The 62,500-nt window shown below is 43.9% G+C and overlaps 4 protein-coding genes across 4 annotated transcripts; 2 read left to right on the top strand and 2 right to left on the bottom strand.

The window, feature by feature from the left end:
- Nucleotides 1–1,342: 1,342 nt before the first annotated feature.
- fbxo4 (F-box protein 4) lies at nt 1,343–5,701 on the bottom strand. The gene is made up of 7 exons (XM_062999551.1): nt 5,487–5,701; nt 4,046–4,287; nt 3,686–3,900; nt 3,332–3,407; nt 2,415–2,587; nt 2,056–2,237; nt 1,343–1,856 (listed from the first exon to the last, which is right to left on the bottom strand). Exons 1-7 carry the CDS (start codon nt 5,586–5,588, stop codon nt 1,773–1,775), a joined length of 1,074 nt encoding a protein of 357 aa, XP_062855621.1. The 5' UTR covers nt 5,589–5,701; the 3' UTR covers nt 1,343–1,772.
- Nucleotides 5,702–7,178: 1,477 nt separating this feature from the next.
- Nucleotides 7,179–12,071, bottom strand: rimoc1 (rab7a interacting mon1-ccz1 complex subunit 1). The gene is made up of 6 exons (XM_062999573.1): nt 11,981–12,071; nt 10,777–10,886; nt 9,309–9,455; nt 9,079–9,210; nt 8,872–8,986; nt 7,179–7,877 (listed from the first exon to the last, which is right to left on the bottom strand). Exons 1-6 carry the CDS (start codon nt 12,066–12,068, stop codon nt 7,642–7,644), a joined length of 828 nt encoding a protein of 275 aa, XP_062855643.1. The 5' UTR covers nt 12,069–12,071; the 3' UTR covers nt 7,179–7,641.
- Nucleotides 12,072–14,777: 2,706 nt separating this feature from the next.
- oxct1a (3-oxoacid CoA transferase 1a) lies at nt 14,778–48,901 on the top strand. The gene is made up of 17 exons (XM_062999507.1): nt 14,778–14,897; nt 16,807–16,915; nt 17,032–17,122; nt 17,785–17,920; nt 18,126–18,275; nt 20,046–20,152; nt 21,378–21,438; nt 23,429–23,536; nt 23,823–23,937; nt 24,248–24,342; nt 25,031–25,079; nt 26,172–26,244; nt 26,967–27,042; nt 34,118–34,207; nt 34,707–34,787; nt 48,258–48,359; nt 48,604–48,901. The coding sequence occupies exons 1-17, from the start codon at nt 14,811–14,813 to the stop codon at nt 48,637–48,639; spliced, it is 1,566 nt and encodes a 521-aa protein (XP_062855577.1). The 5' UTR covers nt 14,778–14,810; the 3' UTR covers nt 48,640–48,901.
- Nucleotides 48,902–51,494: 2,593 nt separating this feature from the next.
- plcxd3 (phosphatidylinositol-specific phospholipase C, X domain containing 3) lies at nt 51,495–58,833 on the top strand. The gene is made up of 3 exons (XM_062999564.1): nt 51,495–51,644; nt 55,240–55,948; nt 57,865–58,833. Exons 1-3 carry the CDS (start codon nt 51,542–51,544, stop codon nt 58,019–58,021), a joined length of 969 nt encoding a protein of 322 aa, XP_062855634.1. The 5' UTR covers nt 51,495–51,541; the 3' UTR covers nt 58,022–58,833.
- Nucleotides 58,834–62,500: the final 3,667 nt, after the last annotated feature.

Genomic DNA, 62,500 nt, shown 5'->3' on the forward strand with positions numbered 1-62,500 from the left:
AATAACGTTATTTCCAGAGTGACGTAGACGATGAGAGGTCATTCAGAAAGACGGCAGGGTCACTTCGCCCTCATCTCTACTATTCAAATGTACCCAAATTACAGCTCAGGGATCAATCACTCCTCCTGGCAGAGGAACAAGAGAAGCTGATGATATAAAAGCTCCAGAAAACACAACAAGCACAAAAACAAGTTAAAAGCTTCGATTCTCAGAGTTTTTCTCACCTGAAAGAAAATCTTCTCCTTTTTATTTAGTTATTTATGTTGCAGTGAAGATAAAGCGCTTAATTTCTGTGTTATAGTCCAAAATGTTAAATGTATATTGTGTTTTTTCCCTGGGCTGCAGTGAATTAGATCTTAGAAGCTTCGTATCTGCTCTGTTCATCCCTGCCTGTGCTTCACTTATTTATTCCACTCAAATATCACCAGAATTTAATTTTAATGTGCATGTAAAATGTCTGATGTTTTATAATTGACCTGAAAATGCTGCTAAATGCTTGTAATGTTCCTGATTTTATGTTTGGCAACTAATTGCTACCTTTGCTGCCCCATTGCACTTTACAAATTGGAAATTGGAACCTTAACTGCAAGACAGACCTTTTGAAATGTCCAACAAGCTCAGGACCAGGTGTCCACAATCTTTTGGCTGGATAATGTACATGTAAAAGTTAAGTGTGTGTAAATGTTCGATAATTAACTAATGAACTGATTATTAATTAATTAGAGGTAAAATAATGCAGTGAGACTGTGCTGCCCTCTAGTGGAAATCAGGTGTTAGACACACTGCAGCACAGTTACAGAGCAGCGGTCAAGGTAATAAACAATTGATCAGAAGGTCACAGGCTCAAGCCCCGACAGTGGCTTAAACAAGGTCCTAAACCCTCAACTCACTGCGTTGTATTCAGTTACACCAACATCCGTGTTACTGTAGTTTTATTTGTCCGACAGTTGACACTGACATGGTGGTGGTGTGTTAGTGTGTGTTGTGCTGGTTGAGTGGATCAGACACAGCAGCGCTGCTGGAGTTTTTATATACCGTGTCCACTCACTGTCCACTCTATTAGACACTCCTTGGTTCACCTTGTAGATGTAAAGTCAGAGACGAGCGCTCATCTATTCATCAGTGGTCACAGGACGCTGCCCACGAGGCGCTGTTGGCTGATCCACTCATACCAGCACAACACACACTAACACACCACCACCATGTCAGTGTCACTGCAGTGCTGAGAATGATGAAATGGGGCTAACAAAGTATGTAGAGAAACAGATGGACTACAGTCAGTAATTGTAGAACTACAAAGTGCTTCTATATGGTAAGTGGAGCTGATAACATGGACAGTGAGTGTAGAAACAAGGAGGTGGTTTTAATGTTATGTTTTACACAGTTTTTACATGTGTTGTTTACATTTAAAACAGGAATTTACAAGTTTATTTATTCTCTACACTTACACACACGCACACACACACACACTCTCACATACACACATATATTTACATTTACACTGGTATGAACTATTTAAAATAGTGCAGAATCATGATGAACCTACTCAGCTGTATGTAAGAGTTCTGACACTCCTGGTTAAACGATATATGGTTGCTTTGAGAAGCCCGTGGTTGTTTCTGATAACAATAACATGAATAAGAACCGTCTAACGAGTCCTAACGAGTCCTAACGAGCTGATTTTGCAAATGCCAGACATGATCTCTTCTGACCAGGGGTGCAAAAACTTCTGCACAGCTGTTGATATTGCAGCGGCGTTCGTTATAAATCATCTACAGTCGGACCCCGGAGTGTCTCAGTAACCAGTCCATCCCGTCCGTCAGTCCAGACAGAGACGCCGCCACCACGTCCTGAACCTGTGAAGCACGTGGAGAACAGTTACGCACAGCACACATACCTGCAGTACCGCTTTCTGCCAGAGGGGGCTCCAAATCCCTACACAGTCCAAAATGACATACTGCAGCTTTAATACAACGGACATCATTCTGGATCTGTGTGTATGTGCGTATGTGTGTGCGTATGTGTGTGTGTGTGTGTGTGTGTGTGTGTTCCTACCATCCAGGGGTTGGGCAGCAGATGAAGCTGAAGCTGATGAGCGACTGAAACGCTCGGGCTGGTTCTCTGGTTCTCTTCTTCTCTGGAGATGCAGGACAGAACCAGGAGGGGCCGAGACGTGGATCCAAAATCTGGCTGCAAGACGGCGATGATCTGCGTCCACTCATCCTCCCTGACCTTCACTACACACACACACACACACACACACACACAGAAACACATTTTATAGTATCATTACTGTCACTGTTAATATTATCTACAGTAAGAAGGTCCTGGGTTCGATTCTCAGGTGGAGCGATCTGGTTCCGAACATCTCTGTTGTGCTCTTAGTGTGATCTTTGCATGGGGGGGGGGCGTACCTGCTTCCTGTTCTGCGTTGACAACGTAAATAAAGCCGTTGACGGCGCGTATCACTTCCTGTATCTGAGGAGCGACGCTGATTCTCGGCCGTCCCGATCCGTCGTCGTCCTCCTGGATGAAGATCTTACTGCTGACGGCTGACCGGTCCACTCGAGCTCGCTCTCTCTCCGCCCTGAGAACGGAAAACCTCGGTTATTACAGCGCAACCGCCTCTTAATTCTGGCTACGGTTCCTTCAGCCGTCCATGGTGGCGTCCTAAAGAAAAAGGAACCATACTGAGGTCGACCGTGCAGCCAGATCGGCCAGATTGGCTGGCTACATTATCTAAGCAATTGAGGGTTAATGGCCTTGCTCAAGGGACCAACAGTGGCAACCTGGCAGTGGTGGGGCTTGAACCAGTGACCTTCGATTACCAGTCCAGTACCTTAACCACTAGGCTACAACTGCCGCAGTGGGCAGAACAGTAAACACGACGTCTGCACATCTGGCTAATATTATCACTACTGTGAAATGTGGTGGTGGTAGCATCATGATATGGTGTTGCTTCTCAGCGGCAGGGACTGTAAAACTGGTAAGAATTGAGGGACGGATGAACGCAGCCAAATACTGGAACAACCTTAAAGAAAATCTTCTTCAGAGCGACAGTGACCCGAATCATACAGCCAAAACAACACCGCAGTGGCTTCAGGGCAGGAGTCCGAATGTATCTGAGCGGTCAAGCCAAAACTCAAGACTTAAACCCCATTGAACATCTGCAGAGAGACATGATGATACCAATTTAAAGCCACTAACCATCCGATTTGGCAGAGCTCGAGAAGATCTGCTATGAAGAGTGGGATAAACTGCCCAAATACAGATGTGCACAGCTTGTAAAGACGCATCCAAGTAAACTGTATATTATTTATATGGACGGTACCTGTTGGTGGAGTATAACGTGATGATGTTGAATTTGTGCTGCCCGCCGTAAATAAAACTGATCCCAGATCCGATACCTGATAAACACAAAACACATTTAACATAAACAAGCAACTAATTATTATTATCACACATCAGAAGTTCAAAAAACAGGGGGCATGGGACAGGGGCGTGTTCATCACCCTGACAGAGGAGAGCCGCAGACAGTCATGTGCCCCCACCGGAGTGCAGTATTAGCGGAGAGTCACACACCGCTATCTGTGAATTGTCCGTCTCTCCTGTAGTCGCCTCGACCGGCCAGCAGAGGCCGCAATCACAGCAGAACTGAGTAGCCGATCTGATCAGGTTTTCGTACCGTTGATTTGTCGCTGTGGGATTCCTCCTAGACCCAGAACGTGTGGTGAGTTCATCATCACGGTAACGAGCGACTCGTCCAGCTGCTCCAGCCCCGCGCCGAACATGGCGAACCTGGGCTCCGTCTCCGGCACCAGAAAGCCAGACAGGAAGGACAGAGCCGAGGGAGGAGGGCGGGGCTGCCGGAAACGACATGCAGGACTACAGCGCAGATACCTGCGACACAGAGAGGTACAGAGAGGCAGGAGATGAAAGAGGCGCAGCAGTTTAATGCACGTGTCTGAGGGAGGGACCCGACAGTGACTCCTGCTGTCTGATCCTCCATACGTTACACAAGAACAGAGGTCTAATCAGCACTCACTCCGCCATGTAGTCCAGCATCCCTCTCTCCGTCTCCATCTCGTCCCCCACGCTCTCACTCAGGAACTCCCCTCGAGGGGTGGATAAATGATCCACCGAGGTCCAGCGTGGGGCGTCCCGAATCAGAAAGTACCTCCAGAGCAGCGGGTCTCTCACCATGGAGCGCCAGTAACGAGCGGTACCGCCCAGTCTGCACAGATCCTCCGGGGGCAGGAAGGTCATGATCAGGAACTGCAGATCCACCTGAGGACACACAGCATAACCGTTTTATAAGAACCTATACAGCCAAAAGTATGTGGACACCTGACCATCAGCATGTCGTAAATACTGTTCCAAGACCATACCAGCCTCCAGTCCCCTGGAAGCGCTTTATACAAGGTTTTAGAGTGTCTCTGTATGGATTTGTGCACATTTCGTAAAAGCAATCTATATACATTAATCCTAATACAATTTTATTTTTCGTTTGATGTGTTTATTATTTTATTTATTAATTTAATAGTTGGGTGTGATCCCTGTTAATGTGAGGAGTTTGGTATGTTCGCTTTGTACCGGTGTACGAATCTTCCAGGTACTTTAATTTTGTAGAATGTTTTAAAAAATAATACGTCCATTTGCATAATAACCAAAGCAACAAAAACAAACTAAAATATGTCAAACGTGTTTTTATTTATTTATTATTATTTATTTAAATGATTGTTATTAAGACTTTTATTTCATACCTTTTTGATTTCCTATATTTTTGCAATTTTATATATAATAAAACAAATAAACATAATTATTATCAGCAAAAACATAATCAATAATAAATAATTTGGCTTAAATTAGTGATGATAATGAATGTTAAATAAATAAAGACATTATTTCATATTTCTGTACGTTTTCATCTAAACATTTATTTTCATTATTGTTTTTATTTGTTTATTATTTAATTTCATTTTTGTTTTTATTTGTTAATTATTTATTTTTATTATCGTTTTTATTTGTTTATTATGTATTTTTATTATGTTTTTTTATTTGTTTATTATTTATTTTTATTATCGTTTTTTATTTGTTTATTATTTATTTTTATTATTGGTTTTTATTGTTTATTATTTATTTTTATTTGTTAATTATTTTCTTTTATTGTTTTATTTGTTTATTATTAATTTTTATTATTGGTTTTTATTGTTTATTATTTATTTTTATTATTGGTTTTTATTTGTTTATTGTTTGTTCCTAAAGCAAGTTAAAACTTAAACTAAATAAATGAAACCATGGAAATAATAAAATAAATCATTATATTATTGTATTATTCAGACTGTAGCTGTTACAAATCAGAGAATAAAAGACTTTAATATAATCATGCAGTTTAAACATTATAAATGAAGATAAAAATAAATGAGTATAAACGCGTTACTATGAATAAAAATAAATAAATAATAATATAAAGAGAATAAACTTACAGGTAAATGATTGAGCAGTGATTGTTGATCAGTCTGAGAATCTTCAGTTCTGATTCGATTTGTATCAGTGAATAAAGATCTGATTCTCGTTAATAAACTCATGATTTAATCTTTAATAAACTCACACACTGATGATCCTGAATTATCTGATAAATCTGATCAATAATCAATAACCTCCCGTAATGATAAAGCAGCAGTTCTGGATCACATCAGTATTTTCACTCACAACAGGAAGTCTCACAACTTTACACGTTGAACTCACCTGCTGACGTCACATTCTGCCAGTTAATTTATTTATACTGTATTAATACAGATTTGTGTTGCTTTATTACTTGTTTATAAAAGAGCTGTGTGATATTTAATAAAGAAAATGTTTATTAGATACGTTTGAGTGCGTTTGTGGTCAAGTTGTAGTTCATTTACGGCCAAAAAACTACATTTCCTAGAAGCACCCGTTCTTAGCGACAGCACCCGTGTAGCTAAACTTCGCTAAATCAAGACGCAGAATTAACACACTTTTTTTGCCTGTAGCTGCCAGAAATCTTCAATTTAAATGCTTATTATCTAAATGTTATATTAAATCAAACCAAAAGTTTAGTATTTAATTTTGATTAGAGTTTATTGTCGATTAGCATGTAGCTGCCAGAAATCTTCAATTTAAATGCTTATTATCTAAATGTTATATTAAATCAAACCAAAAGTTTAGTATTTAATTTTGATTAGAGTTTATTGTCGATTAGCATGAGCGTTACTAGAAAAAATCCCCGGATGAGACGGCAGGATCTGATTGGACCAGACACATCTGCTTTGTTATTATGGAAATGTAGTTCGAAAGAAGAACTACAAAACAAACTTTAAATAAAACAGCACAATATTCTTTTCTTAAGTTTATATTTATATATATTTGACATGTTTACTATTCATTTTATAAAAGCGATCTTGGTGTTTAGATAGAACACGTTATACATCAAATAATATCATTATTTCGTTAGTCGACCATTAGGTTGCCAGTCCCAGTTAAATTCCCCTCTTCCAGTATTTCCAACTCCTCTCCCTTTTGCACACCTACGCTGGCCACAGAGAGCCAGACTAACACCCAACCCTTCCACAGAATTCCAAAAGTCAGAGCTATGCTCCACGTGCCACTGCTTCGATGAGATAGCAGGAGGCGCTGTTCTAACACCAGCAAGGAGAAACTGCGGGATCAGACATTCCCTCCATCAGACACACCCAACCGCAGAGACTCAAACCTACTCACTCACTCACTCACTTTCTTAACTGCTTATCCAATTAGGGTCGCGGGGGTGCTGGAGACTATCCGAGCTTTTTAATGGGCGCAAGGCAAGGCACATAGTAACACCCTGGACGGGGCGCCAGTCCATCGCAGGGCAGACACACACACACACATACACACCCATTTACCTATAGGGCAATTCAGTGTCTCCAGTTAACCTGACTGCATGTTTTTGGACTGTAGGAGGAAACCGGCGCTCCCAAAGGGAAACCCACGCAGACAAAGGGAGAACATGCAAACTCTGCACAGAAAGGATCCGGACCGCACCACCTGCGGATCGTACCCAGGACCTTCTTGCCGTGAGGCGACAGTGCTACCCACCGAGCCACCGTGCCGCCTCGAGACTCGAACACAGGACTCAAAAGCATCAGTTTTAAATCAGAATAAATAACCAAACGTTTCATAAAGCAAAATTTATTTTTTCAATTTTGGCAGAGTCACAAAAAATGAAATCCAACTGGAATGAAAAACAGGCAATAAAGCAGAAGTGCACTATCAAAATATGAACATTACAGTTCAGCAAAGAGAACGATAACATGAAACATCTCGTCTGTGAGAAAACCTTCAACCATTTACAAATATATCGAAACAGAAACAATACTGAAAAAAGTGAGGGCGACCTTCATGTGTCTGCCTGTAACGTCCCACTACCGTCTGTACGGTTCCTTCAGCTCGAACAGTCTCATACAAATAAATAAATACAGATTAAATACAATTAAAAGAGTTCGGTGTGGAGCTGAGATCATCTGGTATCTAAAACTAGACGTATTATTTATGTTACAGTTAGTTATTGAACCCGGCGAACACTGTGGACAGGAAACATGTGAGTGCAGTGTGTGTGTGAGAGTGTGTGTTGGATGTTTATTGGAGGATGCTCAGAATCTCCTTGGCATTTTCGGTGTTCCAGCCCTGACCCTGTAGAGGCCCCTCACACGCCCGGACGTATTTGTTAAGGATCTGAGTGCCGATGTCGCGGAACTGCAGCGTCTCTTCTTTACACTGAGGGGAGTCGGCGCCGCCGTCCTCGTACTTCACCGCCCAGAAACACATCTCGCCTATGTACATCATCGTCAGCAGGTGGGTGTCCGACAGAATACCTGTCCACAAAACCAGTAAATAACAACAACAACACTGAGAGACTGAATCTGTGCCATTTCAGTCCCTGGTACAATATACACCGATCAGCCATAACATTAAAACCACCTCCTTCTTTCTACACTCACTGTCCATTTTATCAGCTCCACTTACCATATAGAAGTACTTTGTAGTTCTACAATTACTGACTGTAGTCCATCTGTTTCTCTACATACTTTTTTAGCCCCCTTTCACCCTGTTCTTCAATGGTCAGGACCCCCACAGGACCACCACAGAGCAGGTATTATTTAGGTGGTGGATGATTCTCAGCACTGCAGTGACACTGACATGGTGGTGGTGTGTTAGTGTGTGTTGTGCTGGTATGAGTGGATTTTAAACACCGTGTCCACTCACTGTCCACTCTATTAGACACTCCTACCTAGTCGGTCCACCTTGTAGATGTAAAGTCAGAGACGAGCGCTCATCTATTGCTGCTGTTTGAGTCGGTCGTCTTCTAGACCTTCATCAGCGGTCACAGGACGCCGCCCACGGGGCGCTGGTGGACGATTCTCAGTCCAGCAGTGACAGTGAGGTGTTTAAAAACTCTGATCTACTCATACCAGCACAACACACACTAACACACCAGCACCATGTCAGTGTCACTGCAGTGCTGAGAATCATCCACCACCTAAATAATACCTGCTCTGTGGGGGTCCTGTGGGGGTCCTGACCATTGAAGAACAGCATGAAAGGGGGTAACAAAGCATGTAGAGAAACAGATGGACTACAGTCAGTAATTGTAGAACTACAAAGTGCTTCTATATGGTAAGTGGAGCTGATAACATGGACAGTGGGTGTAGAAACAAGGAGGTGGTTTTAATGTTATGGCTGATCGGTGTATATGAGTAAAATCTGTCTGACATTCTGAGTAGTTACGTGTGTGTGTGTGTGTGTGTGTGTGTGTGTGTGTGTGTGTGTGTGTGTGTGTGTGTGTGTGTGACTATATTCAGTGTTTACCCTCTGACAGCAGGTTGGCCGTGTTGGAGTCGTGAAAGACCACGCCGTCGCTGAGCTTCACCGAGCTCCTCACCTGCAGCATCTTCATCAGGTAGCGCACGCCCTCCTGCACACACTACACACACACACACACACACGGGGTTCAGCACCGGATCTCCACGGCTACCAGGTAAAGCGAACAGCACGTGGAAGAGTGGGCGACGTTACTTTGAGGAAGGTGGCTTTGTTCTTCTTGATCCACTGTTTCCTCTGGTGCAGAGTGTGACAGTACATGTAGAGCAGAGCGCCACGCCTCCAGTACACACACTCCAGCAGCTCCAAACCCAGCACCGACTGTACCTGCACACACACGCGCACACACACACGTACATGTTACCCTGTCTATCTATCCATCTACGTCTCTACTGCAGTGCATTGTGGGAGACGCAGAGCCGTACCTCCTGGTTGGGAGCGAGACGTGCTGCTAACACCTCGGGCTCGGTCAGGTCCTGCAGCAGCTGCTGAATCTTCACGGGAGAAATCTCCTCCGGGAACTCCTGATCCACCAGTTTGTTCTCCTCGTAGAATGTGATGTCCAGTATCACCTACACACACACACACACACACACACACACACACACACACACACACACACACACACACACACACACACACACACCAGCAACCTTGACCAGCCAGAAGGGGACGTAATTGCAGCACTCATGTCTGTGTAGCAATTTGTGCCCATTCAGTGAAAAATAATAATAATAAGCATTAGTGAGGTCAGGCACTGAGGGCGGATAGGTTAAGCTGCCAGGTTGGGCCCTTGAGCAAGGCCCTTAACCCTCAATTGCTTAGACAGTATAATGTCACAGTACTGTTATGCCTAGTTCACACTACACGATTTTTGCTAGATATGCCGGCTCGGGAGCAACTCGGTGTTCACGGCGTTCGACGATCGAAACTCGGCTCTCGATCGCCGTGTGTGAACTCCTCAACAACTCGATCCGAGCGGCTCGCCGAGCTCTCGGCGACCGAAGAGAGATATTTAGCATGTCAAATATCTGGATCCGAGTTGCCCAACTGGCAGTGAGTACTATGTCGAACAGCCAATGAGAACGCAAGATACGGTGTGAGGGTAAACGCAGGGGAGAAGTTGTAAAAAGGTGGGACAGGGGCGTAATATAGTTTATATCAGAATACATCAGCACACACACAAGTTTTACACAGTATTTCTGACCTGATCGTTCTCTACAAAACACCCACGCTGCATTGCAAACAATATTTATTAACCTCCAACCCACTATAGAACGATCCCTGCTGGTCACGTTGCCAAATCCACTCAGATTCATTTATTTTTTCTCCTTGTTTTAACGCTGAACATCAGCGCACAAACTTTCATCGCTTCCTTATTGTTGACGTGCATTTTTGGACGTGGTATCATTAAACCTTTCGTCACTTCTCGAGTTTGTTTTCGTGACAGAACGTAGTTTGGGAGAGCAGAGAAGCTCGCCTGCGATTCCAGTTGGTGATTGATGGTGTAGTGTGAAACCCCCTATCACCCATCGGTCGTGTAGTGTGAAAGCCACACCCACTTGAAAGACTCCCGATTACAAGAGATCCAGTCGTGTAGTGTGAACTTGGCATTAGTCGCCTAAAAGCCTAAAATGTGAATGTACATGACGAACAAAAAGGTTTAGTGTACAATCAGCATTCCAATTCATCCCAAAGAAGTTTAGGAGGATTGAGGTAAGTTCCTCCAGACCAAATCAGGTATTTTATGGAAGACAGGGCCTTCCTCAAACTATTGCCGTGAAGTTAAAAGCATTTTTCATTAATTTAGCTATTTTAATTATATATTTTCATTCATTGTATGGATTTTTATTTATTGGTTCATGTGGTGACCTCAGCTGTGTGTGCCCGTACCTGTGTGTAATCCTGTAGGAGTTTGGGCAGGTTGCTGCTCTCTCCAGCCTGCATGTACCAACTTTTCAACTTCTCCAGTATGGACGCTGCATTCTGTAAGTAATCATCGTCTACAAAACAAATCAGATTTATTAAAACACAAGCTCTGCCTCCCGGGGTCAGGGTAGTACCCTAAATACACTAGGTCTTCAGTTCAGCCTGCTTTCTCATACAAAGATATTAAACACTGGAACGCACTAGGGACTGAAACAAAGGGTCACAGCCTCACACTTGCATTAGTGCTTCAACACACAAGTCAGTATGATGGGTTCAGTAATTCATTGCTGCTCCGGAGTCCAATCCTGCTGTGCTTTAGAGCACTGGAGCCGACGCTGGTGCTGTGAACGGCGATTTCAGGCCGGTGTGCAGCCGCTCAATAGCCGAAACACGATCCATGATGCTCGTGTTCATGGTGCTTCCGGTTCTTGTGTGGCCTCATGGCTGAGCTGTTGTTGCTTCTAGATTATTAGACTTCGGAATAAAGACACATGATTGGAGCAGATCTAACAGGGCAAAAAGGTGGCAGGATGAAAGTGACTGAGCTCTGTTCTAATGCCAGTGCATGTATATTAAGATTGATTTGGCATGTTCTCCCAGTGTATTTTCTTGCTACTCTACTTGCTACTCATTTGCATAAGTAGTCACCAACTGCGACCCTGATCAGGATAAAACGGTTAGTGAAAATGATGATGCTAGTAATAAATGTGTAATATGAACTGAGTACGTTCTTTCTTCGAATGATCTTATACACATATTTATAATTTAAATGTTTTTTATATCAATAAACGTTTCACCAAATGAAAGAAAACAAAATAAACACAATATCTCAGTGAACTGTCATCACTGCTAACTGAAAGTAGAATCTATCCAACCCGTTTTCTGACAGACCCCGCCCATCAGCGCTGTGATTGGCAGGTATCCCAACCGCCCACGCAGTCCACCAATGAGCTTTTAAGGCTGACCAATCTGAGCCAATCATAACGCAGATGTGCAAAACGGGTAGCAAAAACACTGTACGGAACAGCGCTCTCTGACACTCTTCAGTTAGCGTAAACACAGTAGCATGCTAACGGCTACATGAGGGGATTAACAACATGTAATAGGAGCAGCTAGGCATCACAACATCACAGCAACAAAGTTATTGAAGTGTAAAATAATGACAGACCGGGTTTATCGGAGCGGAGAGCTGCACACCTGCTGTCTAACTGAACGATCCTCCTCTCTAACTCCAACACCTTCCTACTGTCCGCCATCACTGAGCCGCTCACATATACTGTCACGTGATACACCAGCTCATGTCACGTGGTCCATCCAGCCACATAATAAGAATAATAATAAAAATAATAATAATAACATGGTATTCAGTTAAAAGGTATTTGTGGTTAACATGCATTGGACTGTGTGGGTATTCACAGTTGAACTTTGTGGGATTTTTTATGGCTGATGTGCATTTGACTGTAGTTATAGCTGAATGAGGGTTAATTGCCTCTTAAGGTTTTTATAGTTAACTGGCATTTACTTCAGAGTGCTCCACAACAAGTTGTACTTCATTAATTGTAAGCCAGAAGACAAACTACAACTCTTATACTGACACTGTCACCCTTTATTACATAATAAAAACAGATTTTTATTAATAACTTCAATAGTTTTTAAAGTATTCGTCATATTGTATATTATCGAGTGTAACCCACATTACATACTACAACTCTTACACTGACACTTTTACCCTTTATTACATCATTACAAACCCCACTCGCCAAAATTTTGGATATTTATCGTCTTTTTGTTATTTATTTGTCTTTAAAAATTGTATTTTATTTATCTTACTTACACTTGTGAACAGAGGACTCCGTTTTCCGCTATCTTTCTTGTTTCTTATTCCGCTCCAGTTGCATTACGGCAGCTGCTCTAACTTAGTTACTTTTAAAATCAAGTAATCAATAAAGTAACTAAGTTACTTTTTAAAGGTAACTATGCCATCACTGTCTTACACTGACACTGTTACCCTTTATTACATAATAAAAACAGATTTTTTTTATTAATAACTTCAATAGCTTTTAAAGTATTTGTCATATTGCTCCAAAACAAGTTGTATATTATCAAGTGTAACCCACATTACATACTACAATTCTTATACTGACACTTTTACCCTTTATTACATAATAAAAACAGGCGGTCCGGGTCCTTTCTGTGCGGAGTTTGCATGTTCTCCCCGTGTCCGCGTGGGTTTCCTCCGGGTACTCCGGTTTCCTCCCACAGTCCAAAAACATGCCACCAGGTTAATTGGAAACACTGAATTGTCCTATAGATACCTAGCCGCTAGATGCACCAGTGTATTGTAGTGCCGGTCCCAAGCCCGGATAAATTAGGGAGGGTTGTGTCAGGAAGGGCATCCGGCGTAAAAATTGTGCCAAATCAATGAGCGATCATGAGGATGACTCGCTGTGGCGACCCCTGAAAAAGGGAAAAAGCCGAAAGAAGAAGAAGAAGAAGAAGAAAGAAGATTAATAACTTCAATAGCTTTTAAAGTATTCGTCATATTGCTCCAGAACAAGATGTATTTTATCGAGTGTCACCCACATTACATATTACAACTCTTATACTGACACTGTTACCCTTTATTACATAATAAACAACAGATTTGTATTAATAACTTCAATAAATATTAAAGTAGTCATCATATTGCTCCAGAACAAGTTGTATTTTATCAAGTGTAACCCACATTACATACTACAACTCTTATACTGACACCTTCACCCTTTTATTACATAGTAAAAACAGATTTTTATTAATAACTGCAATAGCTTTTAAAGTATTCAGCATATTGCTCCAAAACAAGTTGTATTTTATCAAGTGTAACCCACATTACATATTACAACTCTTATACTGACACTGTCACCCTTTATTACATAATAAAAACAGATTTTTTTATTAATAACTTCAATAGCTTTTAAAGTATTCGTCATATTGCTCCAGAACAAGTAGTATTTTATCAAGTGTAACCCACATTACATACTACAACTCTTATACTGACAATTTTACCCTTTATTACATAATAAACAACAGATTTTTATTAATAACTTCAATAAATATTAAAATAGTCATCATATTGCTCCAGAACAAGTTGTATTTTATCAAGTGTAACCCACATTACATACTACAACTCTTATACTGACAATTTTACCCTTTATTACATAATAAACAACAGATTTTTATTAATAACTTCAATAAATATTAAAATAGTCATCATATTGCTCCAGAACAAGTTGTATTATATCAAGTGTAACCCACATTACATACTACAACTCTTATACTGACACCTTCACCCTTTTATTACATAGTAAAAACAGATTTTTATTAATAACTGCAATAGCTTTTAAAGTATTCAGCATATTGCTCCAAAACAAGTTGTATTTTATCAAGTGTAACCCACATTACATACTACAACTCTTATACTGACACTGTCACCCTTTATTACATAGTAAAAACAGATTTTTATTAATAACTGCAATAGCTTTTAAAGTATTCAGCATATTGCTCCAAAACAAGTTGTATTTTATCAAGTGTAACCCACATTACATACTACAAATCTTATACTGACACTGTCACCCTTTATTACATAGTAAAAACAGATTTTTATTAATAACTGCAATAGCTTTTAAAGTATTCGTCATATTACTTCAGAACAAGTTGTATATTATTGAGTGTAACCCACATTACATACTACAACTCTTATACTGACACTGTCACCCTTTATTACATAGTAAAAAAACAGATTTTTTTTTTTTATTCATAACTTCAATAGCTTTTAAAGTATTCGTCATATTACTTCAGAACGAGTTTACCCCTATGTGGGGGCGAATGAGTTAAATCCTAATGAGGCAGCCTCTCCCCCCTGTCAATCACTCCTGTAACCACGCCCACCTGCTCTGAGACTCCGCCCCCTCTCAGATCTGAACCGCTTCTCCTCAGCGTCTCCTCTGTACCCGGTAAACATGGCGATGGTGTCCGTCCTGTCCTCTGCTGATAGATTCATACTCAGATCTTTATCCTCCACAGTCTACAGAGTCCACAGCTACAAGGTCGGTGCACATTCATGACACATAAATGTACGAGCTTTACCTCAGCTGTACACCCTGCTCTGTGCTGCTGTTAGCCTTCATGCTAACCTGCTCCTGTATTACGCATTTAAATGATCAGACGTTCTGATATTATTGCACTTTTATATCACTTTTATTGAAGGTTTATGATCTCAGAATGATACGATCTGACACCAGGTGTGTGCCGGGGTTATAAAGTGCTGATAACGATGCTGCTGTGTGTTGATTGCTGTGTGTCCTTGGTGAGGAATGTTATCAGTTGTAAAGGTGTCATGGAGATATCACGTGTTAAACATTTATCATCCTTATACCTTCACACGTTTGCAAATGAAACTACTGGAATGCACGTGGTTTAGGAATTTATTTCATTTCTACAGGCCTGGGTTCGAGTTCTACCTGGGGACCATAACATTAAAACCACCTCACTGTCCATTTTAGAAGCACTTTGTAGTTCTACAATTACTGACTGTTGTCCATCTGTTTCTCTGCATGCTTTGTAGACCCCCCCAGGACCACCACAGAGCAGGTATTATTTAGGTGGTGGATCATTCTCAGCACTGCACTGACACTGACATGGTGGTGGTGTGTTAGTGTGTGTTGTGCTGGTATGAGTGGAGTTTTTAAACACCTCACTGTCACTGCTGGACTGAGAATCGTCCACCAACCAAAAATATCCAGCCGACAGCGCCCCGTGTGCAGCGTCCTGTGAGCACTGATGAAGGTCTAGAAGACGACCGACACAAACAGCAGCAATAGATGAGCGATCGTCTCTGACTTTACATCTACAAGGTGGACCAACTAGGTAGGAGTGTCTAATAGAGTGGACAGTGAGTGGACACGGTGTTTAAAAACTCCAGCAGCGCTGCTGTGTCTGATCCACTCATACCGGCACAACACACACTAACACACCACCACCATGTCAGTGTCACTGCAGTGCTGAGAATCATCCACCACCTAAATAATACCTGCTCTGTGGGGGTCCTGTGGGGGTCCTGACCTTTGAAGAACAGGGTGAAAGGGGGGTAACAAAGCATGCAGAGAAACAGATGGACTACAGTCAGTAATTGTAGAACTACAAAGTGCTTCTATATGGTAAGTGGAGCTGATAAAATGGACAGTGAGTGTAGAAACAAGGAGGTGGTTTTAATGTTATGGCTGATCGGTGTATATAAAGATTTTATGACGGTACAGCACAGTGTCATAAATACTGTAAGAAGAATCATAAGTTCAGTCCTGAGTTACAGGCGGACTTTAGCGAGCTGATTTTGAAACCGTGTGTACTGTGTAAATAAAGCAGAATCACCAGGTCACCTTTATACAGGAGTTTCAGAAAGTATTCGCACCCTGTGACCGTTTGCACTTTGTGTTGTGGGTTCGATGTTGAAAGCATGTGATCGCATTAATCATGATGAACAAAAGTGTTTATGTTCTTTACTTTGACACTAGAAATGTGTCTAGAACTCACGATGCTGCCACCATCATGCTTCACAGTTTGGGCTTCACAGCATGTTCAGTTTTGATCGAATGTCCATATTTGTCATGTCAATGAAGCAACCTTTGGAGGCAGCACTGTGGGTCGGTGAGTAGCACCGATGCCAATCAGCAAGAAGGTCCTGGGTTCGATTCCCAAGTGAAGCGATCTGAGTCCTTTCTTCGTGGAGATTGTATATTCACACCTGGGTCAGTAAGGGCCCCCAGTGCAAACACTGCACTGTCAGGACAAAAACGTCTTCCCAATATGATGCTGCCACCACCATGCTTCACAGCATGTTCAGTTTTGGTCTCATCAGACCCGATGATCTTTTTGAAGTTTGCTGAGAAGCAACCAGGTTTTGTACGTTATTAGATGACTTAAATGAGATTCTATGTTTGTTTGTTTGTTTGTTTACAGTCGTGTAGCTGTTATTTCTCCACGTCGTCTCGGCGGCGCACTCGCTTTTACTCGGACGCTACAGAAGCAGTGAGAGATATTCCCGATGGAGCAACAGTGCTGGTTGGAGGTCAGTATTTCTAACAAAGCAAAATCACTGAAGTTCTGTTGTTTTATTTGGATTTTTCTTTGTAACTGGTGTCGTTTTTGAATGTGAATTGGGTTTGTTGTTGTTTTTGGTCGTAGGTTTCGGTCTGTGTGGAATCCCGGAGAATCTGATAAACAGTCTGTTGAAGACGGGAGTGAAGAGGCTGACCGCCGTCAGTAATAACGCCGGGTACGTAAGAGAAAAGAGAAAATGAATCTTTTGAGGGATTGATTTGCATTTCTTGCTCTCAGCGCTGGTATTAAAGTGAATGTGTAATAAATTTGCACTCGCTTCAGTGAATCCGGGTCACAGGAAGTCACGCCGTCGGTTAATAAACAATAAAATAAGTTTCGGCTCATTGACCAGCCACACGCAGCTGACGGCTCAGTGCTGAATAATGCCAGAACGTCCTGCAACAGTCCTGCAGTATAGTAAACAAACACACCTCTAACAACAATAAACATGTCCTTTCATTAGATATACTCATTTCCCCTCTGTACTGTGGTAACTCTGCTCCAGAAACAGGCTTAAATCCCTGCGACAGGGGGGTTTGTTTTGTGTTTGTGATTAAAAAAAAGTTAGAAATAATACATAATCCAAATGCACTTCCAACCAGGGTTGCCAGATTGTGGTTCTGAAACAACCAATATGCGAGAGATTTGTGGCTCCTATAGGCACCTATTTATTCTGAACACCTGGCAACCCCACATCCCACATAAAGCAATTTTTATTCCTACAAAGAAATGTATTCGAACCTGATTAGGGTTGCCAGGTATTCACCACATGCTCAGTTTGGTCACGGCTGTATATCTGGCAACCCTTAGCATGCATATGTGAATGCGTTCGTGCAGGGTGGATGAGTTCGGACTCGGCCTCCTCCTGAAGACCAAGCAGATCAAGCGGATGATTTCCTCCTATGTGGGAGAGAACGTGGAGTTCGAGAGGCAGTACCTGTCCGGAGAGCTGGAGGTGGAGCTAACACCACAGGTGAGATTTACACCACGTGGTCTCACACCTGTGTTTGCTTACAACACACGCTTGCACTCATTTTCCATCCCACATCAGTCCTTCAGCTTCTCGTTCATCTTCAGGGTTGCCAGATATGAGTTACCTAAACTGAGATACTGTCTTAAATAGTGTGTAGCTTTGATCTGGATCTGTTCTGATTCTGATTCTGGTTCTGTGTGTTTAGGGGACCTTGGCAGAGCGGATCAGGGCCGGAGGAGCAGGTATCCCAGCATTCTTCACTGCCACAGGTTACGGTACATTGATTCAGGAGGGGGGCTCTCCTATTAAATATAACACAGACGGAAGCATCGCCATCGCCAGTGAACCACGAGAGGTGTATATATATACAGTGTATCACAAAAGTGAGTACACCCCTCACATTTCTGCAGATATTTAAGTATATCTTTTCATGGGACAACACTGACAAAATGACACTTTGACACAATGAAAAGTAGTCTGTGTGCAGCTTATATAACAGTGTAAATTTATTCTTCCCTCAAAATAACTCAATATACAGCCATTAATGTCTAAACCACCGGCAACAAAAGTGAGTACACCCCTTAGTGAAAGTTCATGAAGTGTCAATATTTTGTGTGGCCACCATTATTTCCCAGAACTGCCTTAACTCTCCTGGGCATGGAGTTTACCAGAGCTTCACAGGTTGCCACTGGAATGCTTTTCCACTCCTCCATGACGACATCACGGAGCTGGCGGATATTCGAGACTTTGCGCTCCTCCACCTTCCGCTTGAGGATGCCCCAAAGATGTTCTATTGGGTTTAGGTCTGGAGACATGCTTGGCCAGTCCATCACCTTTACCCTCAGCCTCTTCAATAAAGCAGTGGTCGTCTTAGAGGTGTGTTTGGGGTCATTATCATGCTGGAACACTGCCCTGCGACCCAGTTTCCGGAGGGAGGGGATCATGCTCTGCTTCAGTATTTCACAGTACATATTGGAGTTCATGTGTCCCTCAATGAAATGTAACTCCCCAACACCTGCTGCACTCATGCAGCCCCAGACCATGGCATTCCCACCACCATGCTTGACTGTAGGCATGACACACTTATCTTTGTACTCCTCACCTGATTGCCGCCACACATGCTTGAGACCATCTGAACCAAACAAATTAATCTTGGTCTCATCAGACCATAGGACATGGTTCCAGTAATCCATGTCCTTTGTTGACATGTCTTCAGCAAACTGTTTGCGGGCTTTCTTGTGTAGAGACTTCAGAAGAGGCTTCCTTCTGGGGTGACAGCCATGCAGACCAATTTGATGTAGTGTGCGGCGTATGGTCTGAGCACTGACAGGCTGACCCCCCACCTTTTCAATCTCTGCAGCAATGCTGACAGCACTCCTGCGCCTATCTTTCAAAGACAGCAGTTTGTCAGGATGTGACGCTGAGCACGTGTACTCAGCTTCTTTGGACGACCAACGGTCTGTTCTGAGTGGACCCTGCTCTTTTAAAACGCTGGATGATCTTGGCCACTGTGCTGCAGCTCAGTTTCAGGGTGTTGGCAATCTTCTTGTAGCCTTGGCCATCTTCATGTAGTGCAACAATTCGTCTTTTAAGATCCTCAGAGAGTTATTTGCCATGAGGTGCCATGTTGGAATTTTCAGTGACCAGTATGAGAGAGTGTGAGAGCTGTACTACTAAATTGAACACACCTGCTCCCTATGCACACCTGAGACCTAGTAACACTAACGAGTCACATGACTTTTTGGAGGGAAAATGACAAGCAGTGCTCAATTTGGACATTTAGGGGTGTAGTCTCTTAGGGGTGTACTCACTTTTGTTGCCGGTGGTTTAGACATTAATGGCTGTATATTGAGTTATTTTGAGGGAAGAATAAATTTACACTGTTATATAAGCTGCACACAGACTACTTTTCATTGTGTCAAAGTGTCATTTTGTCAGTGTTGTCCCATGAAAAGATATACTTAAATATCTGCAGAAATGTGAGGGGTGTACTCACTTTTGTGATACACTGTATATATATACATTATATCTTCTGAATATTTGAATGAACTATATGTGATTAAAATGATTTAAATATAAATAAATAAATAATAATGATGATATTTGTGTGTGCGCTGGTGTTCAGGTGCGTGAGTTTGGTGGGAGACACTTTGTAATGGAGAAGTCCATCACAGGAGATTTTGCTCTGGTTAAAGCCTGGAAAGCAGATCGAGCAGGAAACGTTATATTCAGGTACCGTTACTACATCATACATTCGTCCACTCATCTATAATGTAAAGCAATGTGTATAATGTAACCCACTGTAAATATAATGTCACCCGGCGTGTATATAATGTTACACAGTGTGTATGTAAGGTAAGCCAGCATGTATATAAGGTCAATTAGTGTATATCATGTAACCAAGCGTGTATATAGTGTAAATCAGTGTATATAATGCAACCCAGCATGTATATAATGTAACCAAGCGTTTATATAACGCAAGCCAGCGAGTATATAATGTTACTCAGTGTGTGTATATCGGGTAAATTAGTGTATGTAGTGTTAATGTAATTCGCTGTGTATATAATGTAAATCAGTGTATATAATGTAAACAAGCGTTTATATAACGTACACCAGCGTGTATATTATAATACCCAGCCTGTGTATATACGGTAAATTAGTGTATATAATGTAACCCTGCATGTATATAATGTAATTTGCTGTGTGTATACGGAAAATATGTGTATGTAATGTAAACAAGCGTTTATATAACGTAAGCCAGCGTGTATATAATGTTACCCAGTGTGTGTATATATGGTAAATTAGTGTATAATGTAATTCGCTGTATATATGGGGTAAATCAGTGTATATAATGTAAGCCAGCATATATATATATAATGTAACCCACTGTGGGTATAAGATAAATCAGTGTATATAGAGTAAATCAGTGTATATAGTGTAATCCAGTGTGTATATAATGTAACCCTCTGTGAATATAAGGTAAATCGGTGTATATAATGTAAGCCAGTGTGTATGTAAGGTAAGTCAGTGTATATATTGTAAGCCAGCATGTATATGATGTGCCATGCTGTGTATCTAATGTAGCCCAGCGTTATATAAGGCAAATCAGTGTATATAATGTACCATGCTGTGTATATAAGGTTACCCAGCACGTATATATGGTCAGTGTATATAATGTAACCAAGCATGTATGATTTGTTGAAGGATTAAATGAAGCTGTTATGTTTTAGCACCACCAGGTGGCAGTGTGTGCTCTAGAATGAGAATCAGTAGTTCTTATCACCCACTCTGTACAGTAAAGTTCCTCTACAGTGGATGATGATGATGATGATGATGATACATGAAACCACAGTGACTCCTGAAGATAATGTGGAAGCATCAGTGATGTTCCTGTCCAACCTGTATCATGTTACATTTCTGTTTCTGATGTTTCCTTTCTCTGTTTTTACTGGAACAGGAAAACAGCCCGGAACTTTAACCAGCCGATGTGTAAAGCAGCCAAGATGACCATCGTAGAGGTGAGTAGTTCATCTCACAAAATCCCAGTTCTGTGTACACTGATGTTCCTATAGAACCTATAGAAGATTGTGTCTGTGTAGAATGTGCAGTGGTGCTGTAATACTGAACGATACTCTGATGATCTGATGATGTGATTTCTCTCGTGTGATAATGAAGCACAGATCAGATGTTTCCGTTCCACCCTGCGTCATCAGATCAGATTTAATGGTGTGTGACGCTTCCAAAAAAAGAACAGACGTTAGGGACGTCCTGGAGGGGCTTCACTCTACTGCACTTTAGTCCTCCTAACTATCATTGTGTGTGGGGAATTGTATGTGTGTCTAGTGTGTAGTGTATTGTGTGTGCATATAGTGTGTGTGGGTTGCGCATGGTGTTTGTGGGGGTTGTGTATAGTGTGGGTAGTGTATGTGGGTTGTGTTTAGTGTGTGTGTGTAGTGTATTGTGTGTTTATATAGTATGTAGTGTTTGTGGGGGTTGTGTATAATGTGTGTGTGGGTAGTGTATGGGGTGTGTTTAGTGTGTGTGTGTGTAGTGTATTGTGTGTTTATATAGTATGTAGTGTTTGTGGGGGTTGTGTATAGTGTGTGTATAGTGTGTGTGGATAGTGTATATTATGTAATGTATTGTGTGTTTATATAGTGTTTTGTGTGGGTAGTGTATGGTGTGTGTGTAGTGTATTGTGTGTTTATATAGTATGTAGTGTTTGTGGGGGTTGTGTATAATGTGTGTGTGGGTAGTGTATGGGGTGTGTTTAGTGTGTGTGTGTGTAGTGTATTGTGTGTTTATATAGTATGTAGTGTTTGTGGGGGTTGTGTATAGTGTGTGTATTGTGTGTGTGGGTAGTGTATGGGGTGTGTTTGCTTGTGGGTTGTGTTTAGTGTGTGTGTAGTGTATTGTGTGTGCATATAGTGTGTGTTGGGGGGTTGTGTATGGTGTGTGTGTAGTGTATAGTGTTTGTGGGGGTTGTGTATAGTGTGTGTGGATAGTGTATATTATGTAATGTATTGTGTGTTTATATAGTGTTTTGTGTGGGTAGTGTATGGTGTGTGTGTAGTGTATTGTGTGTTTATATAGTATGTAGTGTTTGTGGGGGTTGTGTATAATGTGTGTGTGGGTAGTGTATGGGGTGTGTTTGCTTGTGGGTTGTGTTTATTGTGTGTGTGTAGTGTATTGTGTGTACAGTGTGTAGTGTATTGTGTGTGCATATAGTGTGTGTGGGGGGGGGGTTATGTATGGTGTTTGTGGGGGTTGTGTATAGTGTGTAATGTACTGTGTGTTTATATAGTGTGTATTGTGTGTGGGTAGTGTATGGTGTGTGTCTGGGTTGTGTATAGTGTGTCAAGTGTAATGTGTGTGTAGTGCATTGTGTGGGTATTGTATGTGTGTCTAGTGTTTTGTGTATAATGTAATGTGTTTAGTGTCTAGTGTTTTGTGTATAATGTAATGTGTTTAGTGTGTAGTGTTTTGTGTATAATGTAATGTGTTTAGTGTGTAGTGTTTTGTGTATAATGTAATGTGTTTAGTGTGTAGTGTTTTGTGTATAATGTGTCTAGTGTATAGTGTATTGTGTGTGTTTATAGTGTGTAGTGTATTGTGTGTGCATATGGTGTGTGTGTGTGTCTGTGTGTAGTGTATGGTGATTATAATGTGTGTATGAATGCTGTCATACACTTTTACTCCTCCATCGTGCTTTACAGCAGTGTGTCTGCGCTGCTCCAGAGTCCAATGCTGCTGTGCTCTACACCACTCCAGCTGACAAACACAACCTCTGGCATGTTCTGAAGTCTGAAGAACCAGGCATGTTTGTGCAATAGGGGCGATTTTGCTGTTACTATGGAAACTAGCAGCTCTTTTTCTGGCTGTGTCCAAAATAACAGCGTAGTATTTATGTGGTTTGGGACACAGCCATGGTTGGAACGGAACACCCACCCATCATCAGTCAGTAATCTCAGGCCGACTCTGAACTCCGTTCTCCTCGCGTGTTCTCAGGTGGAGGAGATCGTGGACGTGGGGACGTTCGCCGAGGAGGACGTCCACATCCCCAGCGTTTACGTACACCGCGTCGTCAAGGGCAACAGCTACGAAAAGCGCATCGAGGTAAGGAAGCGAGCACCTCCACGTGACCACTAGGCTCCATCCTCACCCCATCACCTGTCTCTGGCCCTCATCTTCATCCCTGTCCTGTCCTCGCTGGCTTCATGGGCCACACGTCTTTTCCCTGTATTATTCCTCCAGGTCCATCTTTGTCCTCATCCTCACCGGCCCCGTCTCCACTCCCACCTCCATCCCTGCTCTCTCTCCACAGGGTGTGCTGGTCCTGTTTTAGTTCGGTTCTGTAGTTCCTCTGATGGTGCTCCTCATGCTCCCGTGTTTGCTCCTGTAGAAACGCACCATTAAGAAAGCTCAGGCGGAGAAGCCCAAACCCAAGAAAGATTCGGACATCGTGAGGGAGCGGATCATTCGCAGAGCCGCGCTGGAGTTCCAGGACGGCATGTACGGTACGTTTATAAAGAAACGAGGAAGAGTTCACCCTGCTCTGTATGTATCAGTTTTTATTGGAACCAAGCTGGGAACCAAGCGTTCCTCGGTTCTGAACCTATTTATTTTTGGTAAAAATGCACAAAATAATTCAAAATGTGTGCAAACTGAAACGTAACCCAAACCTTAAGCGACCTTTATTTCCCCACACAGGCCACATTTTCAGGGCGTCGTGCTGCTCTTGCTTTATTTTGACGGAAACGTAATCAAACGATCAATTTTTTATATTATCGAATGTATTTTTTTTTGTTTGTTTCGGATTCTTTTCAGCTAATCTGGGGATTGGAATCCCGATGCTGGCCAGTAACTTTATCAAACCTGATATCAACGTCTACCTGCAGAGTGAGAACGGCATTCTGGGATTGGTAAGCATGATGTCTGTCTGATCTGCTGCAACATCGTCCGAGTCACGTAAACATCAGACGCTCTGTTATTCACTACATACGGTTCAACGTGGGTTTCATGTTTCTCATGAGATACGCTCGCCCCCTCCGACACGCGTGCATCTTTTCACCCGCACGAGGCGAGTTCAGATGCGGATCAGCCTTGTGTACGGAGAGCCACACCCTGATCAACGTATTATTCCCCAACTCGGAGGTCGTAATTGCACCAGTTATGAGGAACCCTGGTCTGGCTCAACCCACCCTGAACAACAGCCAATCCTTGTTTGTGTGGCCACCCAGCCCCAGATGGCAGAGCTGAGGTTCAATACGATGTATTTGAAGTCCCAGCTCCGGTGTGTTTTACCGCTGCGCCACCTGAGCGGCAGGTCACACACATTTAACAGTGGTTTCCAGATTGCCCCTGATTCCCTGAATCTTTTCACAGTGTTGAGTACCTAAATTAAAAAAACAGATGAAAGACCTAAATTATGCACAATACTTGGGAAAATGTTGATTTTAAATTGATTGATCCATCATTACTTCAGCAGTTACTAAATAATAAGTGGTTTAATATTTATTCACGTTAGTATAGAACACCAGACCAAACATTACTTAATGATATTGATTCATTATTTTGAGTTATTGTGGCTGTTTTTTTTTTATTATTTAGGGACCGTATCCTACAGAAGAAGAAGTGGATGCTGATCTAATTAATGCAGGTGAGTTTGTTCTAATCTCGCCATTATTACTTTCATTTCTTTAAATGTTAGAATTTATGTAACGTGTCCATAAACATTTTGGAAGGCCCTGCTGTGTGTAATAATTTGACCCTTTGAGGTAAAACATGTTTATTTTTATTACAAAAATAATAATAATAATGTTGGCTAGATGATTTAAAGAAACTATAAATGAGGTGCTGTGTCCCAAACCACATAGTACACACTCAATAGGTTCAATTCAAATAGTAACAGCATTATGAGTAGAGCACTAACCTGTTAGTACTAGATTGAGATGGAGCCACAGATGTGATCTGTAGGTACTGAGGTGGTTTGGAACCTCTGCATCACGCGTGAGCTTAACACACTATTTCACTTACCATATAGAAACACTTTGTAGTTCTACAATTACTGACTGTAGTCCATCTGTTTCTCTACATGCTTTGTTACCCCCCTTTCATGCTGTTCGTCAATGGTCAGGACCACCACAGAGCAGGTATTATTTAGGTGGTGGATCATTCTCAGCACTGCAGTGACACTGACATGGTGGTGGTGTGTTAGTGTGTGTTGTGCTGGTATGAGTGGATCAGACACAGCAGCGCTGCTGGAGTTTTTAAACACCGTGTCCACTCACTGTCCACTCTGGTAGACACTCCTACCTAGTCGGTCCACCTTGTAGATGTAAAGTCAGAGACGATCGCTCATCTATTGCTGCTGTTTGAGTCGCTCATCTTCTAGACCTTCATCAGTGGTCACAGGACGCCGCCCACGGGGTGCTGTCGGCTGGATATGTTTGGTTGGTGGACTATTCTCGGTCCAGCAGTGACAGTGAGGTGTTTAAAAACTCCAGCAGCACCAGCACAACACACACTAACACACCACCACCATGTCAGCGTCACTGCAGTGCTGAGAATCATCCACCACCTAAATAATACCTGCTCTGTGGTGGTCCTGACCATTGAAGAACAGCATGAAAGGGGGGTAACAAAGCATGTAGAAAAACAGATGGACTACAGTCAGTAATTGTAGAACTACAAAGTGCTTTTATATGGTAAGTGGAGCTGATAAAATGTATGTGTGCTTTATCTTTTTTAGGAAAGGAAACGGTGACGGTGCTTCCCGGAGCTTCTTACTTCTCCAGCGATGAATCCTTCGCCATGATCAGAGGGTAAAATACACAAACATTTTAATCTGTATGTATATAAACATAATATAGTATAAGTGAACTGGTGTGGTTTGGTGGGATAGAGCTCTGTAGGGTTAATCGTGTGTGTGTGTGTGTGTGTGTGTGTGTGTGTGTGTGGGAAGGGGCCTGGCTGCAGTTAAGCGCCGAATTTACTGTTTTTATTGAATTTGTGGGGAACAAAACCGCAGAAATGACGCAGCCGAAGGAATAAAAGCACCCGGGAGAAAATCAATCCCGACCTTTAAGACAGCAGCGGAGGCTTTACAGCAGAAAAGCTTCATTTCTCACCTCGCGGACGGACATAAATACGACTCCGAGGGTCCGAGCTGCTTAAAGGTGAAGGATTGATGGTGCAAACGAACGCCTCGCTGTTAGCAGCGCGGCCATACGTCTCAGTAATGTTCTAGCGTCCGGTTTTTAATGGCTCTGGTCCTGAAACTAAAGCTCCTGTACTACTTGACTACAAATCCCATAATTCTCGTCTCATAATATCACTTAATCCGGTTCTCTTATCATCTAAAATACACTATATGATCAAAAGTATTTGGACAACTGCTAAACCGTCAGCCCGGCATTGTTTTCATGAGGGTGGATGGGTGTGGTTTTAATGTTTTGGCTCATCAGTGTACATTCCCCAACTACATAACACACAATACTTATTATTATTATTATTATTATTAGTTGTTTTGTGTTTTTTCTTGAAGTGGCCACATTAATCTGACCATGCTGGGAGCCATGCAGGTGTCCAGGTACGGTGATCTGGCCAACTGGATGATCCCGGTAAGTTCATGCTGTTCACACCATGTAGTTTTCACTGTGGTTTATATTACACAGCTTTGGTTCCACTGCGAGCCACCAGAACATCTTTAATGAAGGGATGAACGTGTAGGTGAATAATGTGGATGTATTGAGTGTAAGGATGAATGGATGAATGAATGGGTGGATAATGCATACGAATGTGTATGAATGAATGATCAGGTGAGTAAAGTGGATGTACTGACTGTAGTGATGAATGGATGAATGGATGGGTGAATAATGTGGATCTACTGGATGAACAGGTGAATAATGTGGATGTACTGACTAAGAATGAATGGGTGAATGAATGGGTGGATAATGCATATGAATGTGTATGAATGAATGATCAGGTGAATAAAGTGGATGATCTGAGTGTAGTGATTAATGGATGAATAAACAGGTGAATAATGTGGATGTACTGATTAGTGATGAATAAATCGATGAATGGGTGAATAATGTGAATGTACAAAGTGTAGTAATAAACGAATGGATGAATTAACGGGTGATTAATGCAGAGTTACTGGATGAATGGGTGAATAATGTGGATGTACTGAGTGTTAGGATTAATATATGAACGGGTGAATAATGCAGAGTTACTGGATGAATGGGTGAATAATGTGGATGTACTGAGTGTCGTGATAAATGAATGAATGAATGAATGAACGGGTGAATAATGTGGATGTACTGACTGCAGTGATGAATGAATGGATGAACGGGTGAATAATGCAGAGTTACTGGATGAATGGGTGAATAATGTGGATGTACTGAGTGTCGTGAGGAATGAATGAATGAACAGGTGAATAATGCAGATTTACTGAATAAACGGTTGAATAATGTAGATGTACTGAGTGTAGTGATGAATTGATGAATAAACAGTTAAATAATGCAGATCTACCGACTGTAGTGACGAATGAATGGATGACCAGGTGAATAATGTGGATGTACTGACTGTAGGAATGAATGAATGGCTAAGTAATGTGGATATACTGACTGTAGTGATGAATGAACGGGTGAATAATGTGGATGTACTGACTGTAGTGATGAATGAACGGATGAACGGCTGAATAATGCAGATCAACTGGATGAATGGGTGAATAATGTGGATGTACAGACTGCAGTAATGAATGAAAGGGTGAATAATGTGGATGTACAGACTGCAGTAATGAATGAACGAGTGAATAATGTGGATGTACAGACTGCAGTAATGAATGAACGGATGAACGGGTGAATAATGTGGATGTACCAGCTGTAAGAATGAATAAATGAATGGCTGAATAATGTGGATGTACTGAGTGTAGTGACGAATGAATGGATGAACATGTGAATAATGCAGAGTTACTGGATGAACAGGTGAATAATGTGGATGTACTGAGTGTAAGGATGAATGAATGAACGGATGAACGGGTGAATAATGTGGATGTACTTATTGTATGGATGAATGATCAGATAAATAATGCAGATTTATTGACTAGTGATGAATGGATGAGCAGTTGAATAATGTTGATGTACGGACTGCAGTAATGAATGAATGGAGGAACATGTGAATAATGCAGTTACTGGATGAATAGGTGAATAATGTGGATGTACTGAGTGTAAGGATGGATGGATGAACGGGTGAATAACGTGGATCTACAGACTGCAGTAATGAATGAAAGGATGAATGGGTGAATAATGTGCACGTATGGACTGCAGTAATTAATGAATGAACGGGTGAATAATGTGGATGTACTGAGTGTAAGGATGAATGAATGAACGGGTGAATGGGTGAATAATGTGGATGTACTGAGTGTAAGGATGAATGAATGAACGGGTGAATAACGTGGATGTACTGAGTGTAAGGATGAATGAATGAACGGGTGAATAATGTGGATGTACTGAGTGTAAGAATGAATGAATGGGTGAATAATGTAGATGTACTGAGTGTAAGGATGAATGAATGAACGGGTGAATAATGTGGATGTACTGAGTGTAAGAATGAATGAATGAACGGGTGAATAATGTGGATGTACTGAGTGTAAGGATGAATGAATGAACAGGTGAATAATGTGGATGTACTGAGTGTAAGGATGAATGAATGAACGGGTGAATAATGTAGATGTACTGAGTGTAAGGATGAATGAATGAACGGGTGAATAATGTGGATGTACTGAGTGTAAGGATGAATGAATGAACGGGTGAATAATGTAGATGTACTGAGTGTAAGGATGAATGAATGAACGGGTGAATAATGTGGATGTACTGAGTGTAAGGATGAATGAATGAATGGGTGAATAATGTAGATGTACTGAGTGTAAGGATGAATGAATGAACGGGTGAATAATGTAGATGTACTGAGTGTAAGGATGAATGAATGAACGGGTGAATAATGTGGATGTACTGAGTGTAAGGATGAATGAATGAACGGGTGAATAATGTGGATGTACTGAGTGTAAGGATGAATGAATGAACGGGTGAATAATGTGGATGTACTGAGTGTAAGGATGAATGAATGAACGGGTGAATAATGTAGATGTACTGAGTGTAAGGATGAATGAATGAACGGGTGAATAATGTAGATGTACTGAGTGTAAGGATGAATGAATGAATGAATGGGTGAATAATGTGGATGTACTGAGTGTAAGGATGAATGAATGAACGGGTGAATAATGTGGATGTACTGAGTGTAAGGATGAATGAATGAACGGGTGAATAATGTGGATGTACTGAGTGTACGGATGAATGAATGAACGGGTGAATAATGTAGATGTACTGAGTGTAAGGATGAATGAATGAACGGGTGAATAATGTGGATGTACTGAGTGTAAGGATAAATGAATGAACGGGTGAATAATGTAGATGTACTGAGTGTAAGGATGAATGAATGAACGGGTGAATAATGTGGATGTACTGAGTGTAAGGATGAATGAATGAACGGGTGAACGGGTGAATAATGTGGATGTACTGAGTGTACGGATGAATGAATGAACGGATGAATAACGTGGATGTACTGAGTGTAAGGATGAATGAATGAACGGATGAATAACGTGGATGTACTGAGTGTAAGGATGAATGAATGAACGGGTGAATAATGTGGATGTACTGAGTGTAAGGATGAATGAATGAACGGGTGAATAATGTGGATGTACTGAGTGTAAGGATGAATGAATGAACTGGTGAATAATGTAGATGTACTGAGTGTAAGGATGAATGAATGAACGGATGAATAACGTGGATGTACTGAGTGTAAGGATGAATGAATGAACGGATGAATAACGTGGATGTACTGAGTGTAAGGATGAATGAATGAACGGGTGAATAATGTGGATGTACTGAGTGTAAGGATGAATGAATGAACGGGTGAATAATGTGGATGTACTGAGTGTAAGGATGAATGAATGAACTGGTGAATAATGTAGATGTACTGAGTGTAAGGATGAATGAATGAACGGGTGAATAATGTGGATGTACTGAGTGTAAGGATGAATGAATGAACGGGTGAATAATGTGGATGTACTGAGTGTAAGGATGAATGAATGAACGGGTGAATAATGTAGATGTACTGAGTGTAAGGATGAATGAATGAACGGGTGAATAATGTGGATGTACTGAGTGTAAGGATGAATGAATGAACGGGTGAATAATGTGGATGTACTGAGTGTAAGGATGAATGAATGAACGGGTGAACGGGTGAATAATGTGGATGTACTGAGTGTAAGGATGAATGAATGAACGGATGAACGGGTGAATAATCTGGATGGTTGGTGCTGATATGGACGTGTGAGATGTACCAGCATGCCCGCTGTAGGCTCGCCGCCACAGACGCTGGTGGTTATTTATAGGCGACTTGGCACTGACGGATGCTCGGCGGCTCCTCGCTGCTGAAACTGGAGCTGCTGAAGGTTATTTAGCTCCTTCTCCTGTCTGAGTGAGATACGGCGGCGCGGGGACGAGATCGGGACGGGCGGGGCCGGGGGGGGGGGTGTAGAGGTGCATGTATTTATGTTTACGTGTGGGAGTTAAATGTAAATATAAATATACATCCTGACTGGAGGAGCAGCTTTCGGGTGGCAGATATTTATATTCTCTCCCTGCGCAGCTCGACACCTCGCAGCTCGCTCGGAATAAACAGCCAGATGAACCGAGAGACTCCGCAGATGGTCCGCGCGCAAAATTACAATCAATGTTATTAATACTGTTGTTCACGTCGCTGCCTGGTGCACGCTGGGAAAATAAAACAACAACAACAACGTCAAAACAACAGCGTCAAGGATCTCGCCATCGTTTCCATCTTTTATCCAAAGCCTCTTACGGTTACGACTGAATACAGCATGACCCAACAGTGGTAACTTGGGGGCAGTGGGGCTTGAACCAGCAACCTTCCGATTTTTTGTCCAGTATGTTAAACGCTGCCCTGTTAACTCTACTGGATCAGTGCTGAAGTCAAATGAAACGTTGTTCACCTATCAGATAGTGCTGGTCAAGACTCTTAAGGTCAAGCTACTGGACTAATAAGCAGAAGGTTGTCGGTTTAATCCCCACCTCCTCCACTGTGGGACCCTTGAGCAAGGCCCTTGCTTCTGATGACTGAAAGGTCAAAGCACATTGTGGAAGAGACCACGCCCATCAGAGTAGATATGTGTCCTGTAGCGCTGGTGTATGTGAGGCTGAGGGATCGATCAGACGTCGGGTTGATGGTGGTTCCTCGTGGTTCTCAAACCTCACTTGAATAAAGCCTGTCTGGCAGTGTGGACCAGGATAGAAGGTCTCAAAATGTGGCTCTACAAGAGTTCCAAATACAGATGCCTAACAAAGTCCTGGAAATCATTGCTGAGGCTCTGGGACTCCAGCGAACCACAGTGACAGCGGTGAACCCTCCCGTTTCACCCAGAACGCATCTATTGCTCATCCAGGAGCTCACAGAAGAACATCTAAAGAACGGATGACCTTAAGGACTGGACTGTAAGGTCGTCCCTAAAGAGTCCAGTTTCCAGCTTGGACCATCACCTGGTCTTCAGATGGTTAGATGGAGACTCTGAGTTCTACAAGCCAGAGTGTCTGACCCCCCCACTGTGAAATTTGGTGGAGGGTTCGGTAACAGAGTCGAGCTGCTCGAATTTGTTGCACCATAAGTGGCGCAGAGCCGCCCAACAGCAGCGAGGAAAGTGTGTGTGAGTGTATTGTGTAAGGGTGTGTGTGTGTGTGTGTGAGTGTATTGTGTGTGTGTGTGTGTGTGTGTGTGTGTGTGATGGTAAGTGAGGGGCGATAATTTGGCGTCTGGTTCAGAAACGGGGAAATATTTGATTAGTTGTCATGGAAACGCTCTTCAGCAACCGGCTGTCAGCTACAGTTACAAACCACAAAATCTCAACCTCACCCCCCCCCCCTCGCCCCGTCTCACTCATTCACTCATTCATTTATTCACTCATTCATTCATTCTTTTTTTATTCACTTGTTTATTTATTGAGCTATTCATTTATTTACTTATTCATGTATTCATTCACTCACTCGTTAATTTATTCATGTATTCATGGACTCTCATTTATTTATTCATGTATTCATTCACTCACTTGTTTTTATTTATTTATTTATTTATTTATTCATTCACTCACTCGTTTATTTATTCATGTATTCATTCACTCGTTTGTTTATTTATTTATTTATTTATTTATTTATTTATTCTTTTTTATTCACTTGTTTATTTATCGACCTATTCATTTATTTGTTTATTCATGTATTCATTCACTCACTAATTAAATCACTCAATTATTAATTCATTTACTCACTCATTCATTTATTTATTTATTCATGTATTCATTCACTCACTCGTTTATTTATTCACGTATTCATGGACTCTCATTTATTTATTCATGTATTCATTCACTCACTCGTTTATTTATTCATGTATTCATGGACTCATTTATTTATTCATGTATTCATTCACTCACTTGTTTGTTTATTTATTTATTTATTCATTCTTTTTTATTCACTTGTTTATTTATCGACCTATTCATTTATTTGTTTATTCATGTATTCATTCACTCACTAATTAAATCACTCAATTATTAATTCATTTACTCACTCATTCATTTATTTATTTATTCGTTTATTTATTCATGTATTCATTTACTCATGTATTCATTTACTCAGTTATCAATTTATTCATTCATTCATTTGTTTATTTATTTATTGGTTTGTTTATTTATTCATGTATTCATTCACTTACTTATTTATCCATTCATTTATGCACTCACTCGTGTATTTATTCACTCACTTATTCATTTAATCATTCATTCATTTATTTATTCACTTGTTTATTTATTCACTTATTCATTCATTTATTTACTTATTTATTCACTCATTTGTTTATTTATTCATGTATTTATTTAATCATGTATTCAATTCATTCATTCATTTATTTACACATTCATTTATTTATTCATTCATTTATTATTTCACTCATGCCTTTATTTATAAATGTTTCATTCGTTCACTCATTTGTTTATTCAAGTATTCATTATTTAATTCGTTCATGTATTCACTCATTCATTCATTTACTCATTTATTAATTCATATATTTATTCACTTCATACATTTATTAATTCACCCATGTGTTTATTTATTTATGTATTCCATAGTTCACTCATTTACGCATTTATTTATTCATTCATCCATAGTTCATTTATTCATTAATTCATTTATTTAGTTAAGTATTCATTCACTCATTCATGTATTTATTCACTCGTTCATCTACTCATTTATTAATTCATATACTTATTTATTTATTTATTCATTTTTTTCTCTTCTTCAGTCGTTCATTCATTGAATTCTTCATTCAATTATTCATTTAGTCATTCATTCATTAATTCACTGTTGGTAGAAGGTGTAGTTTTGTTCAAAACTGGGTGCAAAGAGAAAACAATAGAAAATAAAAACATAAATAAATAAAATTGTGCTTACTGAACTTATCCTAATGTTTGTGTGTGTGTGTGTGTGTGTAAAAGTATGGGGGGAATGAATGAGTTAATTCATTAATAATTGGTAATGATAATTGTGAGTGTGTGTGTGTGTGTGTGTGTTTTAGGGTAAGATGGTGAAGGGAATGGGAGGAGCCATGGATCTGGTAGCCAGCGCTGGCACTAAAGTGGTGGTCACAATGGAACACTCCGCCAAGGTGGGTATGGAACATGGGTTTGGGGGCGGGGTCTTGTGTTAGTTTAGAACTAGCCAAAAGAGGGAGGGACACTGGTACTGGTACTGGTACTGGTACTGGGTTTTACATTGCACCCACATAACTGTTGGTTTAGCACTGGAGTCTGCCAGGTTTGTTTTTGATGAATGTTGAGCTGTGGAGTACAGATCTGTAATCACATCATGCGGTCCAAACCGATTATACACACGTGAGTGTTTGTACCTTCTCACATGTATGGACTCAGTTCATCAAGTTTTATTAATCCCAGTTTGGCATATCCACTTCCCCTGTACTCTGCCGTCCCTCATTCATACATACTGTGTGTAGCCGGATAGATAAATGAGTATGTGTACTTTAGCATGTACAACAGATTATATATTTGCATATATAAATATGTACTGTATAGACCGTATATGTATAGATGTACAGTAGATGAAGGTATATATGTGTGTGTGTGTGTGTGTGTGTGTGTTTGATTTAGGGAGGGAAGCACAAGATCCTGGAGAAGTGCTCGTTACCTCTAACAGGGAAGCAGTGTGTGGATCGTATCATCACTGAGAAGGTGAGATGGTGTTCTCTTACTACAGTCCTGACCCTCTGACCTTATACACAGTATATATATATATATATATATACAGTGTATCACAGAAGTGAGTACACCCCTCACATTTCTGCAGATATTTAAGTATATCTTTTCATGGGACAACACTGACAAAATGACACTTTGACACAATGAAAAGTAGTCTGTGTGCAGCTTATATAACAGTGTAAATTTATTCTTCCCTCAAAATAACTCAATATACAGCCATTAATGTCTAAACCACCAGCAACAAAAGTGAGTACACCCCTTAGTGAAAGTTCCTGAAGTGTCAGTATTTTGTGTGGCCACCATTATTTCCCAGAACTGCCTTAACTCTCCTGGGCATGGAGTTTACCAGAGCTTCACAGAATGCCACTGGAATGCTTTTCCACTCCTCCATGACGACATCACGGAGCTGGCGGATATTCGAGACTTTGCGCTCCTCCACCTTCCGCTTGAGGATGCCCCAAAGATGTTCTATTGGGTTTAGGTCTGGAGACATGCTTGGCCAGTCCATCACCTTTACCCTCAGCCTCTTCAATAAAGCAGTGGTCGTCTTAGAGGTGTGTTTGGGGTCATTATCATGCTGGAACACTGCCCTGCGACCCAGTTTCCGGAGGGAGGGGATCATGCTCTGCTTCAGTATTTCACAGTACATATTGGAGTTCATGTGTCCCTCAATGAAATGTAACTCCCCAACACCTGCTGCACTCATGCAGACCCAGACCATGGCATTCCCACCACCATGCTTGACTGTAGGCATGACACACATCTTTGTACTCCTCACCTGATTGCCGCCACACATGCTTGAGACCATCTGAACCAAACAAATTAATCTTGGTCTCATCAGACCATAGGACATGGTTCCAGTAATCCATGTCCTTTGTTGACATGTCTTCAGCAAACTGTTTGCGGGCTTTCTTGTGTAGAGACTTCAAAAGAGGCTTCCTTCTGGGGTGACAGCCATGCAGACCAATTTGATGTAGTGTGCGGCGTATGGTCTGAGCACTGACAGGCTGACTCCCCACCTTTTCAATCTCTGCAGCAATGCTGACAGCACTCCTGCGCCTATCTTTTAAAGACAGCAGTTGGATGTGACGCTGAACACGTGCGCTCAGCTTCTTTGGACGACCAACGCGAGGTCTGTTCTGAGTGGACCCTGCTCTTTTAAAACGCTGGATGATCTTGGCCACTGTGCTGCAGCTCAGTTTCAGGGTGTTGGCAATCTTCTTGTAGCCTTGGCCATCTTCATGTAGCGCAACAATTCGTCTTTTAAGATCCTCAGAGAGTTCTTTGCCATGAGGTGCCATGTTGGAACTTTCAGTGACCAGTATGAGAGAGTGTGAGAGCTGTACTACTAAATTGAACACACCTGCTCCCTATGCACACCTGAGACCTAGTAACACTAACAAATCACATGACATTTTGGAGGGAAAATGACAAGCAGTGCTCAATTTGGACATTTAGGGGTGTAGTCTCTTAGGGGTGTACTCACTTTTGTTGCCGGTGGTTTAGACATTAATGGCTGTATATTGAGTTATTTTGAGGGAAGAATAAATGTACACTGTTATATAAGCTGCACACAGACTACTTTTCATTGTGTCAAAGTGTCATTTTGTCAGTGTTGTCCCATGAAAAGATATACTTAAATATCTGCAGAAATGTGAGGGGTGTACTCACTTTTGTGATACACTGTATATATATATATATATATATATATATATATATATATATACCTTCATCAGTAGGGTGGAGTGTCGGAGACGTGAAGGACGGTGTGATTATTTATAATAATATTAGTGAGTGATGTTAATGAGAACCGTCTGATACAGCCGCTGCATTTCCTCCCATCCCGACTCCCATTTATCATATTACCCACCAGCACATGGCCGTGTGTGTGTGTGTGTGTGTGTGTGTGTGTGTGTGTGTGTGGGCTGTGTGTGTGTGGGCTGTGTGTGTGTGTGGGATGTGTGTGTGTGTGGGTTCTAGGTTTGATTTCCAGGTGGAGCAGTCTGGGTCCTTTCTGTGTGGAGTTTGCATGTTCTCCCCACTTCTGTGGGTTTCCAAGTGAGGTGAACTGGAGATACAAAATTGGCCTTGATGGTGTTTGACATTGAACTTGAACTGATGAATTGTGGGTAACCTGTAACGAGCTGTCCTGTCAGGACTGGAACCAAAGTGGAAAACATCTTCAATTCAGAATAAAAAAAAAGTTGTGTGTTATTCTGTAACAGTGTGTTACTCAGTAATGGTGTGTGTTGCTTGGTAACACTTCGTTACACATTAATGGGGTGTGTTGCTCAGTAACGCTGTGTGCTGCTTGGTAACAGTGTGTGTTGCTCAGTAACACTGTGCTGCTTGGTAACAGTGTGTGTTGCTCAGTAATGATGTGTGTTATTCTGTAACAGTGTGTTACTCAGTAATGATGTGTCTTGCTTGGTAACACTGTGTTGCTCAGTAAAAGAGTGTGCTAGTAATGGTGTAGGTTGCTCGGTAGTGATGTGTGTTGCTCAGTACTGGTGTGTGTTGCTCAGTAACAGTGTGTGTTGCTCAGTAATGATGTGTGTTGCTTTGTAACAGTGTGTGTTACTCAGTAATGGTGTGTGTTGCTTGGTAACAGTGTGTGTTACTCAGTAATGGTGTGTGTTGCTTGGTAACGTTGTGTGTTATTCTGTAACAGTGCGTTACTCAGTAATGATGTGTGTTGCTTGGTAACACTGCGTTACACATTAATGGTGTGTGTTGCTCAGTAACACTGTGCTGCTTGGTAACAGTGTGTGTTGCTCTGTAGCACAATGTGTTGCTTGATAACACTGTGTTGCTCAGTAAAAGAGTGTGTTAGTAATGGTGTAGGTTGCTCGGTAGTGACGTGTGTTGCTCAGTACTGGTGTGTGTTGCTCAGTAACAGTGTGTGTTGCTCAGTAATGGTGTGTGTTGCTTGGTAACATTGTGTATTATTCTGTAAAAGGGTTTGTTGCTTGGTAACAATGTGTGCTCTGTAGTGATGTGGGTTGCTTGGTAACAGTGTGTATTGCACTGTAGCCATGCGTGTGTTGCTCTATAACAGTGTGTGTTACTCAGTAGTGGTGTGTGTTGGTCAGTAATGGTGTGTGTTACTTAGTAATGGTGTGTGTTGCTTGGTAATGTTTTGTATTATTTTGTAACTGTTTGTTGCTTGGTAACAAGTAGTTCAGTAGTTGTTCTGTAACATTGTTTATTGCTCAGTTACAGTGTGTGTTTGGTAATGGGTGGGTTGCTCGGTAACGGTGTGTGTTGCTCGGTAACTGATGCTCCGTCTGTCTCTCGTTCGCTGAACGGGTGGAGCTCATTAGCTGCTAACGCTAACAGGAAGTGCGGTCGCTAATGGGGTTTAATGTGGATCTTGCTAATGGAGGGATTGGCGTCTGGTTGGACGGAGCGCACGGAAACCACACGCTGCTCATCCAGATGATTTGTGGATTAATGATGGAGCGAATTTCCAAGAAGAAACCAGTTCACTTACGTACGCGTGTGTCTGTCGGGCTGCGTCCCAAATACATACACACAGCACACACACGGAACACACACACACGGAACACACGCGGCACACACACGGCACACACACGGAACACACACGGAACACACACAGCACACACACGGAACACACACACACGGAACACACGCGGCACACACACGGCACACACACGGAACACACACGGAACACACACAGCACACACACGGAACACACACGGAACACACACAGCACACACACGGAACACACACAACACACACAGCACACACACGGAACACACACGGCACACACACGGCACACACACGGAACACACACGGCACACACACGGAACACACACAGCACACACACGGCATACACACGGAACACACACAGAACACACACGGAACACACACAGCACACACACGGAACACACACGGCACACACACGGCACACACACGGAACACACACGGCACACACACGGAACACACACAGCACACACACGGCATACACACGGAACACACACAGAACACACACGGAACACACACGGAACACACACGGCACACACACGGAACACACACGGCACACACACGGAACACACACAGCACACACACGGCATACACACGGAACACACACGGAACACACACAGCACACACACGGAACACACACAGCACACACACAGCACACACACGGAACACACACAGCACACACACACAGCACACACACACAGCACACACACGGAACACACACGGAACACACACGGAACACACACAGCACACACACGGAACACACACAGCACACACACAGCACACACACGGAACACACACAGCACACACACGGAACACACACAGCACACACACAGCACACACACGGAACACACACAGCACACACAGCACACACACGGAACACACACGGAACACACACGGAACACACACGGAACACACACGGAACACACACAGCACACACACGGAACACACACAGCACACACACGGAACACACACAGCACACACACAGAACACACACAGCACACACACGGAACACACACGGAACACACACAGCACACACACGGAACACACACGGAACACACACAGCACACACACACAGCACACACACACAGCACACACACGGAACACACACGGAACACACACGGAACACACACAGCACACACACGGAACACACACAGCACACACACGGAACACACACGGAACACACACAGCACACACACGGAACACACACGGAACACACACAGCACACACACACAGCACACACACACAGCACACACACGGAACACACACGGAACACACACGGAACACACACAGCACACACACAGAACACACACAGCACACACACGGAACACACACGGAACACACACAGCACACACACGGAACACACACGGAACACACACAGCACACACACACAGCACACACACACAGCACACACACGGAACACACACGGAACACACACGGAACACACACAGCACACACACGGAACACACACGGAACACACACGGAACACACACAGCACACACACGGAACACACACAGCACACACACAGCACACACACGGAACACACACGGAACACACACGGAACACACACAGCACACACACACAGCACACACACACAGCACACACACGGAACACACACGGAACACACACGGAACACACACGGAACACACACAGCACACACACGGAACACACACGGAACACACACGGCACACACACGGCACACACACGGCACACACACGGAACACACACAGCACACACACGGAACGCACACGGAACACACACAGCACACACACACAGCACACACACACAGCACACACACGGAACACACACGGAACACACACAGCACACACACGGAACACACACAGCACACACACGGAACACACACAGCACACACACGGAACACACACAGCACACACACAGCACACACACGGAACACACACGGAACACACACAGCACACACACGGAACACACACAGCACACACACGGAACACACACGGAACACACACGGAACACACACGGAACACACACAGCACACACACGGAACACACACGGAACACACACGGAACACACACAGCACACACACGGAACACACACGGAACACACACGGAACACACACGGAACACACACAGCACACACACAGAACACACACAGCACACACACGGAACACACACGGAACACACAGCACCACACACACAGCACACACACGGAACACACACAGCACACACACGGAACACACACGGAACACACACGGAACACACACAGCACACACACGGAACACACGCGGAACACACACAGCACACACACGGAACACACACGGAACACACACGGAACACACACAGCACACACACGGAACACACACGGAACACACACAGCACACACACGGAACACACACGGAACACACACGGAACACACACAGCACACACACGGAACACACACGGAACACACACGGAACACACACGGAACACACACAGCACACACACGGAACACACACAGCACACACACGGAACACACACGGAACACACACAGCACACACACGGAACACACGCGGAACACACACGGAACACACACGGAACACACACGGAACACACGCGGAACACACGCGGAACACACACGGAACACACAGCACACACACAGCACACACACGGAACACACACAGCACACACACGGAACACACACAGCACACACACGGAACACACGCAGAACACACACGGAACACACACAGCACACACACGGAACACACACAGCACACACACAGCACACACACGGAACACACACAGCACACACGCGGAACACACACGGAACACACACGGAACACACACAGCACACACACGGAACACACACAGACACACACAGCACACACACAGCACACACACAGCACACACACGGAACACACACAGCACACACACGGAACACACACGGCACACACACGGAACACACACAGACACACACAGCACACACACAGCACACACACAGCACACACACGGAACACACACAGCACACACACGGAACACACGCAGAACACACACAGCACACACACAGAACACACACAGCACACACGCGGAACACACACGGAACACACACGGAACACACGCAGAACACACACAGCACACACACGGAACACACACGCGGAACACACACAGCACACACACAGAACACACACAGCACACACGCGGAACACACACGGAACACACACGGAACACACGCAGAACACACACAGCACACACACGGAACACACACAGCACACACGCGGAACACACACGGAACACACACAGCACACACGGCACACACACGGAACACACACAGCACACACACGGAACACACACAGCACACACACGGAACACACACAGACACACACAGCACACACACAGCACACACACGGAACACACACAGCACACACACGGAACACACGCAGAACACACACAGCACACACACAGAACACACACAGCACACACACAGCACACACACGGAACACACACAGACACACACACGGAACACACACGGCACACACACAACACACACGACACACACACAGCACACACACACACAACACACACAGCACACACACGGAACACACACGGCACACACACAACACACACGGCACACACACGGAACACACACGGCACACACACGGCACACACACAACACACACGGCACACACACGGAACACACACAGCACACACACGGAACACACACGGAACACACACGGAACACACACAGCACACACACGGAACACACACGGAACACACACAGCACACACACGGAACACACACGGAACACACACGGAACACACACGGCACACACACGGAACACACACAGCACACACACAGCACACACACAGCACACACACGGAACACACACAGCACACACACGGAACACACACACGGAACACACACACGGAACACACACAGCACACACACGGAACACACACACGGAACACACATGGAACACACACGGAACACACACACGGAACACACACAGCACACACACGGAACACACACACGGAACACACACACGGAACACACACAGCACACACACGGAACACACACGGAACACACACGGAACACACACAGCACACACACGGAACACACACACGGAACACACACACGGAACACACACGGCACACACACGGAACACACACACGGAACACACACACGGAACACACACAGCACACACACGGAACACACACACGGAACACACACACGGAACACACACAGCACACACACGGAACACACACGGAACACACACAGCACACACACGGAACACACACACGGAACACACACACGGAACACACACACAGCACACACACGGAACACACACACGGAACACACACATGGAACACACACGGAACACACACACGGAACACACACAGCACACACACGGAACACACACATGGAACACACACACGGAACACACACAGCACACACACGGAACACACACACGGAACACACACGGAACACACACACGGAACACACACGGAACACACACGGAACACACACGGAACACACACACGGAACACACACAGCACACACACGGAACACACACACGGAACACACACGGAACACACACACGGAACACACACACGGAACACACACAGCACACACACGGAACACACACACGGAACACACACGGAACACACACACGGAACACACACACGGAACACACACAGCACACACACAGCACACACACGGAACACACACGGAACACACACGGAACACACACAGCACACACACGGAACACACACGGAACACACACGGCACACACACGGCACACACACAGCACACACAGCACACACACGGAACACACACACGGAACACACACACGGAACACACACACGGAACACACACACGGAACACACACAGCACACACACGGAACACACACACGGAACACACACACGGAACACACACACGGAACACACACACGGAACACACACGGAACACACACAGCACACACACGGAACACACACACGGAACACACACACGGAACACACACACAGCACACACACGGAACACACACACGGAACACACACATGGAACACACACGGAACACACACACGGAACACACACAGCACACACACGGAACACACACATGGAACACACACACGGAACACACACAGCACACACACGGAACACACACACGGAACACACACGGAACACACACACGGAACACACACGGAACACACACGGAACACACACGGAACACACACACGGAACACACACAGCACACACACGGAACACACACACGGAACACACACGGAACACACACACGGAACACACACACGGAACACACACAGCACACACACGGAACACACACACGGAACACACACGGAACACACACACGGAGCACACACACGGAACACACACACGGAACACACACGGAACACACACACGGAACACACACACGGAACACACACAGCACACACACGGAACACACACGGAACACACAGCACCACACACACAGCACACACACGGAACACACACAGCACACACACGGAACACACACGGAACACACACGGAACACACACAGCACACACACGGAACACACGCGGAACACACACAGCACACACACGGAACACACACGGAACACACACGGAACACACACAGCACACACACGGAACACACACGGAACACACACAGCACACACACGGAACACACACGGAACACACACGGAACACACACGGAACACACACAGCACACACACGGAACACACACGGAACACACACGGAACACACACGGAACACACACAGCACACACACGGAACACACACAGCACACACACGGAACACACACGGAACACACACAGCACACACACGGAACACACGCGGAACACACACGGAACACACACGGAACACACGCGGAACACACGCGGAACACACGCGGAACACACAGCACACACACAGCACACACACGGAACACACACAGCACACACACGGAACACACACAGCACACACACGGAACACACGCAGAACACACACGGAACACACACAGCACACACACGGAACACACACAGCACACACACGGAACACACACAGCACACACGCGGAACACACACGGAACACACACGGAACACACACAGCACACACACGGAACACACACAGACACACACAGCACACACACAGCACACACACAGCACACACACAGCACACACACGGAACACACACAGCACACACACGGAACACACACGGCACACACACGGAACACACACAGACACACACAGCACACACACAGCACACACACAGCACACACACGGAACACACACAGCACACACACGGAACACACGCAGAACACACACAGCACACACACAGAACACACACAGCACACACGCGGAACACACACGGAACACACACGCGGAACACACACAGCACACACACAGAACACACACAGCACACACGCGGAACACACACGGAACACACACGGAACACACGCAGAACACACACAGCACACACACGGAACACACACAGCACACACGCGGAACACACACGGAACACACACGGAACACACACAGCACACACGGCACACACACGGAACACACACAGCACACACACGGAACACACACAGCACACACACGGAACACACACAGACACACACAGCACACACACGGAACACACACAGCACACACACGGAACACACGCAGAACACACACAGCACACACACAGAACACACACAGCACACACACAGCACACACACGGAACACACACAGACACACACACGGAACACACACGGCACACACACAACACACACGACACACACACAGCACACACACACACACAACACACACAGCACACACACGGAACACACACGGCACACACACAACACACACGGCACACACACGGAACACACACGGCACACACACAACACACACGGCACACACACGGAACACACACGGAACACACACAGCACACACACGGAACACACACGGAACACACACGGAACACACACAGCACACACACGGAACACACACGGAACACACACGGAACACACACGGAACACACACAGCACACACACGGAACACACACAGCACACACACGGAACACACACGGAACACACACGGAACACACACGGAACACACACGGCACACACACGGAACACACACAGCACACACACAGCACACACACAGCACACACACAGCACACACACGGAACACACACAGCACACACACGGAACACACACGGAACACACACACGGAACACACACGGAACACACACAGCACACACACGGAACACACACGGAACACACACAGCACACACACAGCACACACACGGAACACACGGAACACACACGGAACACACACGGAACACACACAGCACACACACGGAACACACACGGAACACACACAGCACACACACGGAACACACACGGAACACACACGGAACACACACAGCACACACACGGAACACACACGGAACACACACAGCACACACACAGCACACACACGGAACACACACAGAACACACACGGAACACACACAGCACACACACGGAACACACACGGAACACACACGGCACACACACGGCACACACACAGCACACACAGCACACACATGGAACACACACACGGAACACACACACGGAACACACACAGCACACACACGGAACACACACACGGAACACACATGGAACACACACGGAACACACACACGGAACACACACAGCACACACACGGAACACACACACGGAACACACACACGGAACACACACAGCACACACACGGAACACACACGGAACACACACGGAACACACACAGCACACACACGGAACACACACACGGAACACACACACGGAACACACACGGCACACACACGGAACACACACACGGAACACACACAGCACACACACGGAACACACACACGGAACACACACAGCACACACACGGAACACACACGGAACACACACGGAACACACACAGCACACACACGGAACACACACACGGAACACACACACGGAACACACACACAGCACACACACGGAACACACACACGGAACACACACGGAACACACACACGGAACACACACAGCACACACACGGAACACACACGGAACACACACGGAACACACACGGAACACACACAGCACACACACGGAACACACACACGGAACACACACACGGAACACACACACAGCACACACACGGAACACACACACGGAACACACACATGGAACACACACGGAACACACACACGGAACACACACAGCACACACACGGAACACACACATGGAACACACACACGGAACACACACAGCACACACACGGAACACACACGGAACACACACACGGCACACACACGGAACACACACAGCACACACACGGAACACACACGGAACACACACGGAACACACACGGAACACACACGGCACACACACGGAACACACACAGCACACACACAGCACACACACAGCACACACACGGAACACACACAGCACACACACGGAACACACACGGAACACACACACGGAACACACACGGAACACACACGGAACACACACAGCACACACACGGAACACACACGGAACACACACGGAACACACACAGCACACACACAGCACACACACGGAACACACGGAACACACACGGAACACACACGGAACACACACAGCACACACACGGAACACACACGGAACACACACAGCACACACACGGAACACACACGGAACACACACGGAACACACACAGCACACACACGGAACACACACGGAACACACACAGCACACACACAGCACACACACGGAACACACACAGAACACACACGGAACACACACAGCACACACACGGAACACACACGGAACACACACGGCACACACACGGCACACACACAGCACACACAGCACACACATGGAACACACACACGGAACACACACACGGAACACACACAGCACACACACGGAACACACACACGGAACACACATGGAACACACACGGAACACACACACGGAACACACACAGCACACACACGGAACACACACACGGAACACACACACGGAACACACACAGCACACACACGGAACACACACGGAACACACACGGAACACACACAGCACACACACGGAACACACACACGGAACACACACACGGAACACACACGGCACACACACGGAACACACACACGGAACACACACAGCACACACACGGAACACACACACGGAACACACACAGCACACACACGGAACACACACGGAACACACACGGAACACACACGGAACACACACAGCACACACACGGAACACACACACGGAACACACACACGGAACACACACACAGCACACACACGGAACACACACACGGAACACACACGGAACACACACACGGAACACACACAGCACACACACGGAACACACACGGAACACACACGGAACACACACGGAACACACACAGCACACACACGGAACACACACACGGAACACACACACGGAACACACACACAGCACACACACGGAACACACACACGGAACACACACATGGAACACACACGGAACACACACACGGAACACACACAGCACACACACGGAACACACACACGGAACACACACATGGAACACACACGGAACACACACACGGAACACACACAGCACACACACGGAACACACACACGGAACACACACAGCACACACACGGAACACACACATGGAACACACACACGGAACACACACAGCACACACACGGAACACACACACGGAACACACACGGAACACACACACGGAACACACACGGAACACACACGGAACACACACGGAACACACACACGGAACACACACAGCACACACACGGAACACACACACGGAACACACACACGGAACACACACGGAACACACACGGAACACACACGGAACACTCTAGAACTTTCTTCCGAGCTGAGAAACAACAAACCCTGAACCTTCAGATAATTCTGGAACCTTTAACACATCACAACATAAACAAAACGTATGTAAACATTAATAAATTACGTTTGTTTGTTTATTTGTTTGTTTAGGCCGTGTTTGATGTGGATAAGAACAAAGGCTTGATCCTGATCGAGGTGTGGGAGGGGCTGACACCTGATGACATCAGAAAATGTACAGGCACTGATTTTGAGGTGAGTGATGCATGTAGGGAAATGAAGTCTGAAGTCTTTCATTCAACGTTTTTAACATAAAAGCCTCAAGACCTCAAGAAATCGTATTTAATTACTTTTATTTACTTTATTTTGTTCTGTTATTATTAAACTGGAGGATAAAAGCACTTAGGATGATGTAAAATGCCTCTATATATAGAGAGATCACACAGAGATCAGACAGATAAACAGTAAATCCTGTTTGTGTTTGTATTCGCTCTCTCAGGTTTCTCCCGATTTGAAGCCGATGCAGCAGATCTGAAGAAGCCGGCGGCGCTGGTTGCTGAAGAGGGACGGAGTGAAGACGACGGGGTTGCTGTGTAGCGTCCATGTTTAGGTTAGGATGAGGGAGCGTGTAGTGAATGTGCAGGTCAGTCAGAGAGGGTTTAAACCTCGACGCGAATCATCGAACCCCGAATGATTCGTTCTTTTTATTAGACGTGCGTTTGAGCTGCCTTACAGGTACGAGCAGTAAAATCTGGGACCACCTCACTGTCCATGTTATCAGCTCCACTTACCATATAGAAGCACTTTGTAGTTCTACAATTACTGACTGTAGTCCATCTGTTTCTCTACATGCTTTGTTAGCCCCCTTTCATGCTGTTCTACAATGGTCAGGACCCCCACAGAGCAGGTATTATTTAGGTGGTGGATGATTCTCAGCACTGCAGTGACACTGACATGGTGGTGGTGTGTTAGTGTGTGTTGTGCTGGTATGAGTGGATCAGACACAGCGGCGCTGCTGGAGTTTTTAAACACCGTGTCCACTCACTGTCCACTCTATTAGACACTCCTACCTAGTCGGTCCACCTTGTAGATGTAAAGTCAGAGACGATCGCTCATCTATTGCTGCTGTTTGAGTCGCTCATCTTCTAGACCTTCATCAGTGGTCACAGGACGCCGCCCACGGGGTGCTGTCGACTGGATATTTTTGGTTGGTGGACGATTCTCAGTCCAGCACCAGCACACCACCACCATGTCAGTGTCACTGCAGTGCTGAGAATGATCCACCACCTAAATAATACCTGCTCTGTGGTGGTCCTGTGGGGGTCCTGACCATTGAAGAACAGGGTGAAAGGGGGTAACAAAGCATGCAGAGAAACAGATGGACTACAGTCAGTAATTGTAGAACTACAAAGTGCTTCTATATGGTAAGTGGAGCTGATAAAATGGACAGTGAGGTGGTTTTAATGTTATGGCTGATCGGTGTGTTTTGGAGTGGATTGAGATCAGGTCACTTTATTAAGAATGTGCATCAAAAAATTTGAATAATTTATAAATTAATAATATTGTGTGTTTAATATCGTGATTTATTGGATAATTGAAAATCGGATCGTGCTTAATGTGAAAAATGAGGAAAAAGTTCATGAAGGAAAATTAATAAATCAATCATCAGTCGTTACCAAGACGACAAACTGCTCGTCATATCAATATCGCAATAAACCAGAGAATCGATTATCGCACCTGCCTTACATTCGTTCTGATTTACTGTTATGTTTGTACAGAATAAACCTTTTTCTCTCACTCATTCTTTTATAGTCTTTAATCTGAATTCATACACATTAGAGTCACTGTTTACAGCCAGACGAGCTTCAATCCTTCTCTGAAGGCTTTCTGATGGGACACTGGAGCTTCTTTAGGAGGGAAATCGTCCAGTTCTTCTGGACACTTTACACTCCGGGACTTCCTACCTTACATTCATCCTGAATAATTTAAGCTGCACGGTGCTGTGAAAAAGTATTTGCCCCCCTTCCTGATTTCATTTTGAATGTTCTTTATTTGCTTGGTGCTTAGTTTATTCTTTAAGGTTCTTAAATTGAACGTCATGTAAGACAAAGATGACCGGAGTGACCACAACATCACCGACACCGACGGTCTCTGTGTGGGAAAAGTAATCGCCCCCCCCTTAGTTACTCTCTGAAAACCCATTGTAATTAATGCAATAATGCTAGTTAGTTAGACTAGACATGCCCAGGTTTGATTAGTCAAGACCTGTTGGATCAAAATACATCCACTCATACACGGCTCCGGTTTCCTCCCACAGTCTAAAGACGTGCAAGTGAGGTGAACCGGAGATACAAAAATGTCCATGACCGGGATTATGAACTCCTCGGTTCGAAACTCGACGTTGCCACCGGTCAGCTGGGCGCCATCTAGCGGGCATAATCGGCAGTGCCTGCAGCAGACACGGTTCTGCTAGGGCGGGATGACCGGACTATGTGGGTGAGCAGCACCATACCCACCTCGACTGCAATCGAGGATCCCCAGCAGCGGAAGACAGATTGACTACGTTAAATTGGGAGAAAAATGCATAACATGGCCAATTGGTGTTTGCTGCAGGCGCTGCCGATTATGCCCGCTAGATGGCGCCCAAACCGAGGAGTTCAGAATCTCTGCGCTGGTGTGCTAGCGGAATATCCACCTGGGTGCGTCTTAGTTACTCTCTTAAATAATTAACTCGAAGTAATTAATAATACAAATGAATTAGACTAGACACGCCCAGATTTGATTAGTAAAGCCCTGTTGGATCTAATGATTGCTTGAATAAAATACATTCACTCATCCGGTGGGTCGGGTCGCACTGTCGCCTCACAGCAAGAAGGTCCTGGGTTCGGTCCCCAGGTGGAGCCGTCCGGGTCCTTTCTCTGTGCAGTTTGCATGTTCTCCCCATGTCTTGGTCTCCTCCGGGAGCTCCGTTTTCCTCCCACAGAACTGGAGTAACAACTTGAGATACAGAAAAATATCAATGTAATAAATGTTTTATGATTATTCGTGTATATTGAAGAGATGAGAGAGGAACACATGGGTTTTATAAACGATGCGTGAAGATGGAAAGATCATGTATGCGATCAGCCGACGAGTCGGCTTGGTGCTACCAGGAAACCATGGCAACCGGCGGTCAGGACCGTCGTGGTGTGTGGAGAGGGTTCGGCACTAATGTGATGCGTTTGGGGGGAAACGCTAAATTGTGTTGCTCTAAATGCTGCAAATGCTCGAGACTCTCGACTGCACGCCAACCCCCCCCCCCCCCCCCCAAACACACACACACACTCGAGACGCCGTCAGCATGTGTGTAAGGGGTGGAGGGGGTGTGTGTGTGTGTGCTGCGCCGTAGAGCCAATCGAGCATTTGTAGAGAGGATCGGGATCAAGCTCGAGAACAGCATGGCATCATCTCAGGGTAAAGGAGAGCTGCGTCTCTCGGACTGGATGGCGAATTTACCGTCCAACCTGCACACCATACCCCTCACCAACCTGGCCGTCCCCGGTGAGTGTGAGCTGAGCCTCGTACCCGTGTGTGGCTGCATGTGGAGGTGATGTGGTCTGATGCAGGATGCTGCAGGATGTGTGTGTTTCATTAGCATCAGGAGCTCTTTAATTCTGATGAGACCCGAACCCGTGTGGAGGCGCCTGTGCACCAACCTGCAGGATTAAACGCTGTTGCTGCTGCTGCGCGGTGAAGCTCTCGGCTCTAGAAGGTCAACGCTACTTGTTGCTTCAGGGCTGAAAACAACTGTGTGTGATTTGTGTGCGTGTGTGTAGTGTTTGTGCATTGTAGTTTTCTCTGTGTAGTGTGTGTGTGTTGTGTGTGTCAACCCTTATAACGGCAGCAGTACTTAGTATTGCTACTGTGTATGTGTAGTAATTGTGTAGTAACTGTGTAATTATATAGTGTGGTGTTAGTGTAGTGTGCCTGTGTTTCTGTGTGTAATGTTTGTGTGTTTAGTGTGTGTGTAATGTTTGTGCATAGTGTTTGTGTACTGTAGTGTGTGTGTATGTGTGGTGTTTGTGTAGTTTGTGTGTGGTGTTTGTGTATCGTAGTGTTTGTGTACGTGTAGTAATTGTGTAATTATACAGTGTGGTGTTAGTGTAGTGTGCCTGTGTGTATAATGTTTGTGTGTTTAGTGTTTGTGTGCACGGTTTGTGTGTAGAGTGTATGTATAGTGTGTGTAATGTTTGTGTATGTGTAGTAATTGTGTGGTGTTAGTGTAGTGTGTGTGTGTTTGTGTGTAATGTTTGTGTGTGTAGTGTTTGTGTGTGTTTGTGTAGTAATTGTGTGGTGTCTGTGTGTTTGGTGTGTAGTGTGTGTAGTGATTGTGTGGTGTTAGTGTAGTGTGTGTGTTTGTGTGTAATGTTTGTGTGTTTAGTGTGTGTAGAGTGTATATGTAGTGTTTGTGTGTGTACAGTGTATGTATAGTGTGTGTAGTGTTTGTGTGAAGTGTGTGTAGTGTTTGTGTATTGGAGTGATAGTGTGTATGTGAAAGTGTGTGTAATGTTTGTTTAGAGTGTGTAGAGTGTATATGTAGTGTGTGCAGTGTTTGTGCGCAATGTTTGTGTGTTGTGTGTTGTGTGTGTGTCATGTTTGAGTAGTTTGTGTGTGTGTGTGTGTGTAGAGTGTATATGTAGTGTGTGCAGTGTTTGTGCGCAATGTTTGTGTGTTGTGTGTTGTGTGTGTGTCATGTTTGAGTAGTGTGTGTGTGTGTGTAGAGTGTATATGTAGTGTTTGAGTATACGGTTTGTGTGTTGTGTGTGATGTATGTGTAGTGTGTGTGTATTGTAGTGTTTCTGTGTGTGTGTGACCTTGTGGAGTAAAAAGTTGTGCAGCTGTTAGTGTGTTGGGCCCCGGCGACCTGGGTTCAAACCAAGCTTCCACCCACTGACTTTTAAGGGTTTGGCATGTTCTCTTCACTCAGGTTTGCCAGTTGGTGAATTGGCTTCAATAAAGTGTCTCGTTACATAATCAGATTATTAATTAAATCATTATTAATAAACGTGTCAAAACAGTCGGAAAGTTTAAGTAGCGCCTGACCCACAGTGACCCTGACCAGGACCAAGAATGAGAATGAATAAATAAAACAGCTCAGAGGTTTATTTAATTGATCTGTGTGTGTCTGAGGGAGAGAGAGAGGTGTGTGTGTGTGTGTGTGTGTGTGTGTGTGTGTGTGTGTGTGTGTGTGTGTGTGTGTGTGTGTGTGTGTGTGTGTGTGTGTGTGTGTGTGTGTGTGTCTGAGGGAGAGGGTGTGTGTGTGTGTGTGTGAGTGTGTGTGTGTGTGTGTCTGAGGGAGAGGGTGTGTGTGTGTGTGTGTGTGTGTGTGTGTGTGTGTTTGGTGATGAGATCATTCTAAGACGCAGAAACCCAGCAGCTCAAATGTTTAGTGATTGTTAGAATAACAGAAGCAGAACGGTACTGCTGTGTGTGTGTGTGTGTGTGTGTGTGTTATTTATACATCTGTACATGTGGAGGTGTTGCACAGCTTCGACATGGGTTTAAATCCTGCCTTTAAATTGTTCATTTCAGTTTTGAGTGAATAAAGTTTTTGTTTTGAAGCTTTTGAGGTGTTAATTATTAACACTTATTTAGAGGGTTGGTGTTTTGGTGTTTGGGTTGGTGTTTGTGCTGGTGCGTTGGTGTTTGGGTCGGTGTTTGGGCTGGTGCGTTGGTGTTTGGGTCGGTGTTTGGTTGGTGTTTGGGTCGGTGTTTGGTTGGTGTTTGGGTCGGTGTTTGGTTGGTGTTTGGGTTGGTGTGTTGGGTCGGTGTTTGGGTTGATATTTTGATGTTTGGGTTGGTGTTTTGGTTTTTAAGTATTTGTTTGGTGTGTTGGTGTTTAGGTTGGTTTTTTTTGGTGTTTCAATTTGGTGTTTGGGTTGGTGTTTGGGTTGGTGTATTGGGTCGGTGTATTGGGTCGGTGTTTGGTTGGTGTTTGGGTTGGTGTGTTGGGTCGGTGTTAGGGTTGATATTTTGATGTTTGGGTTGGTGTTTTGGTTTTTAAGTATTTGTTTGGTGTGTTGGTGTTTAGGTTGGTTTTTTTTGGTGTTTCAATTTGGTGTTTGGGTCAGTGTTTGGTTGGTGTGTTGGGTGTGTTTGGGCAGTGTTGGGTTGGTGTTTTGGTGTTTGGGTCAGTGTTTGGTTGAAGCGGTGTAGCTGAAGCTGATGTTGTACAGTCGCTGGCTCTGTTCTTTATAAAGACTGGTGAGTATTTCAGCTCCGGGTGTCTGTTTCTGTTTTATGGCTCATTATTAAATCTGCTGGTTATTCAGGTCATAAATCACAGCTCACATCAGCTGCTTTCAAAACTAGATCTGCTGGTTTAGTGGATCAGATCTCAGTGGATCTCAGTGGATCTCAGTGGATTCTGATCATGCAGCTCATCAAAGCAAAAACACCTGAACATTTATTCATCAGTAAACACGTCTTTATATTTCATATTTCGGTCCATCTGACTGAGTGTTGATCCTCTAATCCTGCACCTCGTGCACCTCGTTCACCTCGTCCCAACAAATCAGATCAACCAGCAGATTGAACGACTGATATTTGCAGAGTCACGATGAGAACAAAGTTTAATCTGAGTGTTTCTGAGCTGGAGCTGGGAGATGTTTGAGAAGATGTTTACGAAGATGGTTGAGGAGATGTTTGAGAAGATAGTTGAGATGTTTGAGGAGATATGTGGGGAGGTTTGAGAAGATGCTTGAGAAGAGACTTGAGAAGATGTTTGAGAAGATGATTGAGGTTTGAGGAGATGTTTGAGGAGATGTTCAATGAGATATTTGAGGAGATGTTCGAGGAGATATTTGGGGAGATGTTTGGGGAGATGTTTGAGAAGATGCTTGAGAAGATGTTCAAGATATTTGAGGAGATTTGAGAAGATGATTGAGGAGGTTTGAGATGTTTGAGGGGATTTTTGGGGATGTTTGAGGAGATGTTTGAGGGGATGTTTGAGGAGATGTTTGAGGAGATGTTTAAGGGGATGTTTGTGAAGTTGTTTGAGGAGATGTATGATGAGATGTTTGAGGAGATGTTTGAGATGTACGTTACAATATTAGTCGTAATTAAAATGAAACACATTTTAATTGATTATTTGCAGGATCTCACGACTCCTTCAGCTTCTACATTGATGAAGCTTCTCCCGTTGGGCCTGAACAGCCTGAAACGGTGCAGAATTTCGTCTCGGTTTTTGGAGCCGTGGCCAAAAAGCTGATGCGTAAATGGCTCGCCACACAAACCATGAACTTCTCCAACCAGCTGGAGGCCGGAATCCGGTTCTTCGACCTCCGCATCTCCACCAAACCCCGGGATCCTGAAAACGAGCTCTACTTCGCTCACGGGCTCTTCAGCGCCACCGTACGAGAAGGTTTGGAGCAGATCAGCACGTTCCTCTCGTCCCACGCCAGAGAGATCGTCTTTCTGGACTTCAATCACTTCTACGGCGTGCAGAACCTGCACCACGAGAAGCTGGTGCAGATGTTACGCACGGTCTTCGGGGACCGTCTGTGCCCCGCCGTGTTCGCCGAGGAGGTCAGTCTGAGGTATCTGTGGGAGAAGGAGTACCAGGTGCTGGTGTTCTATCACAACCCCATGGCGCTGGAGGTGCCCTTCCTGTGGCCGGGCCAGATGATGCCGGCTCCGTGGGCTAACACCACCGACCCGGAGAAACTCATCCAGTTCCTTCAGACCTCGGTGACCGAGCGCAGGCGGAAGGGGACGTTCTTCGTGTCTCAGATGGTCCTCACGCCCAAAGCCAGCACCGTCATAAAGGGAGTTGGCAGCGGGCTGAGAGAGACCATCACCGAGAGGTGAGTCTGGTCCTTCAATGGAGAAAAACGTCTGTTATACCAAAGAAACACAAATAAATAAATACATTTTTTAATTTTAACTCCAAAACTCTCAAAATCTCATCAAGAGTTTTCAGAGATCTCCAACAGGCTGATAATCAGTGTGCACATACTCGTGCCACAGTAGTTACCATTATAAAGTCTCTAAGTTTAAACTGACAGTGCAGGACTATTTCGGGCGACACCGGTACCACATTTCAGATTTAATGAACGACCTCAAACAGCATAAACCATCAGTCATCCAGTCAGATCCAGTCAGAACCAGTCAGATCCACCCACACACTCGTATTCACAGGCTGGTTAGAACTGCACCGGGTCCCATCGTTAACCGCTCCACCAAACCTCCACAGTTCCTGTCCAACAGTCACGGCTCACGGATGTTCAGCGAGGTCACGAACACCAAAAATAACCCCAGGACAGGAAGAAATTAAGGAAGTGAAGGGCGGTCAGGATCTCTGTCCTTACCTGCCTCTGTCAGGAGACGAATCTGTCCTCGTATTTAATGAGCTGCTGGAAACTCCAGTTAACGTCGTTTGTGCCTTTAGATTGTAGGTTTTTACATCCATCATTTTAGGCCAGCAATAACAGGACTTAGTACTCAAGACTCAGGACTTGGTACACAAAAATCAGGACTCAGTACTCAAGACTCATTATTCAGGTTCAGTCATCAGGACTAAGCACTCAAGACTCAGTACTCAAGAGTTAGGACTCAGTACTCAAAAATCAGGAGACAAGACTCAGGACTCGGTACTTAATATTCAGAACTCGGTACTCAAGACTCATTATTCAGGGTTCAGTAATCAGGACAAAGCACTCAGGACTCAAAACTCAGAACATAAAACTCAAGACTCAGTTTTCAAGACTGAACTCAAGACTCATTACTCAGGGTTCAGGAATCAGTACTCAAGACTTAAGACTCAGTACTTAAGACTTAGGGCACAAGACCCAGGACCCAGTACACAAGATTTAAGACACAAGACTCAGTACTGAAGACTCAGGACCCACGACTCAGGACTCAGGACACAACACATAAAACTTAGCACTCAAGATCCAGGAAACAAGACTCAGAATGCACTACTCAAGACCAAGGACTTAGTACTCAAGTCGCAGTACTCATGACTCAGGGCACAGTACTTAAGATAGCACTTAAAACCCAGGACTCAGACTCAAGATTTAGGCTCAATACTCAGGACTCAGTACTCAGGACCAAGTACTCAAGACTCAGGACTCAATTCTTGGGACTCAGTACTCATGATTCATGACTCAAGACTCAGGACGCAGGACACAAGATTTAGGACTCGAGACACAAGACTTAGGACTTAGTACGCAAGACTTAGAACCCAAGACTCAGGACTAGATACTCAGGACTTAGTACTCAAGACCCAGGACTCAGAAATCAGGGTTCAGTTATGAGGACTAAGTACTTAAGACTCAGAACCCAGGACTCAAGACACAAGATTTAGGACCCAAGACTCAGTACTCAGGGTTCAGTGATAAAGGTTTAGTAATGAGAACTTATCACTCAAGACTTAGTACTTATTGCTGTAATAAATAAATATTGCTGTAAATTAATCATATTTTAAACTTATTTTTATTCTTATCTTTTCTGTATTGACGTGAGTTTTGTGTTCATCAAACGTTCTAAATATTGATTTATTTATTTATCCAAAAAGTATTTTGCCCCTCTTCTCCCAATGTAGTCATATCCAATTCCCCAGTTGTTTCCTCCACTGCTGCAGATCCTAACCTGACCAAGCAGCGCTGTACTCACACGTGTGCAGTTTCCAACCGCTTCTTTTCACCTGCACGAGGCGGGTTCAGTATAATAACAGTAGGACGTCCGTGTGTGTGTGTGTGTGTGTGTGTGTGTGTTGCAGAGCCCTGACCGGAATGATGCAGTGGATCCGATCGCAGCGTCCCGGTGAAAGCGGAGTGAACATCATCACGGCTGATTTCGTGGAGCTGGGCGACTTCGTCAGCGCCGTGATCACGCTGAATTATTACGTGGGCGACGAGGAGGAGAACGCCACCTGAAGCTACGGATCCCAAACGCCGCGTAATTCTTTACCCTGCTAGTTTTGTTTTTTTAAACCGTCACCTTCCTCTGGTTTTAGGGGTGAAGCGATGGGGGCTGGAGGGTTTAAACGGTGAGGATGATGAGTCTGTGTTAGGCATGTGCTGATTATCACGGTTTTATGATTTATGGCAATATTTGATGCTCAGTTCTGTACAAACGTTACTGTTATGCATTCTGGGGGGCGCTATAGAGCATTTCTGGGCGTTTTTATCTATTTGATTCAGAAATATGGATCTGTGTGAAGGAGAATCGTTTGTTTGAACGCTTGGTGAACAGAACTGTTACTTTATTTTATTATAATATAATTATAATAATTATCAGTAGAGCAGTCGTCATGTTTAATATCGGCACATGCCTACCGTACCGGTCGCCCCGGACAGGATCGATGGAAATTACTGATGTTTTCAGCAAAAAAAAAATAAAAAGTAAATAATGATTTTCTGCTTTATCTTCTGTAAGAAGCGGATCGAAGCTTCCGATGTCACGCTACCATATAAACACGTCATAGTGAATAAATGTTGTACTTACGGTGAATGTGATGCTGTAGGTGAAACCGCGGTTGTAATCGTAACTCGTATGATTGTTCATCTGTAAATACGGTGTAAAAAAAAATCAGGTCGGACTTCAGTACTCGGTGTGTAACGTTCTGATGCGTTTTAATGATGTCATCACCTATATGATATAAGGTTATATATCAGGTTTATTATCGCTGATATATCAGTACACCTTTATTCTCAACATTCCTGCTTTTATAGCTCAATTATACAGAGTTTCTGGTGAATTATTAAATAAATTATTTATTATATTATTATATTATTCTGGTTACAGTTTTATATTTTGTAAAATATTTTTTAAAACTCTTAAAAATTTTCATCACCACATAAATTTAAATTTACATTTAAAACGTCTCAATCTCAAACCTTAATCCAACCCCATCCTCAACCCTAACATCTACTGCAACCCTAAACCCTAACCTCAGTCTCAATCTCAAACCTTAATCCAACCCAAACCTCAACCCTAACCCCTACTCCAACCTCAATCCCAACACTGCAATCTTAAACCTGACCCCAACCTCAATTTCAATCCCAACCCTTACTTCAACTCTAACCCCAACCCTAATCCCAACACTTACTTCAACCCTAACATTTACTTTAACATCAATCCCAAAACATCCAACCCCAACCCCAACCCTAACATCAGCTTCAATCCCAAACTTTACCCTAACCCCAAGCCCAATCTTAACCCTTAATACAAACTTAATACTACATTTTAAACCCAAGCCCCTAACAATACCTGCTTATGTTTACACCACACCCCTAATCCTTAACATTTTTAAAACCTTTACAACTGAGATTAATTTGTAATTAAAATTTTTGTAATTTCTTACTTCAATCCATAATTTAACTCCTTGAATCCTCTAAACCCTAATTTTAATCCCTAAATAAATTCTGTCCTTAATCCCTAAATTTACTCCCTAATCTCAAGCCCTAAAATTAATTCTAACCTTTAACTCTTGTCTTAAATTCTAACATTAATCCCCAACTTCAAAATAAATCCTAACCTTAATCCTTAAAATAAACTCTAACCTTAATCCCTAACCTGACTCCCTAATCTTAATCCCTAAAATTAATCCTAACCTTACTCCCTAATCTTAATCCCTAAAATAAATCCTAACTTTAATCCCTAAAATAAATCCTAACTTTAATCCCTAAAATAAATCCTAACTTTAAACTCTAACTTTAATCCCTAAAATAAATCCTAACTTTAATCCCTAAATTAAATTCTAACTTTAATCCCTAACCTAGATATTAATATAAATAAATGATATCTGTATCCAGTGTTTGCCATAATAAAGCCCCAAAACTCCGTCCTTATTATTACTGACCAAACTCATGATGAGACTCAGTCGTTCTAATTTATACTTTATTTTCCCCGAACATTTAAATGAAAATGATTATTTAAAAGTGTTTAATGCAACATCGTGCAAAACTTCTGAGCTCGTCTGTGGGTTGTAATGACAATCAGTGTGCCGTGGGTGTGGACGAGGTGTGGAGTGTTTTTATTACAGCGTGTTACTGCATGTCGCGGCTGAGGTTCCAACTTTACTGCTAATTGTACGATTTAATTCTGATGTTCAGTGTTTAAATGCAAACAAAGAAAATATAACAACGATAGTCTGAATAAATCTGGTGTGAAGTGAATAAATCGTCTGTCTTGCTTTTATTTCAGGTAAGTTATATTTTAGTGCTCAAGTGACACACTGACCAGGCATAACATTATGACCACTGACAGGTGAAGTGAATAACACTGATTATCTCTTCATCCTGGCACCTGTTAGTGGGGGGGATATATTAGGCAGCAGGTGAACATTTTATCCTCAAAGTTGATGTTAGAAGCAGGAAAAATGTTCAAGCGGGAGGATCTGAGAGAGTTTGACGAGGACCGAATTGTGATGGCTAGACGACTGGCTCAGAACATCTCCACCGCCCTGTCCACCACTGAAATTGCCAACAATGTGCATGTGAGCATGGGAACTGGACCACGGAGCAATGGAGGAAGGTGGCCTGGTCTGATGAATCAGGTTTTCTTTTACATCACGTGGACGGCCGGGTGCGTGTGCGTCACTTACCTGGGGAACACACGGCACCAGGATGCACTATGGGAAGAAGGCGAGCCGGCGGAGGCGGTGTGATGCTTTGGGCGCCGTTCTGCTGGGAAACCTCGGGTCCTGCCATCCATGTGGACGTTAGTTTGACACCTAGCACCTACCTAAGCATCGTTACAGACCATGTTCACCCTTTGATGGAGACGCTTCCCTGATGGCTGTGGCCTCTTTCAGCAGGATGATGCTCCCTGCCACAAAGGGTTTGAGGAGCACAACGACCAGTTTGATTCCCCAGATCTCAAACCAGTCTCGATCCATGGAGGCTCCACCTCACAACTTACAGGAGTTAAAGGATCTGCTGCTGACATCTTGGTGCCAGATACCAAAGCACACCTTCAGGGGTCTAGTGGAGTCCATGCCTCGACGGGTCAGGGCTGTTTTGGCAGCAAAAGGGGGGCCAATACAATATTAGGAAGGTGGTCATATTGTTATGCCTGATAGGTGTATATTATATTATATTATATTATATTATATTATATTATATAAGTAATTCAAATTAATAATGTTTGTATTTGAATCCTTTCAAAGGCCAAAAAGCACAACAACCAGCACAAGATTGACATAAACAGCAGAAACGCAGCGATCCTTTCCTCTCTGATGCTCAAACTTTCCATCTCGGCTTTATTACACGTTTCCTCAATTGCAGCAATTCAGTTTTGGCAGACTCCACAGCGCCGAGCAGCTGGGATATAAAAAAACACGCTGTATGCCCGTCCTTTTGTTCGCTCAAATCCTGTTTTCATGCTCGAAATGAAACAGAAAGTGCAAAATTCTACCAATCGGATCAACAATTCTGTTAAATTACATCAAATTGCAGTTTATTGGTCACGCGTCTGTGCTCCTGGAGCCATGTTCATGTGCTGCCACGCCCCTCTCTTCAGGAGCACAAGACACGTTAGTGTTAGAGGAGTGTTCAATCCCAAACTTTACTCCAACTCCAAGCCCAGTCTTAACCCTTAATACAACCTTAATACAACCTTAATACAAACTTAATACAAACTTAATACAAACTTAATACTACATTTTAAACCCAAACCCCTAACAACACCTGCTTTTGTTAACACCACACCCCTAATCCTTAACATTTTTAACCCCTTTCAACTGAGATTAATTTGTAATTATAAGCTTTTACTTCAATCCCTAATTGAACTCCTTGAATCCTCTAAACCCTAATCTTAATCCCTAAGATAAATTCTGTCCTTAATCCCTAAATTTACTCCCTAATCTCAAGCCCTAAAAACCCTTTAACTCTTATCTTAAATTCTAACATTAATCCCAACTTCAAAATAAATCCTAACCTTAATCCCTAAAATAAACTCTAACCTTAATCCCTAATCTTAATCCCTAGAATACATCCTAATCTTAATCCTTAACCTTACTCCCTAATCTTACTCCCTAGAATAAATCCTAACCTTAATCCCTTACCTTAATCCTTAACCTTAATCCCTAAAATAAGACATGTTAGTGTTAGAGGAGTGTTTGTTTTCACTGCCAAGTCAACACCCCCTTATGATGATTGGTCCACTGTCGATTATCCACAGCTGCACAGCTGTTTTAGGCTGTGGATCAGCCATCGGAGTCTTTAAATGAGTGTTGAGCAAATACACGTCTGAATGGATCTCTGGGGCTAGAGAGGGGTTTTAGGATTAGGATTAAGGTCTCAGGGGGTAAAGAACTGTACCCAGCGGTAAAAACACATGCTGGAACCGGAGCTGGGATCTCGAATACATCGTATCGAATCTCAGCTCTGTCTGCCTGCTAAGGCAGAGCG

The sequence above is a fragment of the Trichomycterus rosablanca genome, chromosome 7 (genome assembly GCF_030014385.1).
Source record: "Trichomycterus rosablanca isolate fTriRos1 chromosome 7, fTriRos1.hap1, whole genome shotgun sequence".
Classification (NCBI taxonomy): domain Eukaryota; kingdom Metazoa; phylum Chordata; class Actinopteri; order Siluriformes; family Trichomycteridae; genus Trichomycterus; species Trichomycterus rosablanca.

Coding starts and splice junctions, on each gene's coding strand:
- oxct1a (XM_062999507.1), top strand. CDS start 14,811: ATGGCGATGGTGTCCGTCCTGTCCTCTGCTGATAGATTCATACTCAGA. Junction 17,921..18,125: donor AGGTGGAGCTAACACCACAG/GTGAGATTTACA, acceptor CTGTGTGTTTAG/GGGACCTTGGCAGAGCGGAT. Junction 21,439..23,428: donor CCAAGATGACCATCGTAGAG/GTGAGTAGTTCA, acceptor GCGTGTTCTCAG/GTGGAGGAGATCGTGGACGT.
- plcxd3 (XM_062999564.1), top strand. CDS start 51,542: ATGGCATCATCTCAGGGTAAAGGAGAGCTGCGTCTCTCGGACTGGATG. Junction 51,645..55,239: donor CACCAACCTGGCCGTCCCCG/GTGAGTGTGAGC, acceptor GATTATTTGCAG/GATCTCACGACTCCTTCAGC. Junction 55,949..57,864: donor AGAGAGACCATCACCGAGAG/GTGAGTCTGGTC, acceptor TGTGTGTTGCAG/AGCCCTGACCGGAATGATGC.
- fbxo4 (XM_062999551.1), bottom strand. CDS start 5,588: ATGAGTTTATTAACGAGAATCAGATCTTTATTCACTGATACAAATCGA. Junction 4,288..5,486: donor CACTGCTCAATCATTTACCT/GTAAGTTTATTC, acceptor GTGTGTCCTCAG/GTGGATCTGCAGTTCCTGAT. Junction 2,238..2,414: donor CAACGCAGAACAGGAAGCAG/GTACGCCCCCCC, acceptor GTGTGTGTGTAG/TGAAGGTCAGGGAGGATGAG.
- rimoc1 (XM_062999573.1), bottom strand. CDS start 12,068: ATGGCGGACAGTAGGAAGGTGTTGGAGTTAGAGAGGAGGATCGTTCAG. Junction 10,887..11,980: donor TCTCCGCTCCGATAAACCCG/GTCTGTCATTAT, acceptor TTTGTTTTGTAG/ACGATGATTACTTACAGAAT. Junction 9,211..9,308: donor GTCTCGCTCCCAACCAGGAG/GTACGGCTCTGC, acceptor GTGTGTGTGCAG/GTACAGTCGGTGCTGGGTTT.